The sequence below is a fragment of the Neomonachus schauinslandi genome, chromosome 7, assembly GCF_002201575.2.
Source record: "Neomonachus schauinslandi chromosome 7, ASM220157v2, whole genome shotgun sequence".
NCBI lineage: Eukaryota > Metazoa > Chordata > Mammalia > Carnivora > Phocidae > Neomonachus > Neomonachus schauinslandi.
The window spans coordinates 9,870,225-9,942,313 of NC_058409.1; positions in this window are offsets into that span (position 1 = coordinate 9,870,225).

Genomic DNA, 72,089 nt, shown 5'->3' on the forward strand with positions numbered 1-72,089 from the left:
GCACCACTACTGACATTTATTTTAAAGTCATTTTGCATATTGTTGAATTCTTTTCCCAAAGGCCCATATCCATTTATACTGTCACCAACAGTGAAGGAGAATTCACCTGCCTCAAGACAACTTCATCACTCTTTTCTATTACTGCACATTTCATTCTCCACATTCTCCTTAACCTGGGACCAGGTTTTGGGAAGAGCATTGGGTGAGAGAGAACTGGACACTGGAACATCACTAATTACTTGGGCTATGTCATGTTGGTAACTCTAGAAGGATCAAAGAGGAGATCTCTTCTGTAATCAGCAAATGTGAGAGGTACTAGCACGGTATTTAAGTGTAAGGACACTGAAGTCAGACATTCATTTCCTCAACAAATATTCAGTGAGTGCCTATGATTCTAGGAATTTCATGGGCTAGCACCGTGTTAACAATGATGAAGAAAATAAATATGGTTCCTGGCTTCTTAAAGCATAATATGTTAAACAGTCAATTTTTTAAAAAGCAAGAAAATGTAATAAATTGTGAACAAGTATGGGATGAAAAATAATTGGCTTCTATTTAGAGAAAAAGATAGGACCAAACTTAGATTGGGGCATCAAGGAAATCAAATCTCTCTGAGGAAGTGAGATTTGAAGTGAGTCCTGTGGGATGAGGTAGAACAAAGCAATTGAAGAAGAGAGTAAATAATAGAAGACTAGAGTGAAAAAGCATTCTGGACAATGAGAATGGCCCATCCAGCATCCCAGAGATTGGAAAAGGCTTAGCATCTTTCAGGAACCAAAGAAGATCCATGTGACCAGAGTGTCGTGGACAAGGAGAGAGTAGAATGCGTTACAGTTATGAGGTAGTCCTATCACCTCTACCGCCAAAATGGCTTGCAAATGTATCTCCAGGGCACTGCCATTTCCAGGCTATACCACCATCTTTACCTTGGCCTTCCTGCCTCCGCTCTACCCCTCTTCAACCCTCTCTTCACACAGAGCTGATATTTCTGGAACATTAGTCACATTAATTATACCATCTCTCTGCTTAGAACCCTTCAAAGGCATCCTATTACACTTGAAATAAAATTTAAGTGTCTGGACCCTTGGGACAGACTAAGAGTCATGTCCTAGTTCCACTACTTTTTGTGGTGCTCAGTTTGCTCAAGCTCAGTTTCTTTATCTTTGTAATGGGAATAAAAATAATCTACATAACATGGGAGTGTTCATGTAGATTAAATGAGAGAATTCATGTTAAACAACATAATTCCTGATTTGCAATAATCACATAATAAATGTTGGCTGTCATTTCATAATCATTAAGAAAATGACCAGGGTTTCTATTGAAATTGTTCCAGGTAGGTTTGAATTTAAGTTGAAATTGCAGAAACCTTGCTACAGAGCCCCTTCCCTTTAAATTTACTTGGAGGTCTAATAAAAACTCTATCCCATGATCACCAGTTTCAAACATGATGCCAGTCTATCTCACTTTTAATTTTTTATTAACATGGTAAGATTATCTATAGATATAAGATATCTATATCTTATGGGATAGGATCAGAATATGAAATTTTTCTTCTAGGACTCTCTTTCTGTATCGCTCTCCTGGCTCTGACCCATCTTTTGCTCTAACTCTATTCTTTGAATTTCTGTATCTTACCTTAAACAATGTCTTCTACACCTTATTCATTATTCCAGGGGTCATCAAACTATGTCCAGCCCATCCTTTGTTTTTATCAAGCTTTATTGGAACAAAGCTATGGTAGACAGACTCCCAGTCATCCCTGCCTTTTGGTATTCACATTTCAGTACAGTCCTCTGTCCTCGACTGTGGGCACCACCTGTTACTTGCTTCTAACCACTCAAATGTGGCAAAGGAAATGGGATGTCACTCCCCTGGTTGTTGCATTATGTAAAATTCTATTGTGCCACCAAACTTACTCTAGAAATTTTTTTCCCTTCTTGGCTTGGAAGAAGCAAGCGGCCATGTTGTAAGAGGGTCTGTGGGCAGAACCATATGGTAAGGAACTGTGGGTGACCTCTAGGAGCTGAGGGTGACCAGCCAGCAAGAAACCAAGGCCCTACGCCGGCAGCCCCACAGCCACGGGAAATAAATTGACAAACAACATGAGTGAGTTAGGAAGTGGACTCTTTCCCAGTCAAGCCTGCAGATGAGAACGCAGCCCAACTGACTATGATTGCAGCCTTGTGAGATTCCCTGGGAAGGACTCAGACTCCTGACCCACGGTAATGAGATAATAAATGTGTGTTGATGTAAACTTGTAAATGTATAGTAATTTATTTTACTGTAATGGATGTGTAAAACAACAGCCATGCTCTTTTGTTTACATTCAGTCATAAAGCCTATGACTCTTTTGCTTGACGACAGCAGACATGAGTATTTGCCACATAGAGTATGTGACCCAGAGAGCCTAAAATATTTACCATGTGGCTCTTGAGAGGAAAAGTTTGCCGATGCATGCTTAGACCATGCTTCCCTGGGGCCTCCCTGGAGGATAGAGCAGTTGGCAGGGGATACAGAAATCTGTAAGGTGGATGTGGTGTATCTTTCCATAGCAGCACTTTAATTTTTGCCAGCCACATGGCCATCAATTGGAAATTATATTTTCTTTTTTTTTAATATATATTTTATTTATTGACAGAGAGAGGGAGAGAGAAAACAACAGAGCACAAGCAGGGGGAGCGGCAGAAGGAGAGGGAGAAGCAGGCTCCCTGCTTAGCAGGGAGTCTGACATGGGGCTCGATCCCAGGACCCCAGGATCATGACCTGAGCCAAAGGCAGACGCTTAACCGACTGAGCCACCCAGGCACCCCGGGAATTTTATTTTCCATCCTCTGCAGCTCCTGCAGCCACGTGACTAGGTCTTGCCGGTGAAATGTGAGTGGAAATGACATTCCTCTTTAGTTTTCTTTCCCCTTTCTAGGACTAAAACATAGATCTGGAGCTGGGTCATCTTTGACTGAGCAGACAAGGATAATGCCATAAGGGGTAGGGAGCAACAAGATGGCAGGAAGCTGGGTCCCCAGGGTAGGGAGCAACAAGATGGCAGGAAGCTGGGTCCCCGGGGTAGGGAGCGACAAGATGGCAGGAAGCTGGGTTCCCGGGGTAGAGAGCAACAAGATGGCAGGAAGCTGGGTCCCCGGGGTAGGGAGCAACAAGATGGCAGGAAGCTGGGTCCCCGAATGTCCTATGGAGCAGGGCTGCTATTAGGCGCTTGACAAGCTGCCATCTCTACACCATCACATGAGGAATTCATTGTCTCCTATGAGGAGCTCTACTTGGGATCTGTTTGATTGGACAGCTTAGCCTAGAGCCTAATATGGGGGCAACATGATTTTAATTAGTTATTTAGAGCATTTATATTTTTTAAAGAGACACGAACATTTTATGGTATAGAGCTCAAAATACGTATACATGTTAAGGAGAAAATGGGAAGCGTTTAAATATCTTTTGCTTGCAACCTGCAACTTCAGGCTAAACCCTCAGAGCTACTGGGAAGATATATTTACCCTCCTCCCCCAACATGGTTCCTCCGAAGGAAAAGTTTGAGGAGCCGTGGGTGTATATTGTAAATTTCCCCCCAGAGTCTTCACAGAATCCTTTTTCCACTGTTGAGGAAGAGGGCCAGGACAATTCTGACTTGTTCAGGCTCATTAGTCAGAAGCTGCTCAGGAATTAGAATTTAAGTTTCAGATGAGTCCATTTTGCTTCCCTGAAACTTTGATTTTTGTCATCATTATGCAAATAGTTCTACTCAATACACCAGCCTCATTTAATGCTAAAATTAGGAACACATTAATTTGAAGGATTTTATAGTAAAGCTTAATGGCATTTATAATTTTAGAGAATTTCAAAGATTCTATCATTGCTTCTTCTCTGCCTCCCCCCTCCCCATACATGTACTTTTGAAGCTTTTAATAGTCTTTTGCTTTTCTCTGAGGTGTAAGGTTGTACTAGCTGCTGAAGGCCTATGATTTAAATCCAAGCGATGGCAGTTTTCACAGTCTGCTTTGTTTGTTGTATTTGAAATGAAAAGTTAACAGTTTTTCTTTCAAAAGAAATAGTCTGCAAAGACAAGACAGCTGAAGCAGGTCCAGTCTAAAAATCTGTAAGGAAGAGGATGCTACAGGATTAGTGAAACTGGCAGGAAAAATAATGAATATATAATAAGGTTCCCTTCGTAAAAACCAGAGTTCAGTCATTTTTAGCATCTTTTAATGAGAATCCGAGAATCTCATTTTCTAAATGACTTGGGTTTTTAAACTATCTTTTCTTCAAAGGAATCTAGGTAAAGGACAGAAGGGGAAAGCAGTTAATAGCAAATGTAATAGTTGCACTTATTTCTGGAACTGAGTTTTAAAGAACACAATACATCCCACCTGAATTGTTTAAGGAAAAGTCAATAATAAGGTTTTTCTCATCTGTAATAAATGCAGATTTGCTGCGAGGCTTGGAGCTCGGTGATTTCTCAAGGTCTCTCCCCATCCCTCCTAGCCTCTGATCCTGCTAGATTTTCTTTGTGCTCTGGTTCCTGTCCACATCTCACTTTTTTCCTGCAGGGTTATTTCAGATTCTTCTCCCAGGCTCCTTAGGAACAAAGCAAAAAGCCATCCCCAGAAACAGGCTGCTGTATCCCTCCCACCTTGGAAGCTTCCGCATCCCTCCCTGTCCAGAAATGTAGTTATGCTCTGGTAGCAGAGCGCAGTAATTTTCCAGGTGATTGGAGAAAGTAGTGACTCATCCGTCCCTGGCCATGTGCTCTACTTTGCAGTCCAGCCTCTCGCTCTATTACATGCTGATGTCAGTCATCCTGTGAGCATCAGGGTCCTTAGGAAATAGTGGCTGAGTGAATTAACAGCACATAACTAGTTTCTCTCCCCATGCCTCATTTATTTGCATAGTACCATCTGAATCCTTAAAAACAAACAGAACCATCCTAAATCTCGGATTTACGAGAGTATTTTTCAAACTGATTTAGCAATACATGGGGGCATCCCATGGGGGAGGAGCCACATCTGTTCTGGGGAGGATCTCCTGAAAGTCACCAAGCAGGAGAGGTTCATGGAGAGAATAACAGCCCACAAACCTGCTAGAGACCCAGCTCTCTCCCATCCAGAATGCTAGAGCCTGTTCTCGCACTGCTGTGAGATTTATGATGGTCACGAAGTTGACCTAGACATGTGTTTGGTGCCATGCTGTGAAGACTGGAAAGCAATGACCTTCCTACCAAATTCAGAGATGATTTATGGGCCAGGGGCAAATGAAGTGCCCTGGAAAGACATCAGCAACCTTCTTACATAGAGATCTATGATTAGTGTGTATAGATTTTGTGAGCCCATCACCCAGATTTTCATCTCCTGTGGAACAGCGTGTTCTGATTCAAGATACACACATATACATGCTGCCTACAAAGAGGCTTTCCTCACTCAAGTTGGGGCAATTCAATGACACCGTTTTAGAGAGGTCTCCTCTTATATGGCCCAGATTGTTCCAGGTTATCACAAATACCAAGGCTGGGCAAAAACCCAAAAACGTTCACCTAGACAATGCGGAATGCAAGCAGGATGCAGAGAGCCATGCAGAAGAGCCGTAGAGCAACGTTTTAATTAAAAATTTCCCAAGGCAACCAACTGTGTCTTTAGATGTAGAGTCCAATTTGAGGGATTGGTTTCTTCCGGATAGGGAGTGATGATTTAGAACATCCAGCTTTTCTCCCTCGTGGCAGAGAAGCCCCTCACTGTCAGCGTTTTGGTGTTTCTTCCTACAGAGTATGTCCTGTACTTTACTTGTGTGATCCAAAGTGATCAGGGGAGTAATCAAAAGTCAGCAAGTTTGGATGCATCTCCTTTCTGGACTCGCAGATGACCCAGCGCAGGCACGCCTCACCCCACAGGCTTGGAGGACTCTGGGAATGGCCGCCTTGGCTAGGTATGCTGTTAACCACCCTTGTATGTTTGGGTCCATGATCTTACTCAGTTCTGCTTACATGTGTTGATAGGTGCCCTGAGCAGATGGGCCAGGAGAGTGTAACCACCATATGTGGGGTTATTCCTTCAGGCACTCTGTGGGAAATCTGCCCAAATGTACCGATCTTACACTGCTAAGGTTCCCCTCTACTGGCTTCCAAGAACCACTCCTCCCAGCTCTGAGTTTCCTGGCTCATATTCCTTGGGTTAATGCTAGTCCCTTAAATGCATTTATACTTTTGGATCCCTTTTCTTTAGGGATTTAACTTTTCAGTTAAATTTACAATCTGGGTAATCTGAAAGACATTTTAATTTTTTTTTTAATCAAAATCCTCAACAGGGTTTATGTTAAAACAAAAAGTTTAAGCAAGCATTCTTACATGCTAATATCATTCTGCTTTAGCCCTTTTTCTGGCCTACTTCGGCATTCTATGCAACTTTATATATCTGTCTTTTTTTTTTAATTTTAGTTCCAGTAAAGTTACCATACAGTGCTTAAGATTAGTCAAGTGTACAACATAGTGATTCAATACTTCCATACATCACCCAGTGCTCATCACAGCAAGTGCACACCTTAACCCCCATCACCTGTTACCCCCATCCCCCAACTCACCTCCGCTCTGGTGACCATCAGTTTGTTCTCTGTCATTAAGAGTCTGTTTCTTGGTTTCTCTCTCTCTCTCTCTCTCTTTTTTTCCTTTGCTCATTTGTTTCTTAAATTCCACATATGAGTGAAATCATATATTTTTCTTTCCCTGACCAATTTATTTCGTTTAGGATTATACTCTCTAACTCCATCCATGTCATGCAAATGGCAAGATTTCATTCTTTTTTTTATGGTTGAATAATACTCCATTGAATATATATGCCACATCTTCTTTACTATTCATCTATTGATGGACACTCAGGCTGCTTCCATAATTTGGCTATTGTAGATAATGCTGCAAAAACATAGGAGTGTATATATCTCTTTGAATTAGTGTTTTTGTATGTTGGGGGGTAAATACCCAGTAGTGTGATAACTAGATCGTAGGATGGTTCTATTTTTAACTTATTTTTTTAAAAAAGATTTTATTTATTTGAGAGAGAGAGAGAGTGAGCATAAGCAGGGTGAGGGGAAGAGGGAGAAGCAGACTTCCTGCTGAGCAGGGAGCCCAATGTGGGGCTTGATCCCGGGGCTCCGGGATCATGACCTGAACTGAAGGCAGCCATTCGACCAACCGAGCCACCTAGGTGCCCTATTTTTAACTTTTTGAGTAACCTGCATACTGTCTTCCAGAGTCACTGCACCAATTTGCATTCCCACCCACATCCTGGCCAACGCCTGTTGTTTGTTGTATTTTCGATTTTAGCCATTCTGACATGTATGAGATGATACTTCATTGTAGTTTTGATGTGCGTTTCCCTGATGATGAGTGATGTTGAGCATCTTTTCACGTGTCTGTTGGCCATCTGTATGTCTTCTTTGGAGATATGTCTATTCATGTCTCCTGCCCATTTTTTAATTGGATTATTTGCTTTTTGGGCATTGAGTTTTATAACTTCTTTATAGATTTTAGATACTAACCCTTTATCAGATATTCCATTTGCAAATCTTCTTCCATTCCATAGGTTGCCTTTTAGTTTTATTGGTTCTTTATTGTGCAGAAGCTTTTTATTTTGTTGTAGTCCCAATAGTTATTTTTGCTTTTATTTCCCTTGCCTCAGGAGACCTATCTAGAAAAATGTTGCTATAGCCAATGTCAGAGACCTTACTGCCTGTACCCTCTTCTAGGATTTTTATGGTTTCAGGTCTCATATTTATTTTTTTTAAGATTGGTTTATTTATCTTAGAGAAAGAACACGCACACGCATGTGAGTCAGGGGAGAGGAAGGGAGAGAGAATCTTTAAGCAGACTCCCTGCAGAGCGAGGAGCCCAATGCAGGGCTTGATCTCTTGACCCTGTGATGATGACCTGAGCCAAAACCAAGAGTCCAATGCTTAAGTAACTGAGCCACCCAGGCACCCCTCAAGTCTCATATTTAGATCTTTAATCCATTTTGAGTTCATTTTTGTGTGTGGTGTACGAAGGTGGTCCAGTTTCATTCTTTTGCATGTGGCTATCTAGTTTTCCCAACGCCATTTGTTGAAGAGACTGTCTTTTTTCCATTGGATATTCTTTCCTGCTGTGCTGAAGATTAATTGACCATATAGTTGTGGGTTTATTTCTGGGTTTTCTTTTCTGTTCCATTGATCTATATCCATTTTTGTGCCAGTACCATAGTATTTTGATTACTACAGCTTTGTAATACAGCTTGAAGTCTGGAATTGAGATGGTTCCAGCTTTGCTTTGCTTTTCAAGATTGCTTTGGTTATTTGGGGTCTTTTGTTGTTCCATACAAATTTTAGGGTTGTTTGTTCTAGCCCTGTGAAAAATACTGGTGGTATTTTGATACGGATTGCATTAAATGTTTGGATTGCTTTGGGTAGTATAGACATTTTAACAAAATTTTTCTTCTCATCCATGAGCATGAAATGTCTTTCCATTTCTTTGTGTCGTCTTCAGTTCTTTCATAAATATTTTACAGTTTTTCAGAGTACAGGTCTTTCACCACTTTGGTTAGGTTTATTCCTAGGTATCTTGTTATTTTTGGTGCAGTTGTAAATGGGATTGTTTTTTTAATTACTCTTTATTAAAATGTCTCCTCAAGCAAGGGAAACAAAGACAAAAATAAACTACTGAGATGACATCAAAATAAGAAGCTTTTGTATGAAGGGAAACCATCAAGAAAACAAAAAGGCATCCTACTAAATGGGAGAAGATATTTGCAAATGATATATCTGATATATATCCTACTAAATGGGAGAAGATATTTGCAAATTATATATCCAAAATATATAAAGAACTTAGACAGCTAAACACCAAAAACACAGTCTGGTTAAAAAATTAGCAGAGGACCTAAATAGACATTTTCCCAAAGACATCCAGATGGCCAACAGACACATGAAAAGATGTTCAACATCACTCATCAAAAACACAATGAAATATCACCTTACACCTGCCAGAATGGCTAAAATCAAAAAGACAAGAAATAACAAGGGTTGGTGAGGATTTGAAGAAAAAGGAACCCTCGTTCACTGTTTGTGGGAATATAAATTGGTGCAGCCACTCTGGAAAACAGTATGGAGGTTCCCCAAAGAATTAAAAATAGAAATACCCTATGATCCAGTAATTCCACTACTAGGTATTTACCCAAAGGGGAAAAAAAGGCTAATTCAGAAACGTATCTGCACCCCTTTTGTTTATTGCAATATTATTTACAACAGCAAAGATAGGGAAGCAGCCAAGTATCCATTGATAGATGAATGGGTAAAGAAGATGTAGAACAACGGGAATATTGCTCAGCATTAAAAAGGATGAAGTGTTGCCGTTTGTGACAGCATGCATCGATCTAGAGGGTGTTCCGCTAATTCAGTATGTCGGACGGAGAAAGACAAATACCAGATGATTCCATGCATATGTGGAATCTGAGAAGAAAGACGAAGAAGCAAAAAGCAGAATCAGAGCAAACTAATGGTTGCCAGAGGGGACGTTGGGTGGGTGGACGATGGGCAAAATGAGCAAAGGGGAGTGGGAGATACAGGCTTCCGGTTATGGAAGAAATAAGTCACAGTAGTAGAAGGCACAGCATAGAGAACACAGTCAGTGGTATGGGAATAGCATTGTATGGTGACAGGTGGTGGCTACACTGGTTGTAAGCCCAGCATAATTTATAGAGAAGTTGAATCACTGTTATACACACGGAATTAATGTAAAGTCGTGTCAACTGTACTCAAACCAATTTTTTCTAAAAATTAAGAAAATGAAATATTGTTGGCCATGTTTACCAGTGAACAAAGTACTGTAAACAGACCCTGTCTGTGGATGGTCATCCTCTCTTGCAGTTCCTGCTTTCACTCCATGAGTTGGAATGCTAGTGGAACCAGGGATCCTTCAGGGTCTAGCCATCTTTCTCCACCTTAGTAAAACGTTATTGTTTTAGTTACATGCCATATAGTTGGCAGGAACTAGTGATACTCCCAAAATTGCGGGTGAAGCAGAGCTTTGTATAGGGGAAGAGGGTGGACAGGTCATTCCCAAGCCTTAAGGGTGAACCATGTGCTCTAAGCGAGCTTTATCGAGCTCTGAAAGGTAATAATAAAATGTCACTTTGTTTCCCATTTGTTATCAGTTTTTCTGTATGCAGCTCTCTTGGGAATGTCAAAAGTTGAGGAGTGATTGACAGGACAAGATTTGGGCACTTGGAGGCTCTCTAGTCAAGTGCCATTAAATGCAATCATAGTTTTCTCTCTGTCCCTTACAGCTCTTCTTAGCAGATCTTATTTTTCAGTGGCAAACATGTTAGAGAGCTGTGAACAAAAATAGCTAAGCCATCATTTAAACCTTTCAATTCTGAAGTAGGCCCTGAGTAAGAGAAGAGGTCTTTAAAACCAATGGCTGATTCTCACCGAAGAAGACCAGCTGGACACTTGGAGCCCTCCATTCTAAATATACAAAATACTCCCTTCTCTGAAAACGGAGGGGAGGTATTGCTGAGTCCATTTCAAAGGCTCATTGGTGGAGCACCTGCCCCAACAGAGCGGTGAGACGAGTTCCCTGCAGGGCGGAACTTTAGCCTCTCCCTCCAGTCCCCTAGGAAGCTAAGGAGAAGTGTACCTTTGGTAGCCTGACATGTTTCTGTCTTCTGACCATTTGCTGAATTTGTGGAAGGACGAGAACAATCGAAAACAGTGCTCTTCTTATTCCAGAGCAAGTGTTTACAATGCAACACAGTCAAGTAGGAAACTGAGCAAAAAAAGTGCATGAGATATTAACCGACTGATCAAGTTACCCTTATGTGGTACAGGAACAGATGACACTTCAGGGCTACCTTTGTGCCTCCTTTTCTAAATGTGTTTCGCTATCTGCAAGTAGGTGTGATTCACATATGAAACCCGCAGGATTTGCTTCAGGCCGGGGAATGAATGAATGAAAGTCTTCTTCCATATGTTAGTTTCACTCAGGTATTTAACCCATCCCTGTGTGTATCAAAAGCAGAGCAAACTGATTCTGCCATACCAAGTTGTTTCTGCCTCTGACCGTTAATCCCTGCCATCCTGAAACCGATGTAAGTGCTCATTGGTTGGAACTTCATCCACAAAATGTGTCATCGGCAGGACAAAAAATACTCTCATTGCATTAGTGACGTTGAGCTTTAAAGAGCTTGCATTGCTTCAGTTCCCTGCAGGGGTCTCTGAAATGTCCCAGGATATGTTTGGGACTAATTAAACTTGCTTGCCTTTTTCTACTTCTCCTTCAGGACTGCCATTGTGGGGGAGGAGAGCCAGATGGCAGGAGGTTTCTCTCCTAGACTAATCCACATGTCCACAGATTTTGCCCCCATCCAGCCACGGCTTGTTCCCAGCTCTCTCCCCACCTGAATCAGCAGCAGTGCCAGGACCAGCAGAGTGGGCGGGGCAGACCCCCAGGAACTTACCCTTTACACAGAGAGAGACTCTTCAGACCTCAGAGCGCGGTACCCATGATGTCCAGACAGAACCCTGCTATATTCTGTGGGCTTTCTGCTGCAAAAATCCAATAAGCAAATGAAAAAATCAGTAATTGCTTTGCATATATACCCATATTTCTTCATTTATTTTTTTTTAAAGAGAGAGAGGAATGGATGGAGATTTTTGTGTGCTTTTTAAAGGGGTATATTTATGCCCATTAAAAGGGCAATGATTGATTTTGGCAGCCTTATGATTATCGTACTCAAATAGGATGCTGGGCAAGACCTTAGCTGGGCGGCTCTGCTTATTCATTCATTCATTTATGTTTATCCACCAACTGTTTAATAGGTCAGCAAATGGGGTCCTACTGGAACCCCTGTTCTACTTGAGTATAAGCATCTGCGACAAAGGCACTGCCCCGGGTCCCCAGGAAGAGGCTGATCAAGAGGCAAAGAGGCTCTCCCAGTGACGCCTCCAGTGGCTTTCTGATGGTAGGGAAAGGTGGGGCAACATCCCTGTGAGCTACAGCGGCTCCATCACTGGTCAAATACAGCCTTACCTCCAGCTTCAGCTCCTCAGTTCATGAGACTCTGAATGAATAAGTAAAACAGCATAGTTCCTGTAACAAAGACTAATTGCCTGCTTGCTTTGTCTCCTAGCGTGCTAGGTACCAGCAATTCAAAATAAATAAGACAGGATCTTATCTCCGAGGCCTTATGGCCAGGTGGAACGTCACCCAGCCTGATGGGGCATCGAGTGTAACACTGACCACCGCTAACAGCAATGACCCACTGCAGACGTGTAGCACCTCGCGCTTTACAAAGCCCTTTCGCACTCCTATGGCATCCTCACAGTAGTCTTGTTTAATACATTAAACAGGCATTATTTCCGTTGCATAAATGAATAAAACTGAGGCACTCAAGTCGCAGGTGCCCTCAGAATTTCTAACCCCCAGTTTAGGGCTCTTTGCGATCAGGTTTTGCCTCTCGGCTCCGAATGTCCCCTTCAGTACCTGCTCTGAGATAATGATTGGAATCCCTTTAAGCTCTTCTTTACAGTGATCACCATGTTAAGCTTTCTCAGCGGAGGGCGCCGGAGGAACAAGACAGGAGGAAGAGGCTTCTCCTGCAGGCTCTGCCAGCTACCCTGTCGGTCACTCATGTGGGCGTGAGGACACCTGGTGACGCTCCGCCCCAGCCATAGGTCCAGAGCACTCAGTCCCTGGGTGACCTTGCAGCCCTGGCCTGGCTTGGTGAACACTTGCCCATGGTCCTCCCAACACAGACACCGCATACCCTAGGCCTCCTGCCTGGAGCATTACCTTGCAGCCCCTCCACGGGCCAACTCACCTGCCTATTTTGATGCCTGACACACTGAAGGTCCTGAATAAGGACTGGGTAACCAAGCACAACTTAATTTTAACACTCCTATTTGACTGGAAGCAGTCGCAGCCCACAGAGAGAGCCAACATGCAGGGTCGAGTCAGGAATTTGTTGATGTAGGTGTCTGTTCGTTCATTAGCTCCGGAAAGTTGATCTTTGTTGATTTTCTGTTCAAGTGATCTGTCCATTGATGTAAATGGAGTGTTAAAGTCCGCTGCTATTATTGAGTTGTTATCAGTGAGTTCCTTTATGTTTGTTATTATGCTCCCAATGTTGGGTGCTCCCATGTGGGTGCATAAATATTTTACAATAGTTAGATCTCATTGCAGTCAAGTTGATCAAATGCCAGTTGGGAGCAGCAACATCGGCCCTCAACTGGGAGGTCAAGTAAAGGGTTGTTACTAAAAGACAAGTTAAAGGAACATTCTGGAAAAAACATGGAAAGACCCAGAAGGAACTAAGGGAATACCAAGTGTGGTCTAATCACGTGGGAGGTTCAGAGAAAATAAGTGACTTATCAAAAGTCATTTGGCCTCTTGTGGGCAGTGCCTGGAGCAGAAAGCAGGTCTCATGATCCCTAGTCTGAATCCTTACCATGAATGACATTGTATTGCTTCTTCCAGTGGGGTGCAAAGGGGTGGTGATAGAAACTGCCATCTAAATACCCCAAAACATGGTGATCTCTTACCTAGTAGTTCAAAAGAGGCTATTTGGAGATCCCAAGAAATTCTCCCTGCCAATGCTGTTACCTTTGGGAAAGCAACTAGCTGTCTGTCAAATATGTAGAATTTAGGGTTTGTCACTCATTAAGGTAATTAGCCACCTGTTAACTCTCAGCATCCCAGGCTTATGGGGCAAAGCAAAATATTCCCTGCCCTACCCTCCACAAAGCATCACTGGTTTCTCTGACGTGGTCTTACACCTCACATAAAGCCTCTCCATCACTCCTTTATAATATCTGTGGCTCAATTGTGCTAATGATTTCCCTTTATCATGTTGGTTTACTTAGCAGGACATTTTGCTATTTCCAGTCAGTTGTTTTCCAGGGAGCCCAAGGCCTGTCTTACGTAGTGGAGGAGAACCAACAGAACGTGTTCCACACACTTCTCTGAAGCTTCCCCAAAACCATGACTTCTAGCTTGAATCCTACAGTGAATGTATGGGCATATGTGACATACTGTGTATCATTAATTTCTCCTCAACAGATGGGTCACACATGAGCCAAGGAGGAGTGTGGATGTAGCAAGAGCTGTGTGAACTAAGTCAAGCCATGTTTAGAATGTCTTTGTTGGCTGTCATTGGGAAGAAGCCCACGCTGATTAATTGATTTGGGATGTGCATACACTTCTATGGTGGGAAGCAAGAGACACAAGGGTGCAGAGAAAATAGGCCTGCCTGTGAGTGGCCTAGGAGAGGCCAGATGCTCTGCAAGGGGTTCCAGTGAAATGAGAATTGCACTTTGCAGGCTGGCCCGGACTGGAGATGCATCTTGTGGAGAGCTGCAGGTGCACCGGTAATAAAATTTCTCTCACTGGGGAATCTGCTACCGTGAGGATGGCTCTCTTTACCTGGCCCCGCAAAATCAGTGAAGAAGGACACTGCCAGGATTTGCAAATGCTTAGGCTGTGCACTTCATAGCCGGGGCTTGCTCTAAGAGCCAGTACTGAGGCACTTCCTGGCCTGATGATTTTCTTTGAAGTCACTGCTTTGCTTCCTCCCAATCCCCCTCTCTTAGTTTTTGCCTTTGTACTGTTCTGGAGATCTAAGGTTTCCTCTGGAAATACGCTCCTTTCACTTGTGTCTTATTCATTCATCCAAGAGGCAATGTGCTAGCCTCTGTGAATACAACAGCTCCTGATGGGACTTCCTTGTTAGCCAAGACTTCATCACCTTCTCCTAACACCTAGGACAGGGTTCTCTGAATAGAGACATTCAGAATCGTGGACTTCTAGAGCTGGGCTGTTACTGTGTTTGAAGGAAGACAGTCCCAGGGCTCTAGTCCAGCAGGTGGATACGTCTCAGGCCTTGGGATGGCATAATTTACTCCATGGCAATGCATCACCCTAGTTGTTGAGATCCATCTTCAATGACTAACTTTCAATAGGTTTTGCCATATATGTACATAGATTCACATGACCACCATTACAGTCAAGATATAGAACGTTTAACCTCCTGAAAGATCTCACGTGCTTCTTTGCGCTCAGTCTCTTCCCCCTGTGGCCCCAGGCAACCACTGATTTATTTTCTGTCTTTATAGATTAGTTTTGCCTATCCTAGAAGAACCTTATGTCAGTGGGAAGTACACAGTATGACCCTTTTGTACCTCACTTCTTTTGTTCTGCATATTTTTAAGATTTATCCATGTTGTGGTATGGAGGCAAAGTTTGCTCCTTTTCATAGCTGAAGAATATTCCATCGTATGCATGTGCCACAAAAGGTTTGTCTTTTTATCACTTGGTATGGAACCTTGGATTATTTCCAGTTTGGGGTTATTCTGAGTAAAGCCGCTATCAACATTTGTGTCTGTCTTTGGTTTTGATTTTTTCTTGTGGAAATGCCTAAGAACTAATGAGTTGTATGGAAAATGTTTAACTTACAAGAAGTCGCCAAACTCTTTTCCAGAATAGTTGTACCACTTTACATTCCCACCATCCGTCCACCAGGTTCTTGCTGATTCACATCCTCACCAACACTTGGTATTATCAGTCTTCTAATGTTAGCCTTTCTAGAGGTGTAGTGGTTTTAATTTGCATTTCCATGATGGTTAATGCTATTCAGCAATTTCTCTTGTGCTCCTTGGCCATTCGTATATCTTCTTTTAAGAATCAACCTTTCAAATATACTGCTTGTTTTTTTTTTTATCATGATGATTGTCTTCTTAATGTTGATTTATAACAGTTCTTTATATTTTCTGGAAATATCTCCACTCTCCGTTATATTTACCACATATATTTTCTCCTTGTCAGTGGCTTGCCTTCCAAAAGCAGAGTGTTTACTTTTGAAAAAGTCTACTCTTAGCAATTATTTTCTGTTATGGTTCATGCTTTCTCTGTCCTAAGAAATCTTTGCCTTCTGCAAACTCACAAACATTTTCTCCTGTACTTGCTTTTAAATGTAAAAGTAAAACTATAATTTATTTTAAGGTAATTTTGATAAATGATATGAGGTAAAGGCCAAGGTTCATTTTTTTCTAAATAGATATCCAGTTTGCCAGTATCATTTATTAAAGAGTATCTTTTTCCCCGTTGAATTATTTTGGCACCTTTGTCAAAATCTATTGATTATGAGGGTCTATTTTGGACTCTTGACATGGTCTCATATTCTTACGCCAAACTCACACTACTTGATAACTGTAGCTATATAGTAACTCATGAAATAAACTTCATTATATTTTCCAGGATTGATTAGGATAGTCTAGAGCCTTTGTATTTCTTTCTAAATTTTAGAATTATCCTGTCACTTGCTACGAAGGGAAAAAAAAACCTATGGGATTTTTTTTTAAAGCATTTTATTTATTTATTTATTTTTAAAGATTTTATTTATTTGACAGAGAGAGACACAGTGAGAGAGGGAACACAAGCAGGGGGAGGGGGAGAGGGAGAAGCAGTCTTCCCACTGAGCGGGGAGCCCGATGCGGGGCTCGATCCCAGGGCCCTGGGATCATGACCTGAGCCGAAGGCAGATGCTTAACCACTGAGCCAACCAGGCACCCCTAAAACCTATGGGATTTTGACTGAGACTGCATTCCATCTATAAATCAATTTGGAAAGAATTCACATCTTAACAATAGTGAATTTCTACTTGTTCTTTAATTTCTCTCAGTAATGTTTTGTCATTTTTAATGCACAAGTCTTTTATTCATTTTATTAAATTTATCTCTTAGGATTTCATTTTTTAATGCCACATTAAACGGTATTTTTTATATTAAACTTTCTAATTGTTCACTGCTAAGATCTAAAAATACAACTGATACTTGTATTTTAATCTTGTTTCCTGTCAACTTGATACATTTGTTTCTTAGTGCTGGTAACTTTTTGAGGATCCCTTTGGATTTTCTGCACATATGATCATGCAGTCCGAGCAAAGGATGGTTTACTTCTTCCTATCTGATCTCTACGCAGTTTTTTTTTTTATTGTACTAGCAGTGACCCCCCAGGACAATATTAAATAAATATTAAATATTGCACTAGCAGTGACCCCAGGGATGAGAACAAATAACATTGCCTTGTTCCCTATCTTAGGAGGAAAGCAAGTCTGTCTGTCGTTCCCTTTCTTTCTTTTTGTTCTTCTTTCTATTTAAATTCCAGTCAGTTAACATACAGTGTAGTATTAGTTTCTAGCATACAATACAGTGATTCAGCACTTCCATATAATACCCAGTGCTCATCACTAGTACACTCCCTAATCCCCATCACCTATTTAACCCATCCCCCTACCCCCTCCCCTCTGATAACCATGGATTGGAAAGCAAGTCTTTAAACCATTAAGTATCATGTTAGTTCTAAGTTTTTGGTGTATGTCATCCATGAGATTGAGAGAGTTCTTAGATTACTGAGAATTTTTATCCTGAATTAGTTTGACAAGTGCTTTTGCTGCACTTATCAAGAGGAAAATGTTTTTATCTCTCCCTTATTCTATTAATATGATAGATTACATTGACTGATTTTTGAATGTTCAACCACACTCCCATTCCTGGGATTCAATCCAAATTTGTCACTGTATATTGTGTAGGATTAATTTTTTTTTTAAGTTAATAGACTTGACCATAAAGCCATGTGAGTTTTATTTGTGGCAAATGATTTAATGACATAGTTTCTTTATGTTTTTGAATTATCCTTGAGTCTACTTTGATCATTTGTTTCTTTAAAGGAATTATCCATTTCCTCCAAACTCTCAAATTGATGGCCATAATGTTACTCTTAATAATTCCTTGGCAGCTTTTTAATATCCAGAGTCTGTGGTAATACTCATCTTTTATTTCTAATATTGATAATTTGTGTCCTTTCTTTTTCTTGAGAAGTCAGATGAAAGCATTATCAGGTTTATAGATCTTTTTAAAAACTCAGCTTTTAGATGAGTAGATTTCTCTGATGTTTCTCTGTTTTCAATCTCATTGATTTCTACATAATCTTTATTAGTATTTTTCTTTTTTTTGCCTCTTTGGATTTAATTTATTTATCTTTATCTTGCTCCTTAAGATAAAAGCTTACATTAATCCTTGTAGATCTTCTTTTATAATATATAAGCATTTAATACTATATATTTCTCTGTAAGAACCGCCTTAGCTGCATCTCATAAATTTGACACATTTTGTTTTGAATTTCATTCAATTCAAATTTTGTTCAGGGGTACGTTGTTTAATTTTTCAAGTATTTGGGGGTTTTCCAAAAATCTCTTTATTATTTTCTAGCTGAATTCTGGTATGGGCCAAGAATATACTTTGGATGATTTCTGATCTTTCATAATTATTTAAAAATTTGATGGGCCACAAAATTGGCTTAGAGAATATTCTGCATTTGAGAAGGTGTGCATTTTGATATTATTGGATGGAATGTCCTATAAATCTCCTGTAGGTCAAGTTAGTTGATAGTGTTGTTTAGATCAAATATTCTTACTGATTTCTGCCTACTTGTCCTATCAGTTACTAAGAGAGGAGTGTTAAAATCTCCAAACTACAATTATGGATTTGTATATTTCTCTGTTTAGGTCTGTCAGTTTTTGCCTTATTTGTTTTGAAACTCTGAGGTTAAGCACGTACACATTTAGGATTATTGTGTCATCTTGGAGAATTGACCCCTTTATCATTACGTGAAGCCCCTCCTTATCTCTGATTATATTACTTGTTCAAAAGTCTACTTCATCTGAAATTGAAATAGCTAATCCATTTTTTTTGTTGTTGTTTAGCATACATTGTATATCTTTGTCCACTCTTTACTTCTAACTTATATATGTCTTTATATTTATAGTGGGTTTCTTGCTGATGGCTTTTCCACCCACCCCCACATCTGACATTCTCTGTCCTTTAGCTAATGTTTTTAGACAACTCATATTTATTGTGATCATTGATGTTGGATTAAAATCCGCTTGTTCTTTCCTTTTTCTTCTTTTCCTGTCTTCTCTGTATTTACTTAAGTATTTTTTATTTTTCCATTTTACCAGCTCTATTGACTTATTTATAATAATAAGTCAGTTCAATTGACTTATATATTTTAGTGGTTTTCCTTGGGTTTACAATATACATTTTTAAAGTACTCTGAATCTACAGTCATATAATATTATACTAACTTATGTGTAGCTTAAGGACCTTGTAACATATAACCAATGCCTCACACTCATCCGTGCCATTGTTGTTGTATGTTTTACTTCTCGATAAGATATAAATGTATAATACATTGTTCTTACTTTGCTTTAGACTATCAGTTGTCTTTTAGAACAGTTAAAAATAAGGTAAAATACTTCACTTTATCTTCATTCTTTTTTTATTTTTCAACCTCTTCATTTTTTTGTATGGATCTAAATTTCTGACCTATGTCCTCTTCATTCTGAAGAACTTCAGTTAACACTTTTTTGGAGAGTAGGTCTGCTGGCAGAGAATTTGAATTCCCCCAGTTCCCCAGTTTTTGTTCATCTGAGAGAATCTTTATTTTTCCTCCATTTAAAAGGATATTTTTACTTCTTACAGCGTTCTGGGTTGACAGTTTTTTTTCTTTAAGCCCATTTAAGATCTCTCTTCATTGTCTGGCTTGGCTGGCTACTGATAAGACATTGACTATAATTCTTATGTGTGTTCTCTTATTGATAATGTGTCTTTTTTGTTGTTGTTTTTCTGGCTGCCTTCAAGATTTTCTCTTTGTCTTTGGTTTTCAGCACTTGGACTATGATATGTCCACCTAGGTTTTTGGCTTTGTTTTTATTTTAATCCTTTTTGGTGTTCTCTGAGCTTCTTGCATCTGAGTTTGGTGTCTGGTGTCTTAATTTTGGAAAATTCTTAGCCACTGTTTCTTCAAGTATTTACTTGAAGAAGTAAATTCTTATTTTGCGCATATCAGGCCATTTGATAGTGTCCCACAGCTCCTTGATGTCTTTTTTCGTTCTTTTTTTTTTTTTTTCATTCCCTGTTCTTTTTGTTTTCAGTTTGCATGAATTCTATGGACTCTTCTATAGGTTCACTGATTTTTTCCCCCCATCGACTGTGTCATAGGTACTGATAGGTACTATTGGAGTCATTCTTTACCTCTTTACTGTGTTTTTTATTTTTTTACATTTCCATTTTTTCTTTCTTATACTTTCCATTTGTCTGTTGAAATAACTTATCTGATCTTATATATTGTTTACCTTTTCCCTGATAGCATTTAATATTATTAATCGCAGCTGTTTTAAATTTCCTGTCTGATAGTTCCAACATCTGTGTCATATTTGAGTCTGGTTCTGATCATTACTTTATCTCTTTGTACAGTGTGAAGAGACATCAGTGTCCATGATGAACAAAATATTGCTGAACTTCTCATTTGCCTCAGGTTCCAATATAGCTCAGAATGACACTGATCTTATCTTTATTTAAAATTTTGATATTTTCATCAGCATGAAAATTTTGTATTCTGATTTTTTAAAATATTGCTAAAATATTATATACCTTGATTGCAGCATCCCTCCAAATTTTGTGACTGAGGGAAGTGCCTCACTTGGCTACCGTAGTCCAGGACTTCTGCTCTCTATATCTTGAAGCTAAAAACATTGGTATTTTGATAAATCATGTTGAAATAAGGAACCCTAATATCAATGCAGAGGGATTTTAGGATGAAAAGCTTCTGAAAAATGTCTGTTTTAGACAAAAAAGGCAGTAAAACACACACTTCACCTGAGCTCTTAGATTGGGGAAATGTGTCTCACTGACGTCTCACAGAAGGGTTTATGTAACTGTACTCATGATAAACCTCACAGAGTGTATTCCACTGTATAGAAGTAAAGTGTCTCCCAGAAGCTACAAGTGAAGCCTCAGCTAGGTGCAGCATTGTGTTTTTAAAGGTTATTAGCTCTCATCTGAATGCAGCCAGAGGGAGTCTGGGGCTTATTCTCCATAAGGCAAAGTACCCAGGGCTGACCAGGTCCTACTATTGAGGGGACCAGCACATAAAAGAGCCACCACCTTGTAACCATGTGACAGCATCTGGGGCCTGTAAAGGTAACACTGTAGGAGAAGGTGCTCATCATAACACCTTCCTGGCCCCCTCCAGTGAGGGAAGCCAGGAGAAAGAAATGGAACCAAAGGTAGCACTTTGGTGTTTCCTTTTTCTGACCTTCATGAGGTCACCAGGCCCTCCCTGCATTGTGGGAATCACACAGAGGTGTGGAAAGGCCCTTGCAACTGTCTCTCAACCCCAGGAGGTCATGTTTTGAGGAGGAATGTATGCAGCCATTTATTTGGCTGTTTTGCTTTAGCTATGACTCTCACTATGATCTTAGCCCCCACACACATCATAATTCTTTGCATGAGAAAAGACTCAAAGAAAAAAATAATAATAATAATAAACTTTTTCTGTGTCAGTGCTGGTAAGATCACTGAAAACTGAGCCACTTCCTTAGAGACCCAGGGAGTGAATCCCAGGACAAAAAGACCAAAAGTGTGCTTACAACTGGATTATGGATTCCGTAAACCTTGTGGCTCTAGGTACTATTCTAGCAGTTCTGAGATAAAATGATGCTCTCCACCCTCTCACCTCTCACAGTCAAATGGCAAGTCCCTTTGGGTCCAAAACACAAGGCTGCATGGCTAGAGGTTTTAGGAAGTATAAATAAGATTTCCTTTCCACTTAAGTGACATTCTTTATCATTAGAAGCTTTAAGTTACAGGGACAAGCCTTCCAAAACCTGATGAGCCATTCCCATGCTTCAGAACTGGTGACTGTCCCCAGGTGAGTGATGATACCTGTGGTGGACAAAAAGGCACAAAGCTTAGACTTTTCTTAGTAATTAGGTAAGCTCTTATAAAGCATTTTCTACAAACTGATAACTAGAATCAGGATATGTTTTTAGAAATAGGTAGTTGGCGGGGCGCCTGGGTGGCTCAGTCGGTTAAGCGTCTGCCTTCGGCTCAGGTTATGAGCCCAGGGTCCTGGGATTGAGCCCCGCATCGTCCTCCCTGCTCCGCAGGAGGCCTGCTTCTCCCTCTCCCTCTCCCCCTGCTTGTGTTCCCTCTCTCGCTGTGTCTCTGTCAGATAAATAAACAAAATCTTAAAAAAAAAAAAAAAGAAATAGGTAGTTTTCACTGAGGAGAGCGTGCTAGGGCAAACTTCACACTGTAGCCCGTAGGGAAATGTTAAGAACTCTTTATGAGGCCTCACTGTTAGCATAGGTTACTTACCTCAGTGCCTCCCAAACTTTTTCTCACAGGATGGTCTGCACAGAAAATACTTGTCCAGCATATTGGAGTAAATCATAGAGGAGTTTTGAACCCTCAACTATGCTACTTGTGGCTTGAAAAATTGAAAAGATATTTGTGTCAGTGGGAAAGAGCTATATCCATGAAAATATAGAGAGTTTCCACCTCAGTGAAATGCATAGGGACCTGGTTAGTGGTCAGGTACCTACCAAACAAGTTGCTGAGCCTTATGTCCTATTCCATTAAAGAAAGGACATAATGCTTGGTGGGCTTATTTGGATTCTACAAGTAGACTGTTTTTCACTGGGTTGGCAGCTTTGCCCATTCAGCAATTACCTGATTAAGATCTTTAGATGATCTAAATATTGAAAATATTTTGCTACCCTAAGTAATCCAAAATAAAATTCTAGTTTATGAAAGAATTAGTATGTTTGCTACAATTAAAAATGTCTTTCTAGATTTTTAGATTTCAAAAATCTAAAGTTCAGTGAAGGTAAATCAATCAGTATCCCTCTCTTCCTCTGTTTGTTTGTCTCTCTTTCCCCCTGAGCACATACTTACTCAGTTTAATGTATAATCTAGCCTTTATTTGCCATGTGATTGTTTTAGATTTTTAAAAATTTGTTTATATTTTGGACATGGGGCACTAAGTGACCCTCTGTTCCAAACCACCCCCAACATGAATGCTATCTGTTCTCCCTTTCTGTAGTGATGAGCAGGCTAAGAAGCATTCCATTATTGGCTAGAAGTGATGTTTATGAGACCAGGGCCTGCCACATCCATCAGGCCTCATGGAAAGTTCCCTGTGACCAGCTACCTGAAGGGGAAAAATTAAAATTCAGGCCTAATTACAGATGGTTTTGCATTAAATGTTGGCAGCTGCAAATATTGGAAAGGTCAGCTACAGTATAATGGTCCTACTCAAGGTACATTGAAAGATGGAAAGGCAGGAAAATCTTCCCAGTAGGCAGAACTTCTTGACCAGTACATATTGTTGTCCATTTGTTGGAAAGTGGATGTGGCCTGAGCCCAGGAACACAGCCTGTGCTGATTCCATCAGGAATTTGCACAAGGATTGAAAAAAATTGGAGCTCCTACTTGATATGTATAAAGTATATGAAGGTCATGGTAGCCACATAGCCACTGTCTTATCTACATATCTAAGCCTGAGGGACTCCCAGACAGGAATCATAGGTTTTAGCCATTACAGGTGACAGGTAGTAAGAAAAATATATCCTTGGAGAATTGGGGTGAAGTCACTGAATTTTTCTCCAAAGCCCTCAAATAAATTCAGTTCAACTCAGCAAGCATTTATTAAGCAAGCACTTATCTGGTTCAGACACTGTGCTCACTACTGGAGATATGGCAGGACACAGGGCATGGTGCCTGTCCCAAGACTCAGTGGGATAGCTCCCTCACACAGTCCAGGAACTGAAATGCAAATATTTTTTTTCAAGGAGCCAAGGCCAGATCTCTATTGCACATTTATGTACTGCTAAAGTTAAGAGATTGGCTTGTTCATAAGTACAGAGAGCCAAATGGTTGTGAAACATAGTGGGGGTTTGAGAAATGATGGATGAATTAATGACTAAAACTATATTCCTAAACCCTCTTTCCACAAATGTTGACAGCTAAAGCCGTAAAAAAGTCCCAATGGACTCCTGCTAATGATCAGATCCTGTGATAATCCTGAAAGCCCACCCCACTTGAGGCATGATTCTGAGCACATTCTGACCTCAAAAGCTGAAACATGGAGGGTCATACTAATTAATAATTAAACTGAAACTGCATTCCATTATGCCTGTGGTGGGTGGTGGCTTGGTTTTGAATTTAGTTGTCAAAGTTTTAGCCACAAGCTCCTTCTGGTTTTCACCAGAGTGCATGAGACATTAATCAGTCATAGACTTGGACTGAGTTTACACACAGAATTAAGGTGTGATTTTCTCTGGCTCTCTCCTTTCCAACATTCCCTCTTTTTTCTTTAATGGCTATGGTTGTCCCATGCTTCTTTCTCTGCTTCCTATGGACAATAAATGGGTGGATTTTCCTATTGCAGTTTTAGTGACCTGGGACTGTTGTCACCACATCTGTGACTACCTTCAGGGTAAAGTGACCCAAACAAGAAATTCATTCTGTGCCAATCACTATCCTAATTTCAACTCCCTTCCATAATTACCCTGTGTTTTTAAATTTCCAGAGACTTCAGATAGTTTTTTCCCCTTGTTTTGTAGTTTTTTGGGGGTTATAGCTCTTACTTGAAGGACCATAGGCTTATTAGGATCTCACTCCTTCTAAACTAAAAGCAGAGCCTCTGAGATCCTTATTTTGCAGTTACACGATGTCAGTTTGACTCTTTTTAAATACAGATTCAAATTCTTTGTTGCAATGATTCAGGTTTTCCATTCAGTAGTTCTGTCCTTTTTTTCTATTAATCTGATTTATTTTGAAGGCCTTGCCTGCAAACTTCATGTCTGGGTCATTTCTCATTCTGCTTTTATTAACTGTTTTATCTCTTGATTATGAGTCACTTTCCAGCTTCTTAACTTTAGTTTTATTTTGTTGTATACTGGACACTGTGGATTTTAAACTTTTTAGAGGCTTCAAATTATGTTCTCTTTCACCAGACTTGATTCTCTCTTTCCTTTATGAGGCCTAGTCTGGGGACTGATGACTTAGTCAGAGACTGAACTAAGAAAATGCTTAGCTGCAATTTTTCTAAGTCTCAGTCTACCTCTGGTTCATCCCTGCTCTAGGGTATAGTCCTCCAAGTCTGTCCTGAGGTGGTCATTGGGTGTACCCATCTTGGTAAGTCTCAAACTCTAGTCTTTGTTTTCTCATCATTGTGAGACTACCCCAAAGTCCATTCTGCTTTTCACAGGTTATCTACTTAGCTTTTTAGGCTCACAATCAATGTAGCTTCAGAATTTGAGAAACATCTTTAGGGAAAAACTGGAGGTATACTGAGGCCACTCAGGTTTCCAGCCCTGTGAGATGACTAAAAAATTCTTCTGGTTTGTCTCATTCTGCTCTTTGGCCAAAATCAACAAATGCCTACAGAGAAAAAGCAGCTACAGAGGATCAGTTCACTTCTCTTCAGTTTCTCTCAAGAATGTTGGCCCATTAACCCCTCAGGTGTCTTTATACAAATGATTTCTAAAAAAGAAAAATGTTGTGGCTTTTTGTTACAGGGCATATCTATTATCAGTGGGAGCCGTAGTATGTCACAAGCCAGAAGCCAGTCATAGGAAAACATAATAGACCTATAAATAAAACGAGAAATCTGAACAGACCAGTTATGATAGTATGCCATGAACAAAGGACTATGATTCATTCTAACTTCTGTACTTACTCTCGACAGCCAGAATGAGAAAGAAAACACAAAGAGAAAGAACAGTTTCACAAGCATACTATACAGTCTCATGCCTCCTCCATTAGCACATGCTGTGCCTCTGCTGGAAAGACCCTAATTCATAAACAAGACACAAGGACAGGTAAAAACAATAAGACTTCACATTTTGGTCATAAAGGTAAAGGGTGAGTCCATCAGGGAAGATTTGTCTTTGAGAAGAGGAGGAATGAGCCCTATCTGGGTCCATTTTGCTTCTCTTGACCACCATTTTAGCAAGGAAAGGGGGAGAGGCACATTCTTCTCAGAGAGAGGGGCTCCCCAGGGTTCCACCACTGATCATGCATCACGGGTGCTGAGCCTCTGCTCTGTCCAGCAGTACACTAGGCACTGAGAACAGGGGTAAAATGAAGCACAAATCTTTGCCCCAGGGGAGCTCCCACTGCCTTGTCACAGCTTTTTCTGCATGTTTGAGGGCCTAGCTAGCAGTTGCTAAGGGACGGGCTTTAGTAATGTGCTCAATGAGATGCCTTTTGTTGCTCCTTCCTGCCTGTGTCTTCTGCCAACTTTATATCTCTCCAATTAATGCCAACCAGGCAGAAGGTTGTAAGCAAAAGACATGAGAAAGTTTTGAGCTTCTCATAGCTTGAAACTGACCCCCCCCCCCTCACCCCCCAGTCTACTATCCTTTGCTAAACAAATTAATGCCATTCTCAGAGCTCTGCCACTGTGTTGAAAATGGGAAAGGAAAATCTTTCGTGGGGATTATTACATCAACCAGATCCAATCAGGCCTGGGTCCTTTTTTGATAAGGTGAATGAGGAGATTACTATCTAATGGTCTAACCAAGTAATAGTTAAACTATGAATTTGTGTTTGAATAAAATGTTAACAGTCCTGGCATGCAGAGATTATAGAAATGTAAATTGTATCATAAGAAACAGTCCCAGTTGTGCAGCTTAAAAAAATACCAAATTCTACTTGCAATTATTGCCAGAGACTTAAAAATTAAGTTTCCTTCCCTGGAGTAGTTTAACTGTCAGTATGGTTATGTCCATTATCTGCCCATCCAAAATTATTCAGTTGATTTAATCCACTCAAAATTAGGGGATTTTCACCATGGGATTTAGCCAGGGGATTTTTCCAGCTCTGCTGATACCAACATTTAAAGTGATTATGTATAATCTATTTCCTTTCCACTATTTCATCTCAGAAAATACTATTTTCCCAATTTTTCTCTCTTCAGCAGAAAGGAGATCAGGACTGGATATGCTATCAGAATTCAGCACTGGGCCATTTATTGGATGAAATAGCTCTAAGAATTGCTGCTGAGATCTCTCCGGCAGTGGATTCTCTTTCCAAAATCCTGATATGTTCCAGCCAGAGCTGTTCACAGGTCAGAGAAGAGTAGGGTATTGGGTTGTTGACGTGAGAAGGGTTTGATAACCCATGAAACATTTGGAGATATGGTCAGAGGTCTTTGTAATAATATATCCCCAGAGAGTATTTCTGTTCAAAGTGATAGGAGGCAAGGAGAAGGAATGGGCATTGTTGTTTGTTCAGTATCAAGGGGTGGTGGGAATTGACACAACTACATTATAGAAGTTAAGGTCCTAGCTATATTCACAAAGGCATAGAGTACACAATAGATTTTACATAAATTTAAAAAGTTGGGTCATTTATTGTACTTGAGTACTAATACCCTTCACCATGTATCCCCCTGCTTTATGTACAGCAAAGGCCAGCAAGCTGATGTTGCCTATAAGGCAATTTGATATGGTCCCAAATAGCTTATTTTTAATAATAAGGTCTAAATCTTTAAGAGATAAATATTTCGGACAAAATTTATCAAAAACAACTTTGATTGCTTCAGTCTTTGGGAAATGTGAATTTGAGGACAGGAACATGGTACAACATTTCTGCATCTCCCTCCATCCCCAATAAACATAGATAGAACTGTTTCTGCTGCTGTCCATGAAGGATTAACTGCTATATAGAAGTGCTCATAGGGCTCTTTTGAGTCTTTGGTTGATACCAATCTGAGCATACTCTCTTTGTTCAAGGAAGTAAAGGAAAACAAGAACATAATGAGTACAGAAGTGGAAAACATCCCACAAGGTTGGACAAGACCAACTTCCAGTGTAAAATAATTACAGGAAAACTATAAAATAAATAATTCTCAGAGCTCACACAGGACTGGGGACTATTTGACTAATGTGTAGCCACAGTAAGGAGACACTTGAATTGAAGAACATTCACAGTAGAGACCTCAGAAGGGCAAGTCTTAGAAGTGGGTAAGAAGGGCTCCTTTTATAAAAAACTTAAAAAAAAATATATTTCAAAGGGGTCAAATTTAATGTGAAAGTAACTCAATTGCCTGCCAGAAAATGTTGAACACTACTTAAAGGAATACAATAAAATTGAACACTCAATAGTGTTAAATTGACAATGTCAGGGTAACCAATAAAAATTACTGTACATATAAAGAACCAGGACAATGCAATCCAAAATGGGAGAAAAATCAATAAAGATAAACCCAAAATGATAGAAATAATTAAATTAGCAAGATGTTAAAATAGCTGTTATAAATACGTTCTGTTTATTCATGTAATTAAAGAAAAACCTGGACTTAATGAAGAAGGAAGTGGAAGAAATAAAGAGGAATTAAATGGAACTTCAGATGATGAAAAATACAATATCTGAAATGAAAAATTCACTGAATGGGATTTAGAGCAGATTAGACACTGCAGAAGGAAAGATCAGCAAACTTGGAGATATAGAATATAAATCCAAATACAGAAGAATTTATCCAAAATGAAACAGAGAAAAAAATTTTGAAAAAATATGAGCAGAACATCCATGAGCTATGTGGCAATATCAACCAGTCAAACACGTGTAATTGCAATCCCAGAAGGAAAGGAAATGGGAAGAAGCAGAAAAGAATATGTGAAAACAGCCAAAGTTTTTTCAAATTTTGACAAAACATGAAACCCATAGATCCAAGAAACTCAGTCAACCTCAAACAGAAACAACAAAAAACACACCTAGGCACATCAAAATCAATTGCTGAAAACCAGTAACCAAGGGAAGATCTTAAAAAGTACCCAGGCTTCTGGTTTGGTATGTAAGGAATTTAGAACCCATCAATCCATCCTAACAAGTAAAAAGCTGGACAAATTGAAAAATCAACAACTCTTCTTAGATCTGTCAGAGAAGTGAGATCTTAGGGTAAAACCACTGTCCCCCATGTTGGAGAGACAGGCAGGTTCAGAGAATTACAACATACTGGAACAGAAACCCATGAGCAAAATGCTCTGTGGGAACCATTACCAGGTAGAAAACCTAAACTGTAAATGACAAATTGCTGGAAGCTCAATGTAGACAAGCAGGAGAGTTAAAAACTCCAGAGGGCACTAGTCAGAGAGGAACCTCCACACTTCAGTTGAGTTTTACCATCAGGAACCCTACCAGGTTCTCGTGATGAATATTGGAGAAAAATCCCCTCATGCTTCTATAGTATGGGCAGGGGGAAGTTACCTTTTTTGGAAATATGCCAGAGCATTCTGTTCTTAACATGGCTTGCACTTAGGAAAAAACTATTTTATCAAACTATTTATCTATTGGGGTTTTCTTAGAGCCTAGCCAACTTGAGGGAGGGAAAATACGCAACTCCAGCCCCCACTAGCCATCATGTCCCACCTAAGAGGGCAAAACAATGAGAAACCCTTGTGAAGTTCATAGTTCAGAGCCACAGGCTTCACTAAAAGACTGAGACCTAATTGTAGAACAGAATGCTTTCCCTTTCCTCATGCCCTACCACCATATAGCTAAAGGCCTATTTACCAGAGTTTCTTTTACCCAATACAGCAGGTGAGACTTTCACCAAAAAGTTACAAGGCATATAAAAGGCAAAACGTTGTTTGAAGAGGCAAAGCAAGCATTAGCATCAGACTGAGACCCCAAATACCCAGAGGAATGCTGAAAAAGAAAAAGCTGGTGGCATCACAATGCCAAACTTCAAGCTATATTACAAAGCTGTGATCATCAAGGCAGTATGGTACTGGCACAAAAACAGACACATAGATCAACGGAACAGAATAGAGAACCCAGATGTGGACCCTCAACTCTACGGTCAATTAATCTTCGACAAAGCAGGAAAGAATATCCAACAGAAAAAGGACAGTCTCTTCAATAAATGGTGCTGGGAAAATTGGACAGCCACATGTAGAAGAATGGAACTGGACCATTTTCTTAGACCATACCCAAAGACAAACTCAAAATGGATGAAAGACCTCAATGTGAGACAGGAATCCATCAAAATCCTAAAGGAGAACACAGGCAGCAACCTCTTCGACCTCAGCCGCAGCAACTTCTTGCAAGACACGTCTCTAAAAGCAAGGGAAACAAAAGCAAAAATGAACTATTAGGACTTCATCAAGATAAAATCTTCTGCACAGCAAAGGAAGCGGTCATCAAAACTAAAAGGCAACCTACGGAATGGGAGAAGATATTTGCAAATGGCATATCAGCTAAAGGGCTAGTACCCAAGATCTATAAAGAATTTCTCAAACTCAACACCCAAAAATCAAATAATCCAGTCAAGAAATGGGCAGAAGACATGAACAGACACTTTTCCAAAGAAGAGATACAAATGGCCAACAGACAAATGAAAAAATGTTCCACATAACTTGGCATCAGGGAGATACAAATCAAAACCACAATGAGATACCACCTCACACCAGTCAGAATGGCTAAAATTAACAAGACAGGAAAAAACAAATGTTGGCGAAGATGTGGAGAAAGGGGAACCCTCTTAACACTGTTGGGACTACCAGGGTCTCGTGATGAATATTGGAGAAGCTGGTACGGCCACTCTGGAAAATGGTATGGAGGTTCCTCAAGAAGCTAACAGTAGATCTACCTTATGACCCAGTAATTGCACTACTAGCTATTTACCCCAAGATAACAAATGTAGTGATCCAAAGAGGCACCTACACCCCAGTGTTCATAGCAGCAATGTCCATGATAGCTAAACTATGGAAAGAGCCGAGATGTCCATCAACAGATGAATGGATAAAGAAGATGTGGTATACATACACAATGGAATATTTGTGTATGTATTTACTCAGCCATCAGAAAGGATGAATACTTACCATTTACATCGACGTGGATGGAACTGGAGGGTATTATGCTGAGCGAAATAAGTCAATCAGAGAAGAACAATTATCATATGGTTTCACTCATATGTAGAATATAAAAAACAGCACAGAGGATCATAGGGGAAGGAAGGGAAAACTGAATGGGAAGACATCAAGAGGGAGAAAAACCATGAGAGACTCTTAACTAGGAAACAAACTGAGGATTGCTGGAAGGGAAGTGGGTGGGGGAATGGGATAACTGGGTGATGGGCATTAAGGAGAGCACGTGATGTGATGAGCACTGGATGTTATATGCAACTGATAAATTATTGAACACTACATCTGAAACTAATGATGTACTGTATGTTGGCTAATTGAATTTAAATTAAAAGAATCAGACTGAGAGACATGGCAGGGATGTTGGAATTATCAGACTGGAAATTTAAAACAACTCTGATTAATATGCTAAAGGCTCTAATGGAAGAAATAGACAACATACAAGAACAGATGGGTAGTATAAGCAGTGAGGTAGAAATTCTAAGAAAGAATAAAAAAAAAGCTGGAATTCAAAAAACACTGTAACAGCAATGAAGAATGCCTTTCATGGGCTCATTAGTAGACTGGACACAGCTGAACAAAGAATCTCTGAGCTTGAGGAAATGCAAATAGAAACGTTAAAACTGAAAAACCAAGGTAAAATGAAGACTATAAAAAAATGGAGCAGAGTATCCAAGCACTGTGGGATAATTAAAAAGGAGGGGGGAAAAGGGAAGAGCAATATTTGAAGCAATAATGATTAAGAATGTCCTCCAAATCAATGTCAGACACCAGGCTATAGATCCAAAGCTCAGAGAACACCAAACAGGATAAATGCAAAACAAAAACACATTAAAAATGAAAAACGATGCCTATGCATGTCATGTTCAAACTGCAGAATTTTTAAAAACTAAGAAGAAAACTTGAAAGAAGATGGGGGCAAAAAACCTTACCTAAAGAGGAATAAAGACTTAGAATCGCACCCACCTTATCCTTAGAAGCCACACAAGCAAGAGAGTGAAGTATTTCAAGTGTTGAGAGAGAAAACAAAACAAGACAACACACCAATTTAGAATTCTGTGGGCTGTGAAAGTGTCTTCAAAAGAGAATAAAGACTTACTCAGACAAACAAAAATTGAGGGAATTTGTTGGCAGTGGATCCACTTAGCAAGAAATGTTAAAATAAGTTCTTCAGAGAGAAGGAAAACGATATGGGTCAGAAACTTGAATTTATATAAAGAAAGAAAGAACATTGGAGGAGAAATAAATGAAGGTGAGAAGGCATAAAAACCATACGTTGTGTCTGGAGAAATAAAGCTAAATGTACAGCAGACTTCAGAAGAATACAGTCAGATGACCTCTTCAAAATGCAGGGGGGTCGATAGGGCATGCAACGCTTGATCTCAGCCTTCCAAGTGAGCATGGAGTCTTTAAAATCGAATGAATGAATGAATGAATGAATGAAGAGAAAGAGGGAGAGAGGTAAACCCAAGTTTATTTTCTTTCCAGAAGGCTAGTTATTAATAATTTACCAACACACAATGCCAGAGCATTCTGTTTTTAACAAGACTTGTGCTTAAACAGGAAAAACAGGCCTTCTCATACTATCGTTGTTCTGAACATAAAGCCACACAGTCTCTACATGGAATTTTGTTAATATCTGGCAAAGTTATTGATTGCACTCACTTTTCAAAGCAGCAGTTCAACCTCTAGGAACATGGCCTAGATATTTCTGCACACATGTGAAATGCTATGCTTTCTTTCTTTCTTTCTTTTTTTGCTTTTCTTTTGTAATAGCACATATGTCCATCAATAGACAGTTGGTTTAAAAAATTGTAGTACATTTTATACAGTGGAATGCCAAGCAGCTATTAAAATAGATGAGAGCATCCTTTATGTCGTAAGGTGAAATGAGATCCATGCAATAAATACATATCTTTCTCTAAAGTGCTGTGGTAGTATGTAACAAGGACTTTTTTTTTTTCTCTTTAACATAGCAATTACAGTTTGGGGTATTTATCCTGAGAAAATTAAGCAGAGGTGAAAACAAAGATTTATATACAAGATGTTCATCATGGTGTTCTTTATTTTTAAAAAGATTTTATTTATTTTTAGAGAGAAAGAGAGCACAAGGGGGAGGGGTGGAGGGAGAGGGAGAGAGAACATCTCAAGCAGACTCTGCACTGAGCTTGGAGCCCACCATGGGTATCAGTCTCACAACCCTGAGATCATGACTTGAGCTGAAATCAGAAGTTGGGATTCTTAACCCACTGAGATACTCAGGTGCCCCCAACATGGTGTTATTTAGAACAGGGAAAGATTAGACATAGCCTAGATGTTCAGTGAAATGGAAAGAGTTAAATAAATTTGGTTCAGCCCTACAAATGAAGGAATAGCCCTTAAAGTTTTGAAAAAAATTTTAATAACATCCTCAAAATATTGCAAATAGAAAAGATGCAAAGTGTCATCCATGTTATAACACTAATTTTGCTTAAAAGCTATGTGTGCACATTCACATGCTTACACTGTATTACTTACAAATATAGGAACAAATATACAACACATTAAGAGGATTATTTCTGGATAACTCAGTATCCTGGCATTGCAGTCTCTTCTTGATACGATTTTCAGTATCTTTCTTTTTTAAATTTATTTTAGAGAGCAAGAGAGAGTGCGCTTGTGAGTGGGGGGTGGGAGAGGGAGAGAATCTTCAAGCAGACTCCTTGCTGAGTGCAGAGCCCCACGTGGGTTTCAATCTCACGACCCTGAGATCATGACCTGAGCTGAAACCAAGAGTCAGATGCTTAACTGACTGGGCCAAGTCGGTGCCCCGATTTTCAGTATCTTCTTGATGATCACCTGTATTTTAAAAATTTTCTATGATTAGCATGTATTTTTTTATTTAAAGGGCACTTTGAAAAATTAAAATCTTTTATGCTTTACAACATCTTAAAGAAATACTTAGCAATCCTATTGTACAGTACCCCCCCACACACACACAATCACTCTGTGCACTGTTACCAAATAAAGCATGCGGAGCTATAAAACATCTCATCCATAAAAATGAAGACAAAAATACAAATATATGCACTCATACCCAAATTTTGTTGTAAAAAGTAGGGCTCCCAGAAGGAGAAGAGTCCCGTGGTCAAGTAAGTTAAAGAAACATTAAAGCCACATTTCATATCTTCCTCCTAGAGATCTGTAATTAATATTACTATATGAAAGTGTCAGAATGATCCAGCAGTAAGGAATATTGTTTCACTGTTTGGCTTATACTTTCTTTTTCTCCCTCCCTTCCCCTCACCAGATATCTAAATATGGCCTATTCTCCCAAATAACGTAGTTTAGAACATGATAAGCTCAGGAACTTCCGAGACTCCTTTCTCTCATCTCTAACGTTTTTTGGTTCTGTGGCATTGGCTCGGTGTAACATCAGTGACAGCAAGTGTGAGGGCTGTCCTAACTCTCCTGTCTTCCCAAGGCAGGAAGTCACACCTGTCACTTCATTGTCCCCAACACCCCAACCCCGGCAGGAGGGTTTACCTGCACATTATCACTCCTGCCCATCAGCATATCAGAAGGAAAGGACCAAAAAAATACTTGGAAACATACTGCATTGTGTTCCTGATGGGACATAAATTATTAGCATATAATTTTTGTATTTTCTAGTGTTTCCATTTCCTTTAGAAGAGGGATCTCGTTTTTGTTTGTTTGCTCAGTTTTTCCCTCTCCTTTGCCTTCCAAGGAAGTCTGTCATATTTAGAGGTCCTCTTTGAGCTTCGGAGTTACAGGTTTGGAAGAAAGGGGGGAAAAGAAGGAAATAACAGGCAAGCTGTAGGGAGGAAATTTGGAAGAAAAATACAAGGGGGAAGGATAACAATATTTGAGAGGAGTGGAAGGAAGAGAGAAGTGGAATTTTAAGAATTGTTCTTTTGAATGTGTGTTATCTTTGTGGTCTTGAAGAAATGATAAATGTGTGAGGAAGGAAACAAGGAAGAGAGGAAGGGAGGGAAGCGGAGGGTTACTTAGAAAATTCTGTTTTGGTTGCTAGACTGAAGTTCTGGGATCACAACACAGCTCTTTGATGGGCTGTGGGAGACACCTTGTGTAGTATAACAGGTTTCCATGTGCATTCCCTAAAGCCCGGCCACTGGTAAAGGAAAAGATTTTATGGGCTTGGGAAAAAACTGAGAGAAAAGAATGGCAGCCCTGAAATGAATATCTTAGTCTCTCAGGTAACTGCATCCTAATCAGAAAATGGGATTTAGGAGACTCTGAATGATCCTGTACCCTGAAGATGGCTTTCTGTTCTGAAAGGAAATGTAACCAGAAAGCTGAGCTTGCCAAAGGACAAACTAATGAAGAGGGGAAAAAGCAGAACAAAGCCAAGGCTGAACAGAGGAAATGCAGCAAATGGGAATCCAGATAGCTCACCAGACGGGAGAAGTTCAGTGGCACAGTTTGAAAAGGAATGCAGATGATAATGCTCAGAGCATCAAAGAAGGAAAATATTGACAAAACTTGGTGCTAGAAAGGATGCCAATGGATTGGCACTTTTATAAACTGATGTGGTAGAGGGACTGTGAATAGGTAAAACTTTCTGAAGGGCAGTCTGGCAATATGTACCAGAATCTAAAATTGTAAATGTGTGTACTCTTGGCATGGCAGTTTTCTTTGTAGGAATTCATTCTGAGGACATAGGTAAATGAGTACATAAAGATGTATGGATTTCTTTTAACTTATTTTTATGTAATAGCAAAACAAACTTTGAATAATTTAATTATCCATGAGTATGTGGCTTGCTTTAATACATTAAGTGGAATACAGTGGAATACTTTGCACCATAGAGCTCTTATAAGCATAGACTTTGGAGTCAGTCTGAGTTCAAATCTGACCCTACCACCAACTACTTGCATGACGTTGATCACATTATTTAGTATCTCTTTGCTTATGTTTCCTAAGCTACAAAATGTTTTAAAATCTCTAAAATAGCTTCAAAATCTATAAAATCTATTCAGAAAGTTGTCCCAAAGATTAAATGAATTAATTACATTGGAAGTCCATGCACATAGTAAGTTCTCAGTAAGTGTTAGTATCATTATGCAAACATTTTCAATGATGAGATCTCATTAACATGGAAAATGATCATGTTGGGCAAAAGTTACAGACTAGCAAGTAATATAGGTTTATATGGAATAATGTATGTGTGAATGTATGCATAGAAAGAATTCTGAAAAGATGTTTACTATAACTTTAATTTTAATAATTAGATATTTCTGATAGTGCTATTCCAGATTATTTTTATTTTCTTTTTCTTATTTTCTGCTTCGATATTTTTATTAACATAAAACATAATAACTCCTGAAATGCCGAGTTAGGAAATTTAGATCAGCTTTTCTGCTGGGAAAATCAAAACTCCAGATGGAATACAAAAATTACAGTTTTGGGGCACCTGTGTGGCTCAGTCGTTAATAAGTGTCTGCCTTCGGCTCGGGTCATGATCCCAGGGTCCTAGAATTGAGCCCCACATTGGGCTCCCTGCTCAGCAGGAAGCCTGCTTCTCCCTCTCCCACTCCCCCTGCTTATGTTCCCTCTCTCACTGTGTCTCTCTCTGTCAAATAAATAAATAAAATCTTTTTTAAAAATTACAATTTTAAAGCACTAAAGTGCCAACTAGATAGGGAAGAATTACCAAGGCAAAAGAGGTAAGTTACTCACTCAAAGTAACTTTTACTCTGAGGGCCTTTGCTGATCCAATAAGAAACAGATGCTAACTGAGCTAGAGTTGTGATGGCCTCATGTGACAGGGGGAATAGAAGTTAAAGCCAAGGATTTGCAGCTCGGGATGTGAGTTTGATGCTCATTCTTCCATGTACCTAAGCTGGTATCCCGATTGGCTTCATCCTCAAAGTAAGGGTGAACCAAAAGTAATTCCTTCTTTATTCAGTTTCTTCTCATTTCCCCACCTTTCCCTCCCTACTCTTCCCCCCCCTCCTCCTCCTCCCCCCTTCTTTGCCCCCTTCTCCTCCTCCTTCTTCTTCTTTTCTCTCTTTGTCTCTCTCTCTGTGTTTCTCTTCCTCTCTCTCAGCCTTGCAGTCTGAGTTAACATCACCTGGATGGTCCTGGGTGGTCTCTCTCTCAGCCTTGCAGTCTGAGTTAACATCACCTGGGTGGTCCAAAACAGCTTTCAGCCCTGAACTTGGATTAAGGTGATTCCAGACAGGTGATGTGCAAAGCAAACAAAAATCCTTTTTGAAGGAATGTAACTTCATCTTAGTTAGCTTTGAATTTTTTCTAAAACATCTTATTTTTAAGCACAGTGGCCAGCATGTACTCAAGGATAACCAAACATACAAGGAAATAAGACACCTTGAGCAAGAACCAGCTCAAAGACATAACAAACAGATTTTAAAAGATTAGAATTGTCAAACACACTATAAAACTCTCATTAAAGTCAGTTTGATCAGCAAAAAACAGGAAAGTATAAAAAATGATATAGCAGATATTTAAAAGAGCCAAATAGAATTTCTAGAACTAAAAATGACATTATTTAAATTAAGAATTCAATAAATGGGATTTTAGCACATTAGACAAGACTAAAGAGAGAATTTGTTAATTGGAAAATAGATCAAAAGAAATTAACTATAGCACAGAAAGACTAAAAGACTAATAATCAAAGAGAAGAAAAATACAGGAGAGGAGTAGACACAAGTGATAGAGTAAGAAGACTTAAAATAAGTTTAAAAAGAGTTCTAGAAGAAGAGGGAGAGAATAGAATAGAGGCAGATTTAAGGAGATGATTGCTGATAATTTTCTAGAACTGAAACCACAGATTGAAGGAACCCATCATATGCCAAACTGTATAAACAGAAAGAAATCCACCCTTGCGTAATGAAACAACAGAAAACCAAACCAAAGAAATAATCACAAAACAGAGAAAATAGATAACCAAAAAAACAGCTATTAGAGTGACAGCCAACTTCTCCACAATCACATGGAAGCTAGTGACCAGTAAAATGATGAGGTCAATCTGTCAAAAGAACAAAATTCTACCAACAAAAAATGCTATGCCCACCCAAGATAGTTCTTCAAGAATAAGAAGAAATAAAATATACAAACATAAAATCTAGGATCAAAACAAAAAGATGGAGCGATTTTGCCACTAGTAGACTCACACCAAAGAAAATTCTAAAGAATGTACTTTAGGCAGGAAGATAGTGATCCCAGATAGAAAGTATAAGATGAAGAAAGAGCAAATAAAGTGGAAAATATGTAGGTAAACCTAAATGAACTTTGATTGTATAAACAGTGATATTATTTTGTGGGGGTTTTTAGAATACAACTTTAAAATGCAATTGCACGTGTGTGTGTGTGTATATGCACACATATAACGAACAACAGGAGATTTATAAACATTCTCCTCTTGGGCTCTGGAACAGTGTGGTGAGAATGTCACCTGTAAGTGTGGGAAGAATAGTCACAGGAAAGTTATCTGAGGGACACTTTGAGCCACAGCAGTGTGAAGCAGTATATTTTGAGAAAGGTACCAGATTGTGGTCAAGGAAGGTATAGTGGACCTCACCTTTTTTGCCTGTAATCACCCTTCCTTTCGTCTTGGAGCCACACACCCCTTTCATTTGGAGGAACTTATCTTCCTCTCCATCTGTATCCTTTTATTGGTACCTTCCATTGTAATACCCAATAGTCATGGAAATGGGCACAATACCTGCGTATGTTGGTTACTGAGTGTGTAGTCTGTTTGGGCTGCTGTAATACAGACTGAGGGACTTACAAACAATAGAAATGTATATCTTACAGTTCTGCAGGATGGAAATCTGAGATCAGGGTGCCAGCATGATCAAGAGCCTTCTCCCAGACCAAAGACTTGTGTCCTCACATGGTGGAAGGAGGTAGGGATCTCTCTGAATCCTCTTTGCTAAGGCACCAGTCCCATTCATGAGGGCTCCTCCCTCATGATCCAGTCCCCTCCCAAAGTCCCCACCTACTAATACCATCACTTTGGGGGGTTAGGCTTTTAATATGTGAACTGGAGAGAGAGAGACTCAAACATGTAGACTGTGGCACTTAGACCAGGTCAACCAGAATCCTTCCCTAGGAGAGAGTGTGTGTGTGTCTGTGTGTGTGTGTGTGTGTCTGTGCTGTAGAAAGACATCAACCCCTCTGTGATGACAGGCTGCACATTGTGGGAGTGGCCGATGGCCAGTTTCCAACCACATGCAGGAAGCTGGCCTCAGAAAATGAACTGGACACCAGAGAAGATTAGGGAGGAGATTGGAGAAGAAAAAACCTGGAATTATTCAGGTCCTTTGTTCCATTAGTCCCGGGTGTGGGGGTGGAGTGGGGCGGTCAGCTCCTTCCTTTCTTTACCCTTCCTTTCCGAAGATTCACCTTTTTGTCTCAGCCAGTTCAATTCCTAGTTGTTCTGCCAAATACAGAGGGGGGCCTTGGGGCAAGCAGGAGGACCGTGTTTGGGAGCATGGTTGTGCTATTATAACAAAGCTGCGTAAATAGCAGAAGCCAGGGAACAGAGGCAGGTGCTACTCTGGATCAGGAAGGGGACAAGCTATTGCACAACTGGCCGGAGTTGGTGGGGCCCACTGCTGGGTCATTGGGTTGTTTTGTTGTTGTTTGGTGGACTTGGGGCAGGGATGGGATGCCACCTAACGTTTTAGGAGCAGAAGAGCAGGCTACAGGAGCCAGTGGATGTCACCCAGAACTCTCAGTGCGGAAGCCACAGTTATCTGTGGCTAAGTTAGGGAGAAACCAGAGATCTGAATTTTAAAAGCAAAGGTTTTCTGAGATGATACCTGGAAAACCGTAAATAAGTTGAGAGAACAGCTTACGTTAGCGAGAAAGCACTTCTTCGTACCCGTGAATTGTGAGTGACTAAAATCTTGTTAGATAGCCATGTTTGCTCACTTCTTAGAGGTTAACATTAGCATTAGTTTTTGCTCTAGTTGTTAGGAAGAGCTGGTGTGTGCAGACAGCGTCGCACTCGTTGGGGGTAAGGGCGAGCTCATGGTCACGTTGGCCCCGTGTTCCCTTGGTGGCAGCTAATCACTCTGCAGACGAAGGGCCCCTGTTGGGGTTGGATAGAGACTTTGCACCGATTGCTGAGACACAGTATTTTCATGTCTTGGCTTTGTTGCTTCATTGTTTCTTCCCTCATCACATGCCCTCTGCCTCCCCCTGCCAGTTTTGGGTGGTATTATTCTGTAGCTTTCGAGAACGAAGACATCCCACCTTCCCAACAGTATTTCCTTGTAACACACGCTGCTCCCACACATGTTGTCAAACACAGGTCCTACTGCAGGTGACTCTCAGTAAGACGTAGGAACCCCAGCTCCCTGGCGTTTGGAGAATTCAAGTCCAGGTCAGAAGCTACAGTGGAGGGCTGGCTGGGAAGCAGGCTGCACGCTGGCCTCAGGAAGAGAGGCTGCACTTTGTGCCTCACGGCTCAGATTTTTCCAGCACGGGAGCAGGGACCAGCACAGGCGCGGCTCACCAGTGGGCTGGGAGTGCCCGAAATCCAGCCTGGCTGGGTGCTCAGGTTGGCCCCCGGGTTGGCCTCCCAGGTGGGACAGAGGTGGCAGGCCGCTGTTCCTTCTTGTTCAGCTGGATTGCAACGGCTGGGTGGCCTCGGCTGGGTTGAAAAGTCGTTCTACCGGAGGTTCCAAAATTTGAGGTTCCCCTCTTTCTCTCTTTTTTCTGCCTGTAAAAAAATCAAAAATGTGTTGTTGGAGGCCTGAATATTTCTTTTCAGGGTTTTGTTTTGTTTTTTTTAATCTTTCAAGTGGTTGGCTTTAAGCAAGTGGACAATGATCTAAACAAGTCTCATAGCTGAGATCTCCTCCCCACTCCTTGCCCCATTTTATCAATTTCTTAAGCTCTCCCTACCTTCCTGCCCACGGCTCTGTCACTCTGGGTTTGAAGCCCCGTGGAACCGAGTTTAAAATGCCTGCCCTCGATGTCTGCCTTCTCAGAACCGTCTGACTCACAGATCCACAGCCGCCCAGAGGAGCTGTCTCATGAGCGTTTACCGAGCACCTGCTAGATGCCAGGCACGGGGGCAGCTACTGGAGACATCATCCTGGGAGAGGCAGCCTTGCTGCTTCAGCAGTTTTGTTCTGAAACAGCTGTAGCAGGCTTCACAAGAGGTTTGGGAAAATTCTGCCTTGAGCGCGGGAGTCACTTAAGGTTCTAGAAGGACGTGCAAGGCCCAAATACAAATATGACTGTGCTTGACCAGTTTAGGGTGAGTGACACAGGAGTAGAGGCCAAGGAGGTTTGAGACCTGAGACTCTTTCTGATTCCGGGTCTACCCTTTTCTCCATCCCTTTGGCCTCAGGGATGAATGGTTCCCAAATAGAAAACAAGTCAGACAGAGCCTTAGGGTTATTGCTCATCCGAAAAGCCAACTCACGTTTCCTCGCCACTTTATCCTCCTGGTTTTTCTTTCCCATTGAAGCAAAGCCCTGTTGGGTAGATCTGAAGGCCAGATTGGGTCTCAGAGCCGGGTGATGCTCCAGGCTTCCTAGAAACTGGACCTGTCACTCCTGCGTACTGTCCCGTCTGGTTTCTTACAGAAGATTATGCGCTGATGCTTTTGCTTCTCTGCAGAAGGTACTGGCTCCTAACTCCTGAGTAGCTGCTTTGGGGTGATTCAGGATAGGTCGAAAGGGGAGATTCCACCGGAGGGCAGGCCGAGCCGCTGTGGGTACTGAAGAGCCAGAGAGAGGCAACTGCAGGCAGAAGAAAGGGGTCCGGGGGACGTGTGGGGCTGTGTTTCAGCGCAGGGGGCTTGGGCTCTGAAGGAACAGCATGGGGAGTCTGGCCAGACCTCGCAAGCTTGGTCTGAGAACCCGAACCATAGGAAAAGGGAATCTGTTCTCCTTCAGCCAGGCCCTGTATATACTTTATGCTACTTAATCCTCACAGAAACCCTCATAGTGGAGCACTGCATGGAACTGAAGCCAAGGAGATTAAGTCCCAAGTTCACGAGACCACACAGAAGATGCTAGCCTCAGATGCAAACAGGCCTGCTGATCCCAAAGCTTGTGCTCTCCACCACCCTGGGCCCTCTCAGTGGGGAAGGGCCCCTGCTCACGAGCCATGCAGTACAATACCAGTGGTGGTGTCCTAGGACGCAGAGGACAAAAGCTGGATGCCCTGCAGCCTTTCCGTCATTCAGGGGCTGCTCCCTGGCTGCCAATTCGTATGGACTCATCTCCTAGTGTTTTGTGGGCAATTGATGTAGCCAGCCCATTCATTCCCCTTGCCCTGGACCACCACAGGACCACACAGATGCATAGGAGATGTGAAAAGCGTGTTTCTAGATTGAAGTTCATTGCTACAGTTTAATTCAATCTCAAAATACAGGATTCTGTTCTCCAGCCCCGTGCCCCCCCCCCGTCCCCCTCCCCCCCCAGCTCTCCCTGTGAGTGCTCGAGGTCCACCGCTCTGGCCAGCTCTGAGCAAAGGTTCACAGAAGACGCCAGCCACCCTAAGGGGGGTGGGGCATCGCACCTGGGGACAGAGGCTGTGACCTCTGGCCCAGCCATGACGTCAACCAGACCTCTAGGCTGTCAAGACCAGCTCCTGGGACCGAGCCATGACAAGCCTCCTGCAAGACCCCAGAACACCACTTCCTTCTGGCATTATTTCTGCAACAAAGAGCAGGGCGACAGGGGAGAGGGGCAAGGCAGCCTTCGGGGCTGGAAGGCTCAGGAAGGGAGTGGAGAGCCAGCTCAGGTACCATGCAAGGCTTTGGAGAAAAGAAACAGAGCTGGGTGCTTATTTCCACCATGTAGATGCGGCAGTACGGTTGATGCCTCCGTTGGGCTGGTTTGCTTTTTAAAAATAGAACCGTTCCCCTGCTAATAAGCTGGCAGAGCTCATGACATAGTTCCGCCAACACTTGGCTGTGTGCTCTTCAACTGTTGCTCCTTCATGTCCTCGCGCCTCTCCACTCCACATAGATTCTGCCTGCTCACTCCTCTCTCTCCCACCTCCTGATCTCCCGTGCTGTTTGGGTCCTTCCAATAGTCTCAGCACATTTATTAAGTTCCAGCCGTGTGCCTGGGATGTGCACATAGCTCTTAATCTTCCCGGCACCTTGGGTGTACATCTCCAGTTTCCAAATGAGATCACAAGCCCAGAGAGGTTCAGTCACTTGCTCCATGTTGCACAGCTTCTCAGAAGCGGCGGACCTGGGCTTTGAGCTTCTGTCTGTCTGATGCCAGAGGCTGGGCTCCTGGCACTACCTGCCCACACCGTACTGCTCTGGGAGGTAAGAGGCAGCTCCTCACATCCCACTTCAGTATTTGTGATGTCGGTAGAAGGATGAGTGAGCCCTGCATTCAGCCGCTGCTCCCGGGGGGCAGGACCACACCACCTAGGGCTCTGGGTGTCTGCTGTCGGCAGAAGCTCCCCCAGGGTTGCATGCTGCTCTGAGAAGGCCATCAAGGAGCCCTCACCCTGCTCCCCAGGGAGGTAGCTGCTTTTTCCAGCTCAGATTTGAGCAGGCCTCCCAAAGAAGGAGTGATTGCAAACCTGGCCTCCACCCCTCCCTCTTCCAGTGATTGCAACTGCTGGCTCTGGCTGGAGGTCTAGATTGCAAGATAAGGAAGGAGCTGGGCCAATTTTCTGGTGGCTTCTTGGCACCGAGTTCTCATGTTTTTGCAGCAGCTACAGGCCCTACCTACATCCTTCCTGGAGACTCTAGGGTAGAACACAAGCAAACTCCCCTCTTCCCACTTCCCCAGCCCCTGGCACAGAGGCTGTCTTGATTTGCTATGCTCAGAGCCTCCCTTTGCTGGGTGGGGGCTTCCATATGGCCCCCATTAGTGAAGGGTGGTTTTTGAGGGGCTCCTGGAAATGTGTTGCAGGTGGGCTCCCGGGCGTTTGGCTTCCCTACCGGCCTCTTCAGCTCTGTTTGCTTTGCCTAATTGTGTTTTCTCTGCTGATTTGTCTGAGTAAAGTTTTTCTTCCCCACTTTGTCCAAGGTCTCCATGGTGCATCTGGTACCCATTTGGCTGGGGAGGGGGCAGAAGCAGGGTCGTTAATTGAAGGCTTGGCACGGGGCTGCAAGAAGCAAACTGAGAAGAGAAGCAAGTCCTGGGAGAGCTTGGGGAACGTGGTTGGCCGGAGCCTTTGTACGGGGCGCAGACTCCACAACATCCGTCCTTCTGCTTGGTTTCCTTCCAGAAACAGAGCTGCCAGGAGGCTGAGGGAAGAACTTTGGGGTGATTCTTGTGCTAGATGGTAACCCCTGCTTCAATGTACGCTCCAGGGGGGCCCACCTCTCTTTCAGGGGAGCCCATGGCTTCTCAGCAGGTAGCCAGGGTGCCAGGAAGCCCTGCCTGCGAGGAAGGGGGGCAAGGCAGGGGCTGGAAAGGATACCTGGGTCTCCATTCTCGCCTTCCTCTAGTTAGGAGTCGGGTCTCTCATTCTGCAGCAGGAATTTTGGCGCCGGACTCTGGGCTGCTCCCAGGACGCTGAGTAGAAGTAAAGGTGAAGCAGCAGCACTTGGAATGCCCATTTCTGGCGGGGGGCCCAGGTTCCGCCCAGCTGGGGCAGGGCTGCTCTGTGCCCATTCATCTGCCTGTCTGTCGGTGCCTCTGACTCTGAGAGACCAAGAAGAGCATACGCTCCAGGGTCACCAAGTTTGGGTTTCCAGTTGCGGTCCCTATTCCATGCATGTCATTCAGTGAATGTCTATTCATTTTGGAGCCTCGATTTCCCCGTCTGGAAAATGGGACCAATTACACTGTTCCAAACAATAAATGAAATGATTCAAAACACGTCAGCTCTGCACCTCTTTAATGACTGTACACATACTCCTCCCGTTTTACGGAGGAGGAAACAGGCAGAGACAAGCCAAGTGACTTGTCCACGGTCTCACAGCCAGGCATGGAGCGGGGGCCCGGAGCCGGTGCACCTGGGCGGGGCCATGGCTGCTGGGCACACGCCCAACACCAGCCCCTTCTCTTGCAGGCCTGCTGGAGCTGCTCAGGCCACCCGGAAGGACAGCAACATGGGGCCAGCAGACGGAGTACAGGAATGAGACATGAGGAGAAGAGGCTGGGTCAGGAGGACATGCCAGGCGGGGAACCCGCGGGGTGCAGGAAGGGATGCAGGAACTGGGGTCAGCCAGCCCTGTTCCAGCAGCTCCCCACCCCGGGCCACAGCTTCCCCAAGCTGGGTGTTCTCGAAATCCACACAGGCTGTCAGTGGCTCTGAGGATTCTGACCACAGGTCAGCCCTGGTGGCCTGCTGCTGCGTCTCTAAACATCTCCCGACTTACGGAGTGCTCTCCCCCAGCCCCTGGGCGCTTGCAAGTGGGACCAACGTGCTCCCGGGACCAGGCTGCCTCCCCGTGTCTCCTGCAAGAGAGGCCGGTCTGCGGTCTGGGTCCTGCCTGCGCCCCTCCCCGCCCCCACCTGCCTGCTGTCATTACCATGATGTCATTGCTCCCAGCACAGACCAGGGATCCCTCACAGAAAGAGGTGGCCCGGGTGCTTGCTGGCCACACCCCTGGACTTCACCCAACCCTGCGAAGGGTGACCTACTTGGGGGTTGTGGATGGCGAAGCTCGTGGGAAGAGAGTGACCTGAGGGAGAAAGGAACATGCGTTCACTGGATGGATTGGAAGGACCCATACTTACCGGTCTGCCCAAGATGACCTACTCCCGAAAGAACAGCCAGGAAAGGAGCAGAGAGCCCCATGGGGAAGCATGCAGGGAGAGAGGCCTCAGGGGGCGAGCTGAGCGGCTGGCCCTGTCTCAGTCCCCGATTCTGTCTGTATTTACACACATCGGATCAGGCTGAGCTCTCTGGGCCTTGAAGGTGTGCTCTCACAGGCCACCTCACGGGCCTCACCCCCCAGAGCAGAGGCATCGGGCTGACAGGAAGGGCTGCGGGGTCAGTCCCAGGGGTGAGCCCTGGCTCGGCAAGCTCAGTTTCCCCTGATGAAAACAGGGATAGCAGTGGTAGTCTCACCAGAAAATACGTCACCTAAGCTCCCGGCACACGGTCTGTATTCAAGAGGAGACAACTCCTTCTTTGTGACATTAGCGAAGAAATTCTTTGGCATCCCCTCGCACTCCTATGGAAGCCTTTTGGAACGTACCTTCTTAGCTTCTAACAACTTACCTTTTTACTTCTTACCTTCTACGCAGGGCCAGTGCCCTCATGATCCTCCTGCTGGATGGCTGCCAGCCAGCCCAGGAGAGCAGGGAGGTCCATGTCCGAACTCAGAAGATCTGCATGAGTGACTTCCAGTGCTTTCTTGTCCAATAACTATGGTAAATGGGCAGTGCAGCACCCATGACCTGATAAATCCAAGGCATCAAGAGGCAGACCTCTTAGGGGACAGAGGTGCCTGCATAAAGCAGTCAACTTACACCAGCTCAATGCTGGCTGAGAAGATGGAGAACGGGTGGTAGAAATAGACGATGAGTGTTAGTTATGACCTTGAGATCAGCTGGGGCAAGGGGACCAGGGCTCGTTCCACTCACTCTCTTGCATTAAGTCCTGGCAGAACTTGCAGCTTTGGATGAAGACTCAGCTGAATTGGAGGGTCCATGAAGGGTATGCAAGGTGCAAGGGATTCCCTTGTGCCTTAGTTCAGATCCTCTCAGAGAGACACTCCCTACTTGACAGACTATTACAGGGAACAGTCTGGACAGGCTTCAGAACAGCTCCACCCGGCAGCAATGTGACCATGTCTGCCCCAGGGGGTCCCTGAAGCTGCTGCACAAAAGCCTGTAGAATGTGCTGGGTGCTCACCCTGGGACAGCCTGGAGATGTGGGAGAGTTGGTGGCAAGAGGCCACCGTTGGCCACCTGGAGACAGGAGGTAAAGCCTGTAGGTAAGTACTCACCCATCTCATTGCCTGAGCAGAGAAATCTGAGCTACACCCTTCAGGCTCTTCAGAAGGTACCATGGGATTGGTCCTCTGTTGCCCATAGGGGCAGCCAACTCAGTCCTACATCTTTGCCTTTCCCACTTTTCCTGTTTCACTCCTTAGGTCCTCTCTCTGGATCCCTGGGATCACTTCCCATATAAACTACCTTCAGGTAAGCCTGTGTCTCAGGCACAGCTTTTAGGGGAACTCAAATGAAAACAGACATTCATAAAGTTGAAAGAGGGAGGGAAAGGTGTGAAACAGTCTTTTCACAGAGTGAAGTATCATAAAACCGCCAAGCATGCTGGGTTCCTATTTGGGGTGTGCAGGGATATGTTTAAGGTAAACCCTCCAGCACCTCTGTATTTTCTGCTACAACTTGGAGCACCTCAGCTGTGATCACAAGATATGTGGGTATGGATTTACTCTTGAATGGGCTTCTTCCAGATGGATTTGATGGAAAAAGAAAGGCAAGAAATCATCGTAATGGTAAACCATGGAATGAAGCAGAACAAAGAGGCAGGTGAGGATATAAGGAGATAAATACACACACACACACACATATGTGTGTGTGTATATATATCTCCTTATATAAAGAACCTCCTTATATATAAATAATCTGCATACATATGCATATATATGTTATCTTAGCATATATTTTGTATCTTTATAAAGAAAGATACAAAGATGGTAAAGTCAATGGATTGATATCAGAGAGATGTGATGTCAGGGTTTGGAACACAAGTATGAGACTGTGTCTGAGTAGAGAGTAGAGATTAAAGATTGTTGGAGGTGAGGAGGTCATGGAAGGTGTGGAATGGTCCACTATTCTACAAGGTTTTTAAGTCACCAAGAATGTGACAGGAGTAGGCATGGAGGGCCAGATGCTAGAGTCAATGAATGAAGGAGAGTAGATTGGTAGCCAACAGTTGCAAGTAAGGGTGGCAGGTAGTAAAGTGTGGCATGAATTTTGAAGGATCTGGGGGTTTTGAAGGAGGAGGGAAGAGAGTTGAATTACAAGTACAATGGGACACCTACCCCACCCTCAAGCCCTCTGATATAAGGAGAATGAAGGTGAGACCTGAATAGCCTCCACTTGAGAGGCTGCAGATGAGGTGGCATTTACAGGGGACAGCCAACTTTCCATTCGGGCAAGATATGAAGAGACCTTACAACAAAAGACAAAGAGCACAGATACAGGCACTTGTTGGTGACCGATCCTGTGTGTCAGGATGCATAGGATGTAAAGGTTGAGAAAATGGACAAGGGTGAGAAACAGAGACAATACTTGCCTTGTAGGATTATTGCCAATTTGAGAGATAAGTTTATGTAAGTGGTCAGTAGAGTATCTGGTGAAGATGATGATGATGATGGTGGTGGTGGTGGTGGTCATGGTGGTAGTCATGGTGATAATGGTGATGATGACGATCTCAAGTAGAGCAAGAGTTAAAGACATATTTCAGGTAAAGTCAGGAGAAGCACAGTCTAGGATTCAAGTGTCCTTGAGTCTCATCCTGGCTCCTCTATGACTAGCTATATGGCCTGAAACAAATCAATCACCTTTCCTCTCTGAGCCATGGTTTCTTCATCTCTAAAATGACAGGGATGGATAACATCAGTGGCTGCCTCTCGGAAGTGGCATAGTGGCCATGTGTAAAATATAGATGATAATTTCCTGAAACACTTTTTCAAAATGTATATTTCTGTCCCCCCGCTCCGCCCAAGCCCCCCAGCCTCTCCTTACCATCCCCAAGAAGTCAAATCTCATTCTCAGGTTAAGGGCCCAGAATGTGCATTTTTTAGAAAGTCCTCCAGGTGATTTAATAAATGTGCCCCACCCCCATGCCCAGCCCTCTTTTCTTTCTTTAGGGAACTGCTGTGCCAAGAAGCTGGTCTTTCCTCTCCCAAATGTCATTGCTCAGAAAGTGATAGTGAGAAAGATGTGGTTTGTCAGGCAGAGCTGGGTCAGAGCATTTATCAGAGGGACCAGATGCCCTGAGCTCTGCCCTTGGTGGGCAGATGGCCAAAGAGCAGGCAGAATTATTTTTACAGCTTTATTCTTTGGGCATTTCCGCCACTGAAATGCATAAGAATGAGAACTGAATCAGCAAAGCTCAGTTTTGTTGCTGTTGTTTTTGGGTTTTTGTTGAAGATCAGACCACACTGTGCTGTTGCCCAGCCTAGGCATTGGCTATCCTTGAGCAGGGTGCCCCTCAACCAGTCCTCAGGGGGAAGTGTAGGAAGTAGAGGCACAGTGGTGGGAGTGAACCCAGCACACCATGCACAGGCCTATGTCAGGCACCCCTCTGGGCCCAGCACCTAGAAATGTACTCAGCACATAGTAGGGATGTGACAAATACTTGTTAAACTGAAATCTAAGGGAAAGTAGCAGTAGACCAAAAGGATAACAATTTAGGGGAATTCATTGGTTTTCAACTGCAGGAGAAAGAATGGCTGCAGAGAATTACAATGTTGTGCTGAGCCAAACTAGCGTCAAAGTTGAAGGACAGAATAAAACCACTGGCATGCAAGGACTTGACCCCCACAGACCCTCTCTGAGCAGATACACTCGACTGTTTCTAGCAAGAAGAAAAGTCACCCTGAGAAAGTGATCAAGTCACAGAAAAGTGGTAAGCCAATAAACCTATAAGCTTAGTAGTTAAGTCTAAAAAGTTTTTGATGGCATGATGTGAAAAGGATTTCCCTATGGTGGGTTTGGGATGGAGAAGAAAGTGAAAGCAGGCTAATTTTGGAATTGTATCAAATCAATAGATAACTTTTCAGGGAAAGTTTAGAGATATTGACAAATACCAGAGATTAATAGGAAGATATATGCTTAAATGTGTTTTCAACTGTAAGGATAATCACCAGAAAAAGAAATAGAAATAGGGTATATAATATCCAAGCTTCTGGATGAAAAAAGAAATTCAAAGAATTCAAAATCCATTAAAATAGATTGTAGGGGAAAAAAGGGGAAAGCTAACAAAGATATTTTTAAAGTTGGAGACATGGAAAACATTAAATAAGTCTATAGAAATATATCCAGTAATATTAGTTATCACAATATATGTAAATGGGCTAAATTTCTCCTGTTGAAAGACAGAGACACAACAATTGGGTAAAATAAAATCCACTGTGGGCCTTGATGTGAAAACGTTGGAAAGCTTAGTTTTGAGTATATGCCCAGGAGTAAAATTTCTGAGTCAAAGAGTATGTGCCTATTTGGTTTTACTAGATGTTGCTTCATTGCTCTCCAAATTAATTGTATTAATTTACTTTTATTTTTATTTTTTTTAATTTTTTTTTAAAGATTTATTTATTTATTTGAGAGCGCGAGAATGAGAGAGAGAGTACATGAGAGGGGGGGAGGGTCAGAGGGAGAAGCAGGTTCCTTGCCGAGCAGGGAGCCCGATGCGGGACTCGATCCAGGGACTCCAGGATCATGACCTGAGCCGAAGGCAGTCGCTTAACCAACTGAGCCACCCAGGCGCCCCTCTCTGCCTTTTTCTTTTCTTTTTTTTTTTTTTAAAGATTTTATTTATTTATTTGAGAGAGAGAGAATGAGAGAGAACACATGAGAGGGGATAGGGTCAGAGGGCAAAGCAGACTCCCTGCCGAGCAGGGAGCCCGATGCGGGACTCGATCCAGGGACTCCAGGCTCATGACCTGAGCCGAAGGCAGTCGCTCAACCAACTGAGCCACCCAGGCGCCCCTTACTTTATTTTTTTTAAAGATTTTATTTATTTATTTGAGAGAGAGAGAGCACATGAGAGGGGGGAGGGTCAGAGGGCAAAGCAGACTCCCTGCCGAGCAGGGAGCCCGATGCGGGACTCGATCCCGGGACTCCAGGATCATGACCTGAGCCGAAGGCAGTCGCTCAACCAACTGAGCCACCCAGGCGCCCTGTATTAATTTACTTTTAGAGTAATGTTAGAGTTCTCATTGCCAAATATTGATGTTGTTACACTAAAATTTTTGCCAGTCCATCAGGTATAACATTGTTATTGTATTTTGTGTTACCTTGCTCACTAATGAGGGTGAGCATCTTTACTTGTGCTTTTTTGGCTATTCCAGTTTATTATGTGAATGGCTTGTTCCTGTCATCTGTCCACTCATTTGTACACTTTGGCTTGTTCTTACTGATTTGTAGGATTTCTTTATAAATTTGGAAAGTAACCTTTTGTCAGCCATATGCATTGCAATATCTTGTCTTTGATTTGTCTTTTCATTTTGTTTGTGGTGTTTTTGAACTAGACTAGCTTAAAATGTAATGCAACCAAATTTTATAGACTATACTTCCTGTGACTTGTTCAAGAAATTCTTTCATATTTGAAAGTCATAACCAGATTCTTCTCAGCCCAAATGCTACTTCCTTAGGAGAGTCTTCTCCAATCCCTCAAAATAGATCATGTCTCATTGTTATATGCTCTTGTGATACTGTTTTTTCTCTTTTGTTGCACTTATACTGTTTTTTCTCTTTTGTTGCACTTGTAATTATACATTTATTTGTGCAATTGACAAAAAGTCTGACTCCACCATTACAAGATAAGCTCCAGGAGGTCTAGACAGACTATGTCTTATATTCACTCTTTCATTGTAGTATCTCCAGGGCATAACATAGTTCCAGTCATGTGACAGCTAACACTTACTAAGTTCTTATTTTATGCAAGCATTATTCTAGGAATTCACATGTACTCATTTAATAGTTATGACAGACACATAAGAGAGGCACTATATTGTCCACATTTTAATGATATAGAAACTGGGGCACAGAGAGGCTAAGTGGCATATTCACTGTCACACAGCTAGTCAATACCAGAGCCAGGATTCACACTCAGGTGGTCTGGTTCCATACCCTTTGCTCTCAACTCTTAACGTATGTTCCTCCAAGGGCAGGAACTCAACAAATGTTTACCAGATGAAATGAGTAAAAAAAAAAAAATCCACGATTTTAGCATAGTTCTCTCAGAAATAGAAATACCATTTTTTTAAAAAAGAAAACCGGTATATTTGAAAAAGAAACTACAAGCTGTATAAGTTATTTTTAACAGAATTACATATATTCTTTCATATACTTACAGAGCAGGAACAAAAATGTACTATCTACTATGATTCAAAGGTAATCTCAATAAATATTAAGTAGCTGAATGTATTTAAATACATTTTCTAGCCAAATGCACTAATACTGTAAATTAACTACAGAAGAAGGGCAAAAAACCACTTTTTGTTGTTGGTGGTATTCTTCTAAGTATAATTTACGTAGTCAAATGCACAAGTATTCAGTGTGCAGCTCATAGAATTTTGAGGTACACACGTAAGTAGTCATCATTCAGCTGAAGATCTAGAACATTTCGATCACTCCAAAAAGATTCTTCCTGCCCCTTTTCAGTCATTCCCCCATCCAGAGATAATCACTGTTCTTGAACTTTATGTAAATAGCATCATGCAGCAGAAATTCTTTTGTATCTGGCTTCTTCCACTCAGCATAATATTTTCGAGATGCATTCCTGACTGTTGTGTGTAGCAACAGTTCATTTCTTATTTATTTATTCATTTCTTTTTTTTAAAGATTTTATTTATTTATTGAGAGAGAGAGAGAGCATGAGTTGGGGAAGGGGCAGAGGGAGAGGGAGAGAGAGAATCTCAAGCAGACTCCATGCGGAGTGCTGAGCCCAACGCAGGGCTCAATCCTGTGACCGTGAAATCATGACCTGAGCTGAAATCAAGACTCAGATGCTTAACCGACTGAGTCACCCAGGTGCCCCTGTTTATTCATTTCTTAAGTAGTATCTCTCTGTGCGGTTATATTACTACTTGGTGATCCAGATTTCAGTTTGGGGTTATTGTACATAAAGCTAATAGAAACATTTTTGTACAAGGATTTTTCTGAACATACGCATTCTGGGTACATACCTAGTAACAGAAGCTCTAGTTTGTACGGTGGGAATCTGTTTAATTTTATTAGAACTGCCAAAAACTACCATTCTTTTCTGAAGTGGTTGTACCACTTTATGCTTTCATTAGCAACGTTCGAGAGTTTTTGCTCTACTTACTCACCTTACTCACCAACATTTGATATTTTAACATCTTTTCAATGTCAGCCCTTTGGTGGATGTCAAGTGGTATTTCACTGTAGTTTTACTTTGCATTTCCCTGATGACTGCTAATGTTGACTACCTTTTCACTTTTTTTTTTGGCCACTCACATGTCTTCTTGATGAGTTGACTGTTCAAATTTTTATTCATTTTATAATGAGCTGTCTTTTCAGTATTGATTTGTAGGAGTTCTTTATGTCTTCTAGATACAATTACCAGGACATTTTAGCACAGACTTTTAAATAACTCCTAGGTTAAAGAGAAAATCTTCCTGAAATGACCAATAACTCAGGAATAAATGAGAATGTGAACACAGTAGTAGACAAAAAGTTTGTAGGATGCGTGCAAAATGACACTCACAGGACATTTTATAGCTTGCAATATCCTAATTAGATAATGAGACAGGGTTTTTTTTAAGGATTTTATTTTGGGGCACCTCAGTGCTCGGTTGGTTAGGTGTCTGACTTTTCATTTCTGCTCAAGTCATGATGTCAGGGTTGTGAGATCGAGCCCCGTGCTGGGCTCTGCACTGGGCATGGAGCTGCTTAAGATTCTCTCTCTCTCTCCCTCTGTCCCCACCTCATGCACGAGCTCTCTCTATTAAAAAAAAAATGTTATTTTTAAGTAATCTCTACACTAACATGGGGCTCAAATTCACAACTCTGACATCAAGAGTCACACGCTCCACCAACTGAGCCTGCCAGGCACCCCTTAAAAAAAAAATTTAAAGATTTTTTAAAAATAAACTGAACTTAGGAATCAAGAAGCTAGATAACAAATTATAAGGTAATTCCCCAAAAAGTAGAAGGAAAGAATAAATAAACATGAGAAAATGCGGGGTTAATGGAGTAAATGCAAAAAAGAAAAATGATCAAGGCTTTGATCAAGGCCAGTTATGAACAAGGAGGAAATTAATGAAACATTAGAAATAAGAAAGGATGTATATTCTTTTTTTTTAATTTTTTATTGTTATGTTAATCACCATACATTACATCATTAGTTTTTGATGTAGTGTTCCATGATTCATTGTTTGTGTACAACACCCAGTGCTCCATGCAGAACGTGTCCTCTTTAATACCCATCACCAGGCTAACCCATCCCCCTACCCCCCTCCCCTCTAGAATCCTCACTTTGTTTTTCAGAGTCCATCGTCTCTCCTGGTTCGTCTCCCCCTCCGATTTCCCCCCCTCATTCTTCCCCTCCTGCTGTCTTCTCCTTTTTTTTTTCTTAACACATATTGCATTATTTGTTTCAGAGGTACAGATCTGTGGTTCAACAGTCTTGCACAATTCACAGCACTCACCGTAGCACATACCCTCCCAGTGTCCATCACCCAGCCACCCCCTCCCTCCCACCCCACCCCCCAGTCCAGCAACCCTCAGTTTGTTTAAGGATGTATGTTCTTTTAGGAGATTTAAAGCATAAAAACACACCATGCTGAACTTTTTAAAATAAATTTGCAAATGTGGATTTTAAAATGAGTGATTTCCTGGTAAATATAAATTCTAAAATTGACTAAAGAAAGATAATTACAGAAACATGTAAAAGTTAGGCCAAGTTAGTCATAAAGCTCAGATCACCAAGAAACAGATAATTGTGGGGTTATATCACTTCTTTCAGAGCACAGAATAAACTTGGAAGCTTCTCATCTCATCTATGAAGCTTGCGTAACCGTATAACAAGACTAAACAAAGATATCGGGGGAGGGGGGAAAGAAAATATAGATCAATCACATTTATGAACAAAGACACCAAAATCCTAAATAAAACATTAGTAAATTAAATCCATTTGTGTACTAAAAGAATAATACATCTTAACTAAGTAGGGCTTATCCTTGGAATGCCAGGATATTTCAACATGAGGAAATCTATTAATGTAGTTCATTTGATCAGGAATTAAGAGAGAAAAGCATAATGTCATCTTGATAGATTCTGAAAAAAACATTTTAATGAGTTCGACGAAGTCCCATTTATGATGTAATGAACCACTTAACAAAATAGAATTAAAATAAAACAGCCTTACTTTAACAAAGGAAAGAAACCCCTCTACAAACCTCATATTCAATGGTGAATCACTAGTTTGAAATCAGAAACAAAGATAAACACTACTATTATTCAACATCCTAGCTAATGGAATAAAATAGTATAAAATAACAAAACGTATCAATATTGAAAAAGGAGAGACAAAGCTGTTTTTACTTGCAGACCATATAGTTGTCTGTTTGGAAAATCCTTCCAAATCAGCTGAAATATGATCTGAACTAATAAGAGAATTTCAGTAAGTTGGCCAAATACTACACCCCATTAAGAAGCAATTGCAAAACGTCATGAGAAAAAAAAAGATGACATTTTTAGAACTCTAAGCTACCCAGAATAAACTGAAAAATGTGTAAGAACGACACAGAGGGAAAAGAAAACAAATGGAAACAATTTCCCACAAATTGAAGGAAACATTATGAGCTGTAGGAATTATGAAGGGGCCTGTCTGGATGAGCCAGGCCCACACTGTAACATTTGACCAATGACTTCCCATCAAGACCACACCTTTACTCTCTCTCATATAGGAGTTCCCAAAATTTAAATTCACAATTCCATGCACCTGTCAAAATTAGATGTTATGGGGCGCCTGGGTGGCTCAGTTGTTAAGCGTCTGCCTTCAGCTCAGGTCATGATCCCAGGGTCCTGGGATCAAGCCCCACATTGGGTCCCTGCTCAGCGGGGCATCTGCTTCTCCCTCTCCCATTCCCCCTACTTGTGCTCTCTCTCTTGCTGTGTCTCTCTCTGTCAAATAAATAAATAAAATCTTAAAAAAAAATTAGATACTATTTTAGCTCCTTACCCTGATGACCCCAAGCCGTTTATTTATTTTCCAATTTGAGGTGTAGGTTTTGCACAACCGAAAGCTCACCCTCAGAATGACCACTGGCATGTATGCACGGCTCAGTTCAAGCAAGTCATACAGCTGCTGGGGTTTCTAGAAAGAAAGAAAGTGGGTTGGAGGGATGAAGAAGCTCTTGGCTGGTCTTCGGGCAGCAGGGAAAGACAGATCTGGTCATGGAACCATGGAGTTAATATTATCAAAGCATACAGGGGGTGGGGGTTAGAGGAATGTCCGTTCTCTGGTTATGCTGAGACGTTTGCTCAATATCTTTGGAGGACTGAGTTGATGTGCCATTTTCCTGGTTTCAGAGGCAGGCTGACATCAACAGAGGCAGCTCTCAAGCTCTCACGAGTTTATATGTGTGTGCCCCATATTTGAAACTGGCTTGCAGACCCATTGAGGCATAATCCTCGCATCCAGGCTGGGATCTCCAAGTCGTTGGGACCTACATTGAGAGTCAGTTTTCACAAGGGCTTTGAAGCTTAAGGGGGACACAGTGAAAAAGCCTTAGATGGTCAACGTTCTTGGAATCCTGATAAAACATTTTAACACCTTAGTTGCTCCCAGTCCCAGGAGCGCAGTCTAGGCCAGTGAGTCTAGAAATAAGGTCCCATCAGGAACACTTAGAGCTACACTGGGAATTTGCCTCTTGTGCCTATGATCTTTGTCTGCATGGACAATGGAGACTGTGGGGCTAGGTGATTTCCAGCTGGGGACAGGAGTCCGGGACAGCACTGGCTGATCATTACCCTTCTCTCAACGCTCTTGCTGTGTGTGAGAGCAAAACAAGCAACCTACTCCAGGCCCATTTTGGTGTTTGGCAGATGACAGAAGTATTAGCGGAAGCAGGGGAGGGAGTTTGCTGGGTTTAGGGCAGGACTGTCCTCTTCGACTGAACTTGAGGGAAGCTGGCCAGCTCCAGGAGGTGGGCTGTTCATTTTCCTCCTTTACAACAAGGAACTGAGTTTTTGTGTTCTCTTCTGGAAATCCCACTTCTCCCTACCTGGTGAGGCGTAGCCAATGGACCTGCCTGACCCCCGGGCAAAGTTCTTCTGGGACACCAGCAAGCCGGGTAGATCTCCACTCCACATCAGGTTTTGCGTCTGTTCTCAAGTTCATTGCTTAGCTCTGCCTTCAGTCAAGTTAGCATAATGACTTGCATTGTGTTTGCTTGAAGGTACCTTGCATCCTGTGGGGAAGGAGGCTGAATACTTTAGTTTTAAAATATGATGATGAGAATCCATGCCACAAAAGGATGAGCCCATTATTCAGCTGCCCAGATTCTTTTTAAGTGAAGGGGGAAACCCCACAGCCACCACCCCTCGAGTGGAGATTTTAAAGCAATAACATCCGAGCTCTCAGACAGGTGTTTTAAAGGCACAATTTAAAATTATAATCCTATTAAAAAACCAACAGGTCTGGCAGTAATGAGATTTTTTTTTTTTTCCCCCAGAATTCTTATTTTGCATTTGACCCTGAATGTGCCTGCTTCACCTTCTCCTTGGAGTATAAACTGTCAGGCTGTTCGTGGGTTTTGACATAAGTTCATTTGGCTCTAGCCATTCTGAAAAAGGGAGATTTTTTATGTTTGGTTGGTTTTTTTTATGTGTTCGTTTGTTTGTTTGTTTTGTTTGGAAAAATCTACATTCTCTAGGACATTCGGAAAGGGTATTTGAGTGGAATTCAGTATACTTACAAGGCTGAAAAATCAAATAATCGCATGATGAAAAGGAGGGCCATGAACGGACATTGCCTGAGTTTGCCAAATTTTGTTCCAGAGGTTGGCAACCTTCTGTTTCAAAACAGGAAAGCAGCTCAATTGTGCAGAGTCACCTACACATAGGCTTTGCTAGATAATTATTCAGCTGACAGTTCAGGGAGCTTTAACGAACCCTGCTCCCTGGTCTCTGAAGACTGAATTCATTATGTCTTAAACAAGGAAAAAAAAAAATCCCCATTGGGATTTTCAGATCTGAGTGCTTCCTTTAAATATGTGGCTTACCTGTTTAAGGCCTTGGCAAAGAAAATAAAAATGCCTATCTTAACAGTTAATCTCAGGCTTTAATTATTCCTATTTTTGATCTTGTAGCTGTAGCTCTAAATTAAACAGTCTTCCTTTAATGTGGGTAGGTGCTTTAAAAAAGCCTTTCAACTTGTAGACTTAAAAAAAATTTTTTTTCTTGCGTGAACAGCTTGGGTGGGGAGCGAAAAGAAAGGGCCAACTACAGCCTTTTTGTTTTACTGGGAAGCTGATGGGCAATTATTTGGAAATGTCTGGAGTGTGTTGTGCCGCACAGACGGGGAAGGTGTGAGGGGTGCTAGGAGTTGCCCTGGGGGGGGGGTGGGGGAGAGAGCCAGACAGGTGCGCACAGCAAAGGTAGCTTCCTCCCCCACCCCCACCCCCGCCCCGCCCCGGTGTTTTACCAGCGATTTCTGTGAAGATGACTTTGTCCCTGAGCCTCTTTCAGGATGGTGAGGATTGGGGTCTGGGTAGGAAGGAGGATGTGGGGTAGGGTTTGGGAACATGATTTCCATGACTTTTCCCTATGTGGCCAAAAAAGACAGGTGTCCCTCCAAGAGTCCTCCTTTAATTCTTCTCTTCTGTTGTGAAAGATTTTACAAAGATGGCTCTTGAGGAGAAATATTAAGAAGAACCAAAGCGGCCCACCTTTAGGGAGAGCGAGGGATAGAGCATCAGTGCCGTTTTTCTCCCATCTGCCGCCGCCGTGTGGGGTTGAGCCTGGTGGCGGTGGCAAGTTGGACATGTTGGGGTATACTGAGTTTTTTAAAATTAAGTCTCCATCTGTTTGTTAAATATAGATATATGTTTCTCTGTAACTGGGGAAGGGTGGATCCACAGAAATGTGAGTAAACAGATAGTTCCGGAAGAAGAGGAACTGTCCCCAGAACAGGAAGGACTGAGCTGCCCCAGGATCATGATAAACAGGCAGAGAGAGAGAAGGCCCAGCTGTGTGTTGCAGTACAGTGGATTAACTCTGTGTCCTGGTGGAAAGCTGACTGGACAGTCTCTACTCCCTCTCTCCTGTGAGCTGAAACCTCTGAAGAACGCCACGGATTATGAGATGTCCCTGAGGCCTCAGAACACAATAACAGCGCAGTCAGCAGGACTGTGGGGTTTCCCGTGTTCCAGACGCTCTTGCGAGTGCTTGCCCTGCATCTACTCATCCAGTCCTCGGGACAACTCTAAAGGAGGAGCTATAATCAGCCTCATGCTACGGTTGCAGAAAAGGAGACACAGAAAGTTTAAATAACTTGGCTCGAGCCATATGCATAGGAAGCAGCAATTGCAGTGCGGGTAGTCTGAGACCAGAGTCCATGCTAGGAATGACTGAACGTGTAACAGTAAAAAAAGACTGAAATAAGCAATGAGTCGGGGTAGGAAATGCTGTGACCAAGACTTGAAGGACATCAGATGGGCAGTGCAAAGTTCCCCTGGAGGACTCAGAGGTCGTCAAGAGAAGGAGAGGAGGAGGGGGCTTTTCCGTGTGTCTTAGCAGAGCCACACCCCTTGCAGCTAGATGTGACCTCTACCTAGGGACAGGTGATCGCTAGTGGGAATCAGGTGGAAGTGGTCCCCTGCTCCCGGGCTGGCTACCTGCGGGTGATAGGGCAGTGCGCCCTCTGCTGGTGGTGGATTTGCAGGCTCAGGGCTGTGCTGGTCCAGTCCAAGTTGGTAGACTTGGTCCAAGTGGGGAGCCCAGTCCAGAGGGAGGATGAGCTGCTTGCTAATGGCTGCCATTGGTGGAGAGATACCAAATGGTTCACAGAATTGCCTACCAACCATCAGTGCCCTTGAGGGAGAGGTACCAAATGGTTCACGGAATTGCCTACCAGCCAACAGAGAAGCTCAGTAGACTCAGGACCCACAGATGCTGAGCTACAGAACGCTGTCTCCAGCATGACCCTAGGAAGGAGTGACCTTCTCCTCACAATGAAGGCAGTGTGGGCTTGGAGAGGGCCGACTTGCCCCCAGCTATGCAGCTGGCAAACTCCAGAGGCAGAATGAGTGAACCAAGGCTGCGTACTCGATCCCATTGGTTTAACGGCGGGTGCCACGCTGAGACTCTGGCTATTCCTCTTTGTGCCAAATTATACAACCTCTTCTTTTCCAATTAAGCTTGGGTGCATTTGAATGCCCACACCTCACCTAAAAGTTATTTTATGATTCCCATGGAACTCTAATGAACATAGGTGTGATTGCAATCATCAGGTCTTTGAGGAGGGTGGCAAAAATGACTAATTTCTCACTTTTAAAAATCTACAAACGGCAGAGGTGGTGCTTCAGGACCGAGTGAAGTCACAGGTACAAAAAAATCAGAGCTGTTGGCTCACAGCCAGTGAACTATTTCATGCTCTCCACAAACCAGAAGGTTCTTCAACCCCCTAGATGAGACATGGAGGTCATATCAATCTTAGCTCCTATGATGCCCTGTCCTTGGGAGACTTTGGGGGAACAGAGAAGGGTTTGGGGGATCCTTGGGACACAACAAAATATGAGCTACATGCTACTAAACACTTTCTACCTGCTAAGTACTTGACATCAACTTTCTCACTAAAGTAGTGCACCAGCCTTATGAAGTGAGGACTGTTTCTAAACCCATTTTGCAGATGAGGAGATTAAAACCTTAGTAGATGAAGTCACTTGTCCAAGCGTTGTGGCCCCAGAGCCTAAGCCTAACCATTAGGAATATTCTTTCTCCCAGTCTGATGACATTAGCTTACACACAGCTGTTGCAATGGGTTGAGTGTGTGGTCCAAAAGGAAACCAGGTTCTGCCCTATTTTTCAGGCCCCTGACCCCTTGGCCTGGGAGGCCGTGGGAGTCCTGAAGAGGGAGGTCACCCAGCTCTAAGAGGAAGGAAGCACCTCATCATTTCCCCACATGAGGCCTCCCACTTCCTCACCTCTAAATGGATTTGGAAGAACTTCTGGGTTTGGCCTGGGATGCAGGGTCCGAGGGATACAAAGGCTACATCATCTCGCGTCTGGTCAGAGGGTCCAGATATATCTTTAAAAGCCAAATCTGAGTGATGGACTGGAACCTTCAAGGTCTTTCTATATCAAGAAAAGGAGTTTGTAAGCTACAACTATGACTAGATATGCAGGATGATTATCCCAGGTGACGTTTCCCTCAGAGGGCAAAATTGTAATACAAAGCATGGGATTCAGTCAAAGGTACCTCCCTCCACAACTGGCCTCGAGTTTGAGGCTTAAATTAAGACAAATAGCCTTAAAATTTCCTCTCCAAATGGTGGTGCAGGTTTTGGAAGTGAGAATATCTTTGGAGATAGGTCATTTTTGATACTGATACAATCTCTCCATTTTATAGCTGAGGAAAATGAGACCAGGCGTTCTCAAGGTGATTCCTTGACTGACAAGGCTGAGACTTGAACCCATGTCTCTAAACCAAACAAGTCCTAATCCCTGGACTTGTTTATGGCCAATTGTTCACCCATGCCTTTGAGTGCTTGAGGCTTTTGTATAGGTCAGGAGCATCTGGAAAAATTCCTCCTCATGACCCCTCTTCTCAGAAGAAAATGTGATACTCAGACTGTTATAATACAGTCTTAAAGAATAATGTTTAGGAACTCATGGGTGGGCATTTAAACATCCAATTCCCTGCTTCCGTGAGAACAAAATAGAAACTTGTTGCAAGCCTATCCAAAATATTGGCGATCACATGCATGCCTTTGTCACTGAGTTTAATGTGCAAAATAAACATTTTCACATGACTCAAGATCCTGCAGTATCTCAAGGTCATCGTCCTAGAGAGCTCTATGTGAAGCTTCTAAGAAATCACCTAGTCTGACATGTTTTAATTGATTTTTTTTTTTGGCCATTGACCTTTTATGTTTATAGAAGTGATGGTTAAATGTCTAATTAATTGAGAAGTTATGGTTGGTTGAATCCTGGTTAGTTGAGGTCTTTGTATACTATGCAATCTGCTCTACCAAACATGCTGTAAAGAATACTTAATGGGCAGAGAAACTTCTTGATATTTGTAATAGTACTGTGCATTCTTCCTCATGTAGAGCATGCTCACTGTAAATCCAACGGGAAAAAGATAAAACACCTGAGTGACTGACACCCAGTTTAAAATCTCCCCAATTGTCTTGTAGTCTCTCATCTTGTGTCACGGTTTACAAGGCTCAAGGAATCAGGTAGAACAGGGTTTTGGCCTCTTCTCAGGCCATATTTGCTCTGGTGGCCATGCTGCTGGCCCCCCCACCCCCCCAGAGGAAGACACGAGAGCTGCCTGCTAGCCTGCTGTGACATCGGTGTTTCGAGTCTCCACATGGACAGCCCTTCTGGTAGGAGAGCTCCGGAGCCCATCTTTCTCCCTCTGAGGCAGTCAGGTTACTCAAGAATCTGTATAAATGGCAGCACCTTTGCCTGCCTTGGATCATCCTGTCTGGGTCCAGTGATTGCCTCGTAAATCAGAGTTTTTGTCCTCCTTCCTTTAATCAAATAGAAGAGCAACAATTAAATGTGTTCTTAATATAATCACCCTTTCCTTTCTGGGCCCTGGGATAGCAAGTCTCCCCAAGTTTTGGGGGGGGGGGGCGTGTGTGTGTGTGCGCACGCGCACACGCGTGCACGTGTTTTCCCCAGGTTTATTTTCAGGGAAGGGATAGAGCCTTCTTGAGCCTAGACAAAGGAAAAGAATTGATGTTTAGGTCTATGGGCAACAAAGAGGAAGTCTAGAAACCTAGGACAGATTCAAGGGGGCTCCAGCAGGGTCGTCACCCAAGTACTGCACCATCAAGACGAAATACCTACATTCCAGTGTCCCTGGCTGGAACTTTGGCTGCTTCATCTAAATTTACTTCATGACTCTTCAGAAGTAGTTTCTCCCACCAGTGGGAGATTCTTCTCTTATTCGTGGCTCCTGTTCAAGAGAGAAAGAAAAAGACAGAGAAAGACAGAGGGAATCTAATAGGTTCAGTTCTTTCTCTTCCTTTTATTGAGTTATTTTCTTGGACATCCTATGGCTCATCAGTCATTGGAAAGGTATCAGATAGTTCTTTTTGTGGGTTAGGCCTCCAACCCCTGACCCAGTGAGCTGCAGAGGAGGGGTATGGGTGGGGAAGAATGGTTCAAAGGGAGGCCCCACCTAAGCTGCAAGGGCTTTACAATGCGGCTCAGTTTCCCTTTGAATACCCACCAAGATAACCAGCGTTTGAGGGGCTTTTTAGAGGAGCCATAATCTACCCATCAACTATCGCTTCCATGGAAGACCTGGTTCCACAGGAGACCTGAAAAAGCTGGGAGAAAGTGAGAAATGTGTCTTCCGCTCTAACTGTCCAATGCACATTTTTTCAATTTGAGGACAAAGCCCGTGGGCGATCAGGCTATTTCAGAGTGGCTCCTGCCCTTTCTGACAGCAATGCCTACAGAGCTGCTATTGTTTCCTTTAGGTGACAAATGCCACGAGCCTGGGCCAGCCAAGCTCTGCTGGAGCCCAGCTGCTTCCGCACCACCACATGAGAAGGGTGCTTTGTTTTAATTGTCACATTTGTTGTTTGGAAGGATGCTTCTTAAGCATGGAATTTTCTTGGTGACATTTCTGTAAGAATTGCATGCAAATGTCCCAGTGGAAGATCGTGATTGGTCTGGAAAGGTTATCTCCATTCGTCTAGATGATCGTCTTCACAAAAGAAGAAAGTTCAGGTAAGAAACCCAGGGCTGGGGTGCAGGCGGGGAGAAAGGTCATCTGGTCTACTCCACTCTGTCTGCCGAGCCCCACCTGCAGGTGGCTGTGTCCGTTTGCTCCTGGCCTGCCACGGTTTGCCTCGGCCTAGAATAACCCTGCTGGCTGAGGCACTGTCCCGAAGCTTCCCCCCAGATCGCCCGTTTCCTGGGAACAGGCTCCTTTTGAGCAGACGTAATGCATCCTGCAGTTGCTCTGAGATAAGCCCGGTAAAGAACTCTCTCCTCTGAACAACTGAGGCTCTCTCGATAGATCCTGGAAGGGTTGGTTGAGGGGACAATTTACTAATGGTTTGCTATCCAAAAACACTATTTGAACAACTGCCCTTTCTGAACCAGAACCAAACCAAACCAAACCCCAGAATCTCTCTGGAAACTCGGCTGAGATGAATATGTTTCTTATTACAATAGAGCAATCTGATAACCCCTTCTTCCCCATCTCAGGCTGGCAGTGGGAGAGGGATGGATTTTCAGTGAGACACACTCAGATTGAAGCTGCCAAGGAAACAGGATCTGTCTTGATTTATGTGTGTGTGTGGGGGGGGGATTTCTTGCCCCTCTGCCCAGTCACTCTTGCTGAAATCAGACTGTTTGTTTTCCTTCTGAGGCGGCATAATTAACCTGGGAGGTCACTCAGGGCAGGGGTGGGAGAGGGGGGAGGCAGGGAGCACGAAGCCTTGGAGAGCACTGTGCATGAGGGAGAGCAGAGAAGCTTCCAGGGGCGTGAGGGGATTGACGTGGCAGAGTGCGAGGGTCTAATGAATCATGTCAGCTGTGGACTGGGGATTCACAACAGCTGCATGCGCAAGCTGGGGCACAGTCCTTGGGGAAGCAGGGGGTGGGGACGTGAGGGCCGGCCTGCCCCGACCTGCCTCCATTAGCTGTAATTATGCTGTGCTTCTGCTTGGGGGCAGCAAGGGCCATCCAGGCCGGATGGCTGCTGGGACTACCAGAGCCCTGCATTTTGAGCCTGTGGTCAGTCAGCTGTAAAAATGGGCCACAGTTGGCAACAACAGAAGGAGTCGGAGGCCTGAAGCAATTTTTCTTTGAAATCAGCTTCTAAATTGCAGGGAGTCCAAGTAAATTGACACATTTAGTAGCTTGAGCTCCTTTCCCCGTTCCCGCTTCATTGCCTCGGCTGGCCTCTCCTTGCTGGAGCCTTTCTGGGCCTGGGGGCGGGGGTGGGCTCTGCTCTAGTTTGGGGGGGGGGGGGGGATGGTTTCTCTGGGCGCACATTTTCATTACTGACACTAACGAGTGCAGAGTGCATTTCAACTTACCAACTGAAAACCCTTTTTGCACAAAAGAGACCTGTATCTGCCAGGGCGGGGAGCCGGGGGGACCCCATAAAATAAAAACCAAAGAAGTAGCAAGTGCACATTGCATGATAAATACAGGTTGCCCCACAATGTAGGCTCTTGCGTCCATCCGGCCTCCCGGGTAGAGAAAGCCACTTTCTTAGGTGGCAGAATTCTCCTACAATTTAGCTAGTTTGAATCCCGAGTGTTTCCTGCCTCATGGGAGCTGAAATCACATGACAGAAGCAGGCCCTCAGGAGTCTACCGATCGATAGGCTGCTCAGCGTCTACAGCAAGGTGGTCTTCTAGAACTGCGGGCCCGGGCCCCGGCAGCCTTGAAGCCGTGGGGGAGGAAGGTGGCATTGACCATGGACGGTCTCTGTGCGTCTGAGGGATGGAGCTGCGGGCGCAGGCAGGAATGCAGATCCCCGTTCAGCCACTTAGTGGCTGGGCACAGGACTTCACCTCCTGTGACTCAGGCTCCTGGTCCCTCAGTGGGGGTCATAGTAACTAGTGAGGCTTAGTTGGGATGAGGCGCCCATGTACCAACACCAGCATACTGGACCTGCCCTGAATGAGCGTCTGCTACTTTTCATCCTCACGGAAGAGCATCAGGCTCACATTTTCGGTTCCCAAGCTGGGGGAGCTCAGGCAGTGGGAGGTCATGTCCTAGCATCATCCTCGATGTGAGCCGCGACTTTCTGCCTCCCATCCCGGACGCACAGTCCTCTAGCTGGCTGGGTTGGGGCCTTTGCACTCTGACTTCTGCTCCTTTGCCGCTCTCCTCCTCCTCCTCCCTCCCCTCTCCGCCTGTCCTCACTGTGCTGGTGGAGGTCCCACTCCTCTGGGGAGCCTCCCCCAAGTCCCCCGGAAGGATTCCTAGAGCATCATGAGCACCGCTTGTCTCTTAGCCAGTGTAACACGGTGATACTAATTAGCTGCCCATGAATCCACGGCTCCTCTTAAGCCAGGGGGCACGAGGGGCTTTTTCTGGGTCTTTGCATTTTCCTCACTACCGAGCCCAGGGCCGGGCTCAAAATAGGTGCTCAGTCAACAGCGGCTAATGCACGGAGCGCTGTAAAAACACAGAGTGACCTGAAAACTGGCCAGAAGACCAGTGGTCGTCGGGATTGTGTCTGGAATGGACCGAGCACCTTCTAGGCCCAGGGATGGAGCAGTGAACAAAACACACGAGGAACGAGAATACGCGAACGGTGCTGGGACCAGCAGTTCTTCCACTGGTGGGAGTGAGGGACGCGGAGGGGAAAGGTCACCGCGCTCTTGACAAGTATCGGGGTGGTTTGTACTCGAGCTACACTGGAGCTACAGTCCCCTGAATGCCCTGTCTTGTATGGTTCCAGGTGAGCCCTGGCCTCATGAGGCCAAAATTGGGAAGCACGAGGTAGAGCAAGAACCGGAGTTCTCAAGCTTCGAATGTGGTGCGGGGCGACCAGCTACCAAATGGGCTTGTGCACACTGCCGCTGGCCCCGCTGGCTCACCCGGGGGGTGCGGGGCAGCCCCTGGCTCTGGGGGTCTTCTAGCTCCCACCAGACCTCCTGCAGCTTCTCCAGGTCCAGCTCTGCAGCGCGGGGAGCCAGCCTGTCCTGCAGGTCACCCGCGGCATCAAGGTAACGAGGGACAGAAGCGGGTTCCACTCCCCCTGCAGGTTCCAGTTGTCGTGTGAGCCTCAGCTCCCCTTCGCAGGTTCTAGTTTGTTCTTGCTGTCACCCGCATCCCACTTTCTTCTCAACTGATGGCCTGGCTGACCTCTAGTCATGCACGGACTGCACAGCCAGCCCAGTCCAGCATAGATCTAGCCCCTGCACACGCTACAGATCCTTCCTTGGGAGACCACCCACAGCGGTTCTGCCTCTCTGACTCAACGCCGCCTGATCCCAGGGGCAGAGCAGATCACATTTGCAGACCCTCCTACTGGCAGGTACAGTGCTGGACATGCCTTGTTGCCTAAGGGGGTTCACGTGCACTGAGTCGGCGTGGACCCTGAAAATCCCCATCACAGAGGCAAGGGACTGGGGCGCCCAGCGCTCCCTGTCTCCCCTGGGCCGTTCAGGTCGGGGCTGGGGTTGACGCAGAAGTGGTGGGACTTACTCGTGTCCGTGACCAGCGCTGGAGGAACAACCTGATCATCAAGGAATGGGTGTGAGAAAGATCCCAAAGGTGCTCCGGGTGGCCATGACTGGCAGGGAGACGTGCACTGCTTTCCTTTTGGTCCAGCAGATGGTTGCCTGGCTTCCGTTAGAGATGCCTGGGAATCCCATTTCCCGGATTCAGGGGATGCATTTGCCTTCAAAGCAGCAGCAACAGCAGCTGGACCTGGTCCTGCTGGGGCCACAAGCGTTTTCATGGGAGTCGGCCCTTGGCAAGCAGCGCTGGAGGGTGCTTGCGTGCGGGGCCAAACACGGCGCTCCCGAGCAGCAAGGCTGCGGGGATCCCAGGCAGGTCGGGATGAGGAAAGACATCCAAAATGGATGTAAAATATGCAACAACATCTATATATTCACGTGAGGAAAACAGGATGTGGAGAAAGGAAAGAAATGGAAACCATAAACCTCCCAAGACGCTGGGTTCTAGAGTGATAAAATGAAACCTCCACATCTGTCACCAGAGTGCCATAATTTTATCATCCTTCCCATGCAGTGCTGTGCTATTTTGGGTTCTGGTTTGTTGGTTTTGTTTTTGCTTTGTTTTGTTTTTTCCCCTCTCTCACCTCTGTGTGCCCAAGATGTCTGACAAACACACGTGTAAGAAAATGCTTTATGTTCCCCAGCACGGATGGAGAATTTATTACAGGAAACGCCTCTCCAAGCTGCCTCCCCTGGGTCATCATGCTCTGCCCTGCAAAAAGATCTCATCTGAGAGCATAAGCCTAATTAATTTGCCCACGATGGTTTTGTGCCCGGGGAACCGAAACCCTGTTGCTCTTCACTAGGAGGATTCTTTCCCTAAGCCACAGATTCAAGCCGAACGGAAAAAACCTGCCAGCCTCCCTTCTTGCAAAGACAATGTGCCTCCCCTCCCCCGACGCAGACTGTGTCCACGCTTTCTCTGTCCTGCTCTAAGTTCCTTTGTAATGAGGGGGCGGGGGGGGGGGGGGACAAAAAAGGCAAAACAAAACAAAAGAAAGAAACTTGGAACTCTTTTGAGGACAAGGAAGGAGAAGCCAGAGGAAGTTGGAAGCATCTGATGTTACCGGATTACGATCTGTTCACCTAAGTGAGATATTGAATCAAATGAACAATCGAGAGCCTGTAGAAGCCTTAAACCATGCCACGCCTTCCCTCTTGGCCTTTCCAGCCAGGCCTCTTCTGGTTCGGGATGTCTGCAACCCTCTACCTGGGCACCTCTTCCCGCCTTGGATGATGCAGGAGCTGCAGGCTGCGCCCTGCAGGCTCTGGGAGGGGTCTCCACTCTGCACCTGCGTTGTCCGAGGAGTGAGCGAGGGGCCAGGCCACCTTGGGGGGCGTCAGTCTGCCTGGAGCCCCGAGGCGGGGACAGCCCTGCACAGAGCACACTGGAGGCTAGGTTGTTCTGAGAATGGTATTTGCAGCCGCGGGCCCGGCCATGCAACTTAAGGAAAGAAGCTGCCATCCATCTCCGGTAGGGAGGGCCTGGGACAGGGCAGTAGGCTGGTCACCAGCCAGCCCGAACAGCCATCTGCTGCGATCAAATCATTTCTCCTTGGAACATGGTGACACTTCACCGTAAAAAGGGAACTGAGCCATTTTGGGACATTGGCTTGGGCCCATTCCAGCTCTAGTAATAAAAAGTTCCGTTTCCCTGGGAGGGTTTATGCAGTGAGAGCAAAAGGGCTATGGCCAGGCGCCCCCAACCCTCTCATTTCTCCTCCAGTCCCCAGGCAGATGCTCTCTTATCCTGCCATTTATATGCTTCTCTGTGAGGGAGTCAGACCTAAATGAGCCCCACAGTCTGCTTGGAAGATTTATTTTGCAATATAAAATGCATGACCTCTTCTCCCTAAACCACCTTCAATCCTACCTCACATGATTCCCCTTGAACGCTTTACCTGGACGTTTACCATTCCTGGGCAAGCTCTGAGTTTTCTCTGTTCCTTCTAAGACCACATCATGTCTACACGGAGATCTCCTCCAACATTTCAGTTTCCTGAATGCATCCATTCTTAAGGTTGGGCGCAAATGCTACATCATCCTTGAAGCCTTGGCTGAGACCCCAGTGCTCCTGCCCCCCTCAAGAGGGGATCTTCTTTCCTAGATTTCCCTAGAATTCCCCTATTTATGGTAGCCTATTTTAGGGGTCCCATTCATTTCTGCACCATAGTGGTTTCTAGCTACATGGTATGTTGTTAAGTACATGGATTCTGGAGGCAGATTTTCTGGGTGCAAACCTGGGCTTAGGTATTTACTGTGTGACCTTGGGCAAAAGGTTTAACCTGTCTGTGCATTAGTTTCTCCATTTGTGAGATGGGGATAATAACTACCACGTATGACTGTTGTACAAATTAAATGAGCAAATTTATGTTGAGTGTGTGGAACTATGACTAGCAATGCTCAGGAAAGGTGGTTGTGTTTATTACTATTATTATTATTATGGCAGGGGTCCATCCTGTCTATCTACCACATAGCGTTTTGCATATTGATGCATGTTTATTTATAAATAAGTAGATGGCCAATGGATCCATAAGACTTCCATTCCTTACAAGTTGATCCCATTTTCCTCCATTAGTTTTGAGTTACAGGGGACTTGATCAAACTGATTCAGACTTTACATGATACTATGAACACACTTCGTAAATATAATATATGAGATGATCGTTCTTTCTACCTCAGCATGCCATCTCATGCTGCCGCTGCCTAGAGGCAATACCGAGATGCTCTTGACAGCATTGTGTGGAGATGACATAAAGCCAATCCTGGCCCTCTACGCATCCATAGTTCAAATCAAGCCTTCTAGCAATAGATGAATAATAAACAAATCAGGGCACCTGGGTGGCTCCGTTGGTTAAGCGTCCGACTCTTGATTTCGGCTCAGGTCATGATCTCAGGGTCATGCGATCAAGAGAGCCCTGTATTGGGCTCCGTGCTCAGCACAGAGTCTGCTTGAGATTCTCTCTCCCTCTCCCTCTGCTTCTCTCCTAGTTCATGCATGCACACTCTCTCTCTAAATAATAAAATCTTAAAAATAAAATAAATCACTGCTGGCCTCAGTCTATCTGGAAGTGCCTGGCATCTCACAATATGACTTGGCCCACCATACAGACACCGGCCCAGTAAGGCCAGATGTGGGTTCTAGAAGTAGAAGTTAGTGATTCAGACACACCCCAGCTCTAGGAAGGGCCTTGGGGAAGCCATGGAATTTTTGTCATAGACCTGGTGTGAACCCTCTCATTTGGGAGGTGTCCCCACACAAGTATTGCTGTCCATAGTCCTGTCTTAAGGATCATTTGTAAAAGGCCCTGATGGTTTCGGCTAAACCTGGGTTCTGCTGGTTCTTGTCCTGCCTCTCTTTGGAATTCTAGAGCAGGTGAGAGAAAATATGGGGATGGGAAAGAATGGGGGGAAAGGAGAAAAAGAATGAGAGAGAGAGTGGGAGGGAGAGACAGAATATGAATGAAATACCAGGGAGAAGAAGGAGAGACTTCAATGTTGACATCTTTTTCCACTGTTGTTACCATGAATGAAACAACAAAGCAACCTGTCTACAATATCAATCCCCCGAGGGAGAGTGAGGACTGCTGCACCCAGGGAAGACAAGGCACACTGTGCGGCCAGTCTGCAGGGACAGAGAAGGTGCACCAGCCCGGTGATCGTGGACCATGGAAGGATCCTGGCCGCGCAGCGAGATGGAAGCATTCACAGTTCTCCTTGTCTTTCTTGATGAAAAATTTGCAATTTTTACACTGTGGCAGAGCAAATGGAACTGTGACTTACGATTCACAATTTATGTCGTTTGCCACTTCTATCATGTTTCTCGCTGGCTCGGAGGTTTATTGCACTCAGTTTCACGGAGAGAAGCTGCAGAGGCAAGGGGAGGCACTGGGCCCACTCCATCCTTGAAGTCATGTTTACAGCAGATGTTGCTTTATTTATTTAAATTCATTCTCTGGACCAAAAAAGTCTTGGAGGAGCAGATTGGGAGTTCCGAGTTGCTTACAGATCTAGGTGGGAAAGACCAGGTGGGCTCAGGGATCTGACGGGAACAGGAAGGAGAGGATGTCTTGAATAAATTATCAAGAGTCAAAATCCTGCCCAGCGATAGCTCAGACGTGATTGTAATGCGGTGTAAATTTCTGCAGTTTGTGATGTATTCAACCTCCGTTAACAAGCACCAGAAAACACGAATCAAACCCCATGCAGGTATGACTGTCTCCAGGAGGGGAATCCAAATAGAGCCCAGAGCAGTGGCCAGCCACCCCGGGGGCTTCATTTAGTCCCTCTCAAGCTGGTAAATACAGCAGATTTCTGTTGAAAGCAAATATGATTACAATGGTTTAAATAATTTAAAGGCCAAATAAAAATCTTTGCAGAGTCGGTTGAGGTGTTAAGCACAAATGTCTCACGAGCAATTAATTTCAGTGCAGATCAAAGTGGTAAATCAGGCTGCAGGGAAGGCTCTGCACCTGCCTTGTGGCGGGGGGGGCGGTGTGCGCACGCGCACCTTCCCAGGGGTTCTGGGGAGGGGGGGGGGTTGCCCCCGGGCCCCCCCCCCCCCCCCACCCCGCGCCGGACGGTGGAAAGGGACTTGTGTTAGGAGCTGAGCTGTGTGGCGGCCGTTCTGAATGTTCCATGCAGAACATCTGCGCAACGGAATACCATGCCACTATAAAAAAATAAGGTAAACCTGCATGAATTGATGCGGAAAGATCCCTAGGATATACTGTCAAGGGAAAAAAAAGCAAGGTGCGGAGCAGGTGTATGTCATATACTACTTTCTACAGCAGTGTTTCTCAAAGTTTTCTTCATTATCAACCCTCCAAGAAACCTTTAGAGACGTTTTCCCCCTGAATGCCACCCCCATGGAATTTTAATAGCATGTATATCTGTTTCTATGCTGCATGTCTAATGTATATTTGTGATTTAACCATAAAAAGGGGAAGAATTTTTTTGCTTCCCAGAACCCATTTTCACCCCCATGGGGGTGGTATCACCCCCACTGAGAATGCCTATTCAATAAGAAGGTGAGAAAATAAGTATATTATGTAACACCCTCGAAGACTACATAAGAAACTAATAAAAGAGTTGCCTACGAGGAAGGGAGGGAATGGGGACATGTGGGCAGAGGTATGATCAAGCTTGCCCTGTGTAGCGGCTCGTGGCTGGTTCTATTGGTAGAGCACGCGACTCTTGGTCTTGCGGTCGTGAGTTCGAGCCCCAGCTTCGGT